The sequence below is a fragment of the Salvelinus sp. IW2-2015 genome, linkage group LG13 (assembly GCF_002910315.2).
Source record: "Salvelinus sp. IW2-2015 linkage group LG13, ASM291031v2, whole genome shotgun sequence".
NCBI classification, from domain to species: domain Eukaryota; kingdom Metazoa; phylum Chordata; class Actinopteri; order Salmoniformes; family Salmonidae; genus Salvelinus; species Salvelinus sp. IW2-2015.
This window is the reverse complement of record NC_036853.1, coordinates 35,082,978-35,143,434: the sequence shown is the minus strand read 5'-3', so window position 1 is coordinate 35,143,434 and position 60,457 is coordinate 35,082,978. Positions and strand designations below refer to the sequence as shown.

The following is a 60,457-nucleotide window of genomic DNA, read 5'->3' as shown; positions in this document are numbered from 1 at the left end:
TTATTTTGTTACCGAACATACACCGAACAAAAATATAAATGCAACATGCAACAATTTCAAAGTTACAGTTCATATAAGGGAATCTGTCAATTCAAATAAATTAATTATGCCCTAATTCACATTACTGGTAATACAGATATGCATCTGTTGGTCACAGATACTGTACCTTTAACAAAAGTAGGGGCGTGGATCAGAAGACCAGTCAATATCTGGTGTGACCACGATTTGCCTCATGCAGCACAACACATCTCCTTCGCATAGAGTTGATCAGGCTGTTGATTGTGGCCTGTGGAATGTTGTCCCACTCCTCTTCGATGGCTGTGCGAAGTTGCTGGATATTGGGGGGAACTGGAACACGCTGTCGTATAGATCGATCCAGAGCATCCCAAACATGCTCAATTGTCTGGTGAGTATGCAGGCCATGGAAGAACTGGGACATTTTCAGCTTCCAGGAATTGTGTACAGATCCTTGCGACATGGGGCAGTGCATTATAATGCTGAAACATGAGGTGATGGCGGCGGATGAATGGCACGACAATGAACCTCGGGATCTCGTCACGGTATCTCTGTGCACTCAAATTGCCATCGATAAAATGCAATTGTATTCGTGGTCCGTAGCTTATGTTTGCCCATACCTGTTCACGATGTTGACCAGGCACTGCGCTACACCGGGGCTAGGGAGGGCTATAGCTACATCACAAATCTGCGTAGCCCCAGTTAAGCCCCCTCAAAAGCATTTTAGTATTTTTACAATTTTTAAATAAAGAAATATGTAAAAGTTAATAACCAGCTATTCTGTTCCAATCTGATCCCTGGCTGCAGAGGGAGATTGGAAAGATGAGTCAGAGAGAGAAACTCGTGAGCCACGACGTGAGGGAGCACCAGAGCAGTTCGTCACTGCTAGCTGCTCCAAAGCCACCGTTAGCTGCACTGTTAGCACAGCCACCACTCCCTCTGATTTAAGCCAGTCACCTGTTGAAGAACCAAGGCGCCCTCTTCTTCGGCATTATCCAGCCACAATAGTGGGACAGCAAGATCGCTACTACAATCGTAGATGGTATGAGGATTACAAATGGCTGGAATATTCTATTTCAAAGGACTGTGCTTTCTGCTTTGCATGCCGCCACTTTCAACGTCCAGGAAACTATGGTGGAGAGAAGGCAAAATTTACCCACGATGGCTACCAGAACTGGAAGAAGGCGACAAGTTCGTTCAAGACACACAATGCTAGTGTGGAGCATAAATATGGAATGACAGCGTGGAATGAGTGGACTATTCAGAAAGAGTCTGGCTCAACAATATGCAATGCTCTAGGTGATGGACATTCGAAAATAGTCAGAGAACAGAGAGTATATGAGAGCAGTTGTGGAGTCATTGCGTTTTACTGCATACCAGGGACTTTCACAGAGAGGGAAACTTCCTTGAACTTTTACAGGTCATAGGCAAATTCGACAAAGCAGTGGCACAGAACATCTCAGATAATCCTAGAAATGTTAAGTACACGCATCATGATATACAGAATGAAATACTGGGCAAACCCTTGACTCAGCAAGCTTGCCTGCCTGTCCATACACGCAGAAAGAACCAAGGCCCTGGATGTCCAGAAGATTATAGACTAATTTGCACTGAACCACAACAACAGACGCATCGTCCTTCTATAAAACAACACTTGGTGAGTAACTGAAAGACCTTTTATTTACTGACAGAGCGCGCCTGTCCGGTGGGGGGAACATGATTCAATCACGCTGATCTGGATCTGGATGGAACAAGAAGTTGCATGCATATTGTCGGCCAGTCGGCCTACAAGTATTTTTGCAATAGAAATATAATCGCTAAGATTGTGATGATAGCCAGCTCGTTTTACACCATGTGGGCAAAGTTGACAGGCATAGGGTAAATGCACTTCTCGTTGTGGCTGCACTGTGGATATTATTCCTTTAATTTCTGACGTTGTGATAGACATTTAATCCGTAACATTATAACCAATATACAGCAGGACGCATGTATGTCATCGACCTACAAGTTATTTTTGTTTGCAATAGAAATATAATCACTAAGATTGTGCTGATAGCCAGTTCGTTTTACAAGTGTGTGCACAGTTAACAGGCATAGGCTAAATGCATTGCACTTCTCGTTGTGGCTGCACTTAGGATATTATTAATTTCATTTCTGACGTTGTGATAGCCATTTCATCCGAAACATTATTACCAATGCACAGTTGTCTGATTATGCATATGGAATAAATGCCCTTGTAAATAGTCCTGAAAATTTTCTTCGCACCCCAACGTATTGGTCAAGCCCCCCTTTGCACCGGGAAAGAAAAAATCCTGGCACCGTGCCTGATGTTGACATCAGCAAATCAATCACCCACACAACGCCATATACGTTGTATGACATCTGCCCAGTACAGTTGAAACTGGGATTCATCCATGAAGAGCACACTTCTCCAGCATGCCAGTAGCCATCGAAGGTGAACATTTGCCCACTGAAGTTGGTTACGACGCCGAACTGCAGTTAGGTCAAGACCCCGGTGAGGACAACGAACATGCAGATGAGCTTCCCTGAGACGTTTTCTGACAGTTTGTGCAGAAATTCTTTGGTTATGCAAACCCATCAGCTGTCCGGGTGGCTGTTCTCAGACGATCCCGCAGGTGAAGAAGCTGGATGTGGAGGTCCTGGGCTGATGTGGTTACACGTGGTCTGCGGTTGTAAGGCCAGTTGAACGTACTGCCATATTCTCTAAAGCGACATTGGAGGCGGCTTATGGTAGAGAAATTAACATTAAATTCTCTGGCAACTTCTCTGGTGGACATTCCTACAGACAGCATGCCAATTGCACACTCCCTCAAAACTTGAGACATTCGTGGCATTGTGTTGTGCGACAAAACTGCACATTTTAGAGTGGCCTTTTATTGTCCCCAACACACTTGTGTAATTATCATGCTAATTTAAAAACTTCTTGATATGCCTCACCTGGAGAAATGGTCACTAACAGGGATGTAAACAAATTTGTGCACAAACTTTGAGAGAAATAAGCTTTATGTGCGTATGGAAAATTTGGGGTATCTTTTATTTTTATTTCACATGTTGCGTTTATATTTTTGTTCACTATACAAATGACTCATGGTAGCCAGATGGCCAATTGTGCCAGGTTTGCCTATGAGAAAAGCTAGCAGATATACATTTTAAACCTAAGGTCTAAACTGCCAGTTTAAGCACAAGTTTGTGAGTATGGACCCCCTATGGCCTAAAAGGTGGACTGCACCTGAGGGTTTAGCTCTGTCTCTCTTTCTCTTTCTCGTCTGGTTGCTCTCATGTCGCTATATTGTACTGTTTTCTCTTTCTCGCTTCCTCTCCCATCACTGTTTCATGGCTGTCGTCTCTCACACTCGCGGTCGTGAATGCACAGACCTACTTGGCACCACCACCTAAAGAGCATGTCCTGCATAGCATTGCACAGCAGAGACAGAGAGAGACTTCAGGTCAGAGAACAGTCCCTTGTCAATGAGGGATTACAGCCACAGTCGCTGCCGCTGCTGTGTGTGTGTGTGTGTGTTAGAGGGTGGTAAGGGAAAGCCGTACTGGGCGATGCCAACCCCTTACGATCCACAGCCTGCCCATTGTCCATTGGCCTGGCCGGCCGTCGGTACAACAACAATGGCCGCCTCAGTGACCCCTATTGTCTCTGAGCGACAGGCAGCTCACATGCACTGCCTGATAAGGAGTTGCGAGGGCCAGACACACACACACACACACACGCAAACACACAGATGCTTTGTTCAATTAAACCATATTGTACCATTCAACCAGGCGACAATGGCATTCTCCTCAGATTCCTCGTAGAGTTGCAAGGCCTTTGACTACCCAACACAGCTGTAAACCTGTGACATAAAAAGGTGACAAAATGTGACATTTATCAGGAAATCACTTCGTACAGTACAGTAACCTGTTTACATTATTCTATGACATGATTATTCCATACAGCAGCTTTTTCACCAACTGCTTTGTAGTGGATGATACTATTACATTAGACACATTATGAATCTGAATCTTTGTTCTGTGTCCGGGACCAGTGTCTGTGTCACTGTCATTCTGTTTATTTCACATTATAGAGAGTAGTGCTCTGCTGGGGTTCCATCTCATAAAAGTAATTATCCAAGGACGGCCCATGCTTGAATCATTAAAATAAAACATGTTGTGTAGACACAGCTCTCTATCCCATATTGCAATTCATGGACCTGCAAAATTGAATTGATACTTAGTTGCTCAAAGGCAGCCACTTTGCTCAAATGCCATTTTCACATGTGATGTCCATTGGTCCCTCCCAGACAGCAAGGTGGATGTGGCCCACGTTCACACCAAATGGGGCCCCAGCAATTACAAGCCCACATACCTCAAGCCAGAGCTGACCAATAAGCTCCAACCCTCCCCAGTGCCCATATATGGATAAGATCTGGGCCATATGAGTGTTGCGGTCATCTGCTGTTTTGGGCTACCTATCCCATGCTATGTCTCTGGTGGTCAGGTCAGATGAGGTTAGCCAAGCTCGAGGTGGTCTCCCTCCTACCTTGGTCCATGTGTCGTCCAGAGATAGTGAACACCCCCATGGCCCTATCCCTGAAACTCTGTCCCGGCCACGTCCTCTCCAACAGGAACACCACCCCCGTGTACACTCCCACCCCCACCACCGCTGACCCCCCTCCAGCTAACAACACCACCCCAGAGATGTACATATCATTAAGGGCTACGCCAGGCTTGGGCATGTGGTGTTCTAGTGCCAGCTTCAGCAGTACAGCCCCACAGACCACCAGACACAGCCCTGTGATGAGAACCACTAACAGATCCGACAGCCCTCCGCTCTTCAGGATATCGATCCGCCTCCGGCTGCGGACGCAGTTCATGTCCTGCACGGCGGAGCTCAGGAGCTGTTTGAGGAGGACGGCCAGGGCTAAGAGACACAGAGCCATGCCCGCTCCCATGCGCCAGTCACTAGAGAAGCTGGTAGTGGTGGAGAGGAGGAGTATGCCCCCCAGGCCGCAGCCCAGGATGAGTAGGACGGCGACGGAGTAGCACAGCAGAGACTTGGCCGGGTCGCGGAACCACCACAGCTCTACCTGCTCGTCCAGTATGCTGCGCTGGATCTGGACCGGGTCAGGACCAGCCGGCTGGTCACCCCGCATCGGGGGGAAGTCCTCCAGCTCTGGCATCCTGATTCTCCCAGCCTGACGGCCACGCTCGACACTGCAGAACACTAACAGGACACAACCTGGACCACTGGTATGCTCAGTGCTGGGTCATAGTTCCTTCTCTCTGAAACTCTCAGTCCTCAGTGAATCACAGCAGCCCTTAGTGGATCGATCACTGGGCCTCTCTCCGGATCACAGTTCCTTCTCACTGGATTACAGGTATTATTTGTGGATCACAGGGTCCCTCATGTAATCCACTGCAGCCTGAGAGGACAGCCCGTCACTGAACCCTCAGAGCTATGGGACCAGGATGGAGCCTGATAGATACCTGGGGAGAGGAGAGACAGGGAAGATAAGAGCCACCTGCTGACATGCACGCACACACACACATACACACTGCGGCATATGCCATCTTTACAGCAGCTGTAAACAGTAGAGCTCCTGCCATATAAACAGAGGTAGCCTGCAGAGAGAGGTGTTTGGACTGACTGAAACCATACTGCTGAAATGGCAACCTGAAACCCCCTCATTCTCACTCCGCAAATTTGTACAGAGGCAATCAGGTGAGACCACTATCAGAGGCTAATCGAATAAACAACACACACACACTTTCTATTTCGCATCTCTCTCTCTCTCTCTCTCTCTCTCATACCATGGCCTGTCATCTTTACGGTTCACTCCTCCTGTGCATGCAGACCAGCACCCTGAAGCTATGTCTAGTAACCCAGCTCTCGTCCTCCGTGTTGTGAGCAACCTCTTGTTTATTTCCCCGGGGGTGATGTTTCTAAGACAGCGGCGCAAACGACAAAGGGGCTCAAGTATTAATCCCCTTATCAATAAGCTGTCCCTGTAGTCCCAGCGACTCTCAAGGTTACACCGCAGACAGCTCGTCTTTAAAAGCCTGTCGGCGTGTTCGCTATCAAAGTCAGCAGCGCGAGCCGAGGCGCGAGCGGCAGGCCTGCTTACGCGAACCCTACCTGTCTGTCGGAGCTGAACGGCAGCAGGGTGCGATGAGCCCTCGTCACCAACACACAGGGACTATCGCACTGAGACAAGGTGTTCACGTGAGGTGTGAAATGAAGGGATACTTAATTACACAGAGTGCATTGTGTTTATTGGAGTCCCAATGTTCAACGTGGTTTCAGTTCATAACTGTGAGGTGGATGTGTGTACAAGGTGTACACAGTGTGTGTGTGTGTGTGTGTGTGTGTGTGTGTGTACTGTGTGAGAACGTGGTGTGCAGTGTGTGGGAGAGAGGTGTACAGTGTGTGTGTGAGTGTTGTTGAGTCACTAATTAAATCCCAGCAGGTTTTGAACTGATGCCACTGACAGAACAGGAATAGAAAGCAGTAATTGAGGTAGCATATGAGCTGGACAAAAACAATACTCACACACCTACACCTCACACACCTACACATCTCTCTCCCTCTCTCTCTCTCTCGCATGCACTCACTCACACACACCTATACACATTCTACTCTCCCTCTCTCTCCCGCTCCCTCCCTCCCTCTCTCTCTCTAAGCCTTTCTGCCTCCTCTCTTATCACAGCTGACCTCTCCATCACATCGCCCAGATTACACTGACCTCAATATATATACCTTTATCATCTGCTCCTCTGTTTTCACTCCCTGTGCTCTACTGTAGTCTCTCTTCCGTATTTTCTAGCAGACAGGTGCAGACAACGGCTTCTCCCGAACGTCTGCACCCAACAATGTTGATGGTAGTTCTGTGCAGTGCAGCATATTTCAGTTATGCAAATGTTCCCTGTGATAACGATGATGAAATCCCAGAGATAACCGTAAGCCTTGAAAATCAGTTAGTTCATGCCTTTTTGGTTCCGAGTTTTCAGCCTGAAGGTCAGTCTGTCGGTCGGCTCGACAGAGAAGCTGTGCTTTTCTCCAATTACCTGCTACGCTTTAGGGACACTGTATTCCCTCCTCTGTTATTTGGCCCTGCTGAATTCATCCCACCAAGCCATTAGTGTCTAATTTTATGTTGAAGTGCTCTTCTGTTTTTTTATTTTTATTTTTATTTTTTTATTTTTTTCTAACAAGAGTCGGCCATTATATGGTAATCAGTCTGCAGATCAAGTATTAATGGGTTCAATATAATAATAATGTCCAGTAAAGAATAAACACAATTGTGGTTGTTTGACTTCTGTCTGGAGGAGATGAGAGCCAAGGGAGCCAGAGAGTTGCAGAGGTTTTGCTTTGATCTGCAGTTAAACTGCAGAAACTGCTTCTACCTCTTTTCTCTTTGCAGTGTCATTTGACCTATGACCCGTGACTCCGATCCCTTCAATCAGCAAGGGTTTAAAGAGGCCTATAGAGCTCCCAGCAGCACTGAGCCTGAGCTTGGCTGTGGAGTCCGTTTAATAATTCATCCAGGCCTGAGAGGCCAGGCCAGCCAGGAGGGAAAGAGGAGAAGTCCCAGACAGGATGAAGTTTCACTGGCTTTCAGCAAACTAATGTCATACTCCTGCACTGGTCCTGGTCCATCAGCACATTCTTATACAGTCTAAACAGGCATGGAATGGAACGCCTAAAGAAAAAGTCTGATGGTGGTGAAATCTCAAAGGCACAAATTAGCCGGCGACAAACAAAACAGGGACCTCACCGAGGTCCTGCTGTGTGAATGTGTTTATCTGAGGCCCTTGGGGAGGATGTGGGGCTAGGAGTTGCCGTGGCGACGGAGCTCCCTCCTCTTCCTGTTCCTGTCAAAGGGCGATCTATCTGTGTCGGTGTGGTCCCCCGCGGGCGAGGAGAGGGGTCAGGGTTGGCACCATATGTCCTTGTGGTGGGAATCAGTGCCAAGTGCCATGGGGGCCGGGAGGCTGTGAGGCTGGTGCTGCTAGGGGCTGGCGTCTGGGGATGAGGCTGGGATGTTCTGGGTAGAGGTGGCGTGGTGGGTGGAGTGAGGGGAAAAGAGACAAGGAGGGATTGAGGGAGAGAGTGAGGGAGAGATGAGAAAGGGAGGGGAGAGGTTAGTAAGTACACAGAGAGAAGGAGAGCGGGAGGGGAGAGGTTAGTAAGTACACAAAGAGAAGGAGAGGGAAGGAGAGAGAGAGAGATGGAGTGAGAGAAAGAGACAGAGAGCTTGTGAATGGTTCTTTATTCAGGCCGCGTCTCTGTTCCTGTCACTTTCCAGTCAGGGGCCTGGGGACCCTCTCTGTGCCTAGGCACAGTGAGGGGACAATGGGCTGACTCACTGCCTGTGTCTCGATCTCCTTGTCACTGTGTCCTCCTTAGACATCCGACCATCAGACCCAGGATGCCTTCACTCAGCAATGAGAGAGGAAGGGAGATATAGAGAGATGTAGCGAGGTTTGGGAGGGCAGGTTCGGTTCAGTTAGGTTTAGTCACACCACCCCAAATTTGCTTTAATGCTATTTTAATTGGAGACTGTCAAGAGACTCGTACAAACATATAACATGAGGAAAACACTGGTATTTCCAGCCTGCTGGTCTCAGACACCTGGCTCTAGCTCTTCTGAAAACTGGATGGAGAAACAACAGAACACAAGCACACGGTAACCATACGCCCAATCATAATCCTACCCCAATTCTGAACAGCATTTCTATCTTAGGATGCAGACTGTTTCCTCTCTCTTTCTGCGTTGCTTTGTCCTAGCAGCCTGCCTGATAAACTCCCTGTGTTGAGTCCATGGCCCCAGTATGCCTGTACTGAGCACAGCTGCAATATTAAACCACTAATCAAATCACCAATTAACATGCACTCGCGTCTTGTCTCCCTTGCCTTGCTCAACTCCGCTGACAGGAAACTGGTTTACCTATTTGGTTTTTTTGGTTCACCTTTATCTCAGTGTTGCTGTGTGGGTTTAGAGGCAGCCTTCAGCATATTTAGATCTCCCTGCTCTGGAAAACAGGAGACTAACCTACAACCTGATTCTCACAGGGTTCCAGGCTGCAACCTACCTAACACAGCACAGGCCAGAACACAATCTGTGTCATACACATATAGTACCAGTCAGTTTGGACACGCCTACTCATTCAGGGGTTTTTCTTCATTTTTACTATTTTCTACATTGTAGAATAATAATGACATCAAAACTATGAAATAACACATATTGAATCATGTATTAACTAGAAAAGTGTTAAATAAATCTAAATATATTTTATATTTGAGATTCTTCAAAGTACCACTGATTGGCTCAAACACATTAAGAAGGAAAGAAATTCCACAAATTAACTTTTAACAAGGCACACCTGTTAATTGAAATGCATTCCAGGTGATTGCCTCATGAACCTGGAGAATGCCAAGAGTGTGCAAATCTGTCATCAAGGCAAAGTGTGGCTACTTTAAAGAACTTCATAAAATATATTTTGATTTGTTTGACACTTTTTTGGTTACTACATGATTCCATGTGTGTTATTTCATAGTGTAGAAATGTTGAATGTAGAAAATAGTAAAAATAAAGAAAAACCCTGGAATGTGTAGGTGTGTCCAAACGTTTGACTGGTACTGTACATCTGTGACACACACACATACAGTTGAAGTCGGAAGTTTACATACACTTAGGTTGGAGTCATTAAAACTCGTTTTCAACCACTCCACAAATTCCTTGTTAACAAACTATAGTTTTGGCAAGTCGGTTAGGACATTTACTTTGTGCATGACACAAGTCATTTTTCCAACAATTGTTTACAGACAGATTATTTCACTGTATCACAATTCCAGTGGGTCAGAAGTTTACATACACTAAGTTGACTGTGCATTTAAACAGCTTGGAAAATTCCAGAAAATTATGTCATGGCTTTAGAAGCTTCTGATAGGCTAATTGACATCATTTCAGTCAATTGGAGGTGTACCTGTGGATGTATTTCAAGGCCTATCTTCAAACACAGTGCCTCTTTGCTTGACATCATGGGAAAACCAAAAGAAATCAGCCAACACCTCAGAAAAAAATTGTAGACCTCTACAAGTCTGGTTCATCCTTGGGAGCAATTTCCAAACGCCTGAAGGTACCACGTTCATCTGTACAAACAATAGTACGCAAGTATAAACACCATGGGTCCACACAGCCATCATACCGCTCAGGAAGGAGACGCGTTCTGTCTCCAAGAGATGAACGTACATTGGTGCGAAAAGTGCAAAAGAGGTACAAAAGTATCTATAGCCACAGTAAAACGAGTCCTATATCGATATAACCTGAAAGGCCGTTCAGCAAGGAAGAAGCCACTGCTCCAAAACCGCCATAAAAAAGCCAGACTACGGTTTGCAACTGCACATGGGTACAAAGATTGTACTTTTTGGAGAAATGTCCTCTGGTCTGATGAAAGAAAAATAGAACTGTTTGGCCATAATGACCATTGTTATGTTTGGAGGTAAAAGGGGGAGGCTTGCAAGCTGAAGAACACCATCCCAACCGTGAAGCACGGGGGTGGCAGCATCATGTTGTGGGGGTGCTTTGCTGCAGGAGGGACATGTGCACTTCACAAAATAGATGGCATCATGAGGTAGGAAAATTATGTGGATATATTGAGGCAACATCTCAAGACATCAGTCAGGAAGTTAGCTTGGTCGCAAATGGGTCTTCCAAATGGACAATGACCCCAAATACTTCCAAAGTTGTGGCAAAATGGCTTAAGGACAACAAAGTCAAGGTATTGGAGTGGCCATTACAAAGCCCTGACCTCAATCCCATAGAAAATTTGTGGGCAGAACAGAAAAAGCGTGTGCGAGTAAGGAGGCCTACCAACCTGACTCAGTTACACCAGCTCAGTCAGGAGGAATGGGCCAAAATTCACCCAACTTATTGTGGGAAGCTTGTGGAAAGCTACCTGAAACATTTGACCCAAGTTAAACCATTTAAAGGCAATGCTACCAAATACTAATTGAGTGTATGTAAACTTCTGACCCACTGGGAATGTGATGAAAGAAATAAAAGCTCTACTAGCTCTACTCTACTATTATTCTGACATTTCACATTCTTAAAATAAAGTGGTGATCCTAACTGACCTAAGACAGGGAATTTTTACTAGGATAAAATGTCAGGAATTGTGAAAAACTGAGTTTAAATGTATTTGGCTAAGGTGTATGTAAACTTCCGACTTCAACTGTACATGGACGCGCACGCTCCTTAAACGTCACGCGTTCACTTACTATTCTCTCTCTCCTTCTCTCTGTTTCTCCCTGCCATACAAAAGCATGCATTGACCTTTGCTTTGTATGGTAACTTTATAAAAGTGGAGTCATCGTCCATGACATAGCTACATCCTAACAGTGTTCAGAGGTTGGAGGACAACACTAACACTGTGGTCCAAAGGTTAAGGTGTGATGTGATATTGACAGAAACAAGTTACAGTATAGGCTACTTCCTGGTTCACTTAAGTCAAAACACACTAGACAATTCAGTCCTGTTCCACCCATTTGGTCTGTCAATAAAAGGTTCATATTTATTCAGCTATTCCAGTATGGCATAAATGTGTCTGAAAACAGACGAGACTAAATGATTTGCATCATATGTAGACTGAAGAATGGACAGGATAAGGATTATGTTTGTTTTTTAAACTCATGACTGTAAAAATTTTATCATAAGGTCACTGGTCTGCTCACACTATTTGTTAATGCACTAATAATTAAAACGTATGTCAAACAGCTAATAACCATGATGAAAGTTTTAGAAATACCTTTATGAGGGGGTGCACCAAGCAAGTGACCAATTTCCCACTTAACATTTTTTGAGGAATAACTCAATTATGAGCAACAATGTATTTTCCTGGGAGATAACTTTCAGGAAAATAGGCTTGGAGTGTTTCAGAAAATACATCGGGTTATTTGAATTCAATGTGCTGCAACTGCAGTGAGCTAACTCTCCAATGTAGCCTACTCTGTGATGATTGTCTCATGAGAATGGTGACATGGTAGACATTTCAATAAACATACAGTAACACATTTCCTAAGGCTGTCATAAAGCTAAATAACACTGTCATATGATGAACTCGTTCACCTCTAACTGGATAGTTACAAAATGGGAGATAGGCTAGTCTATGCAGTGGTCTGACTACTTACTTCAATTAAGTAGCACAGAAAGGAACTAAAGAGGTGGATCGATTAATATTATAATTGAAATTTACAGTGTGCTTTTGGTCATTTGACTTGATTTTATCAAAACGACTGTGTGATTCATTCACTGTCTGTCTGGCATTTATATTCAGTACGTTATTTACCTGTCCGTGCTGCTGACACGTTCCCTGTCGCTCTTAATCCCCGTTTCTCAACAGCGTGAAACGGAACCGCTCCACACACAGATCTGCGCTCGTGCGCCGGGAGGTATTTCCAATTCCCAACCATATGCCGCGGCTAATCTGGTGCGTGCAGAAACTGTTTGAAGCAGTCTCGTCTCTATAATCAACACAACTCTGACTAGACTACCTTTCTGCGGTGTGGAGCCACTGAGGGTGATGAACGTGTGTGCCTCTCGCTCCCGGAACAGTGCTCAGGTCGAGCGGACTATCCTGTTGTAGGTCTGGTCACAAGACGCCGCAGCGACACCGGTTGGGAGGCGAGAGCGGATCGGGCTACACTTTCAGACACACTCCACGTATGCAGTTATCCTACTTGGGCTACAGTGCAGCGCGCGACCTTTCGCCGACGTCCCACGGGGAAAGCCCGCGCTCTAGCCTTGAATTATAACCACATCTCATGAAGGGGGGTGTGCATGGTTGAGATAGCACGGAGCAAACAGACAAAATGGGATTTTCCCAATACTTTTTTCAGGGCCAGAGAATGACAGGCATATCGTTTTTGCCATATCCCATTATTATGGTTGTAGTAAGAAGGAATATCCTTTCACCGGGCAGCCCCGTTAAATATGCACACCACATGCATCAATCAGAACACAAATAGGCTACTGACAAGCCTATAAAATATTGAATCAATATGCTGTAGACTGTTTTGGATTAACAATAAACAACATTGTCAATTGGTCATGTTAATGAATCGTTTGTCATAAAACATTAATCATTTCCAGTCAGACACAATGGCTTATTGATTTGATCCACCCTGACAAGAGCAGCTTCCATTCACCTTTGGAAATTCCAATGGGCCCATCTCATAAAAAAGAAAGAAATACAATTATATAAAAACTCAAATATTAATTATTGTACTTTTTATTTCCAAGCTGCTTAATTTAAAAGAAATCATTATTACTTCTGCTAAAAGGCACTTTCAATATGTCAAATTGTTCTTTATATTCAGTTTATTATGATGTGGAGGTCTTATACTGCATGGGTCTGTGTGTTGGGTTAGTGGTAGTGGTGGTGAGGAGGTTATGTATTGGTTTGGAGGGAGGGTAGCTTGGCAGGGGAGGGGGATCTGTAGTGGGGGTGATGGTGGGTATGTGTTCGTTTGGAGGGGAGGTAGATTGGTGGTGGAGGGGTGTCTGTATGGGTAGCTATGTGTTGGTTTGGAGGGAGGATAGCTTGGTGCTGGAGGGAGGTCTGTAGGGGGGGTGGTGGTGGGTATGTGTTGGTTTGGAGGGAAGGTAGGTTGGCGGGGGAAGGGAATCTGTAGGGGTGGTTATGTGTTGGTTTTTACGGTAACGTAAAAAGGAATACCCTTTCACCGAGCAGTCCCGTTAAATATGCACACCACATGCATCAGTCAAAACACAAAAAGGCTACTGACAAGCCTATAAAATATTGAATCAATATGGTGAAAACTGTTTTTGATGAACAATACCCAACAATGTCCATTGTTCTTGTTAATGAATAGTTTGTCATAAAACTTTCATAATTTCCAGTCTGACACAATGACTTATTGATTTGATCCACCCTGACAAGAAAAGCCTCCATTCACTTTTGAAAATTCCAATGGGCCCATCTCATAAAAAAAAATATATAAAAACTCAAATAGGAATTGTTCTACTTTTTATTTCCAAGTTGCTTTAAAAAAATGCCATTAATGATTACTTCTGCTAAAAGGCACTTTAAATATGTAAACATTTTCTATAAATTCATTTTACTACGATGTGGAGGTCTTATACTGCATGGGTCTGTGTGTTGGGTGAATGGTAGTGGTGGTGAGGAGGTTATGTATTGGTTTGGAGGGTGGGTAGCTTGGAGGTGGATGGGGTCTGTAGGGGTGGTAGTGGTGGTTATGTGTTGGTTTGGAGGGAGGGTAGCTTGGCAGGGGAGGGGGGTCTGTAGGGGTGGTGGTGGTGGTTATGTGTTGGTTTGGAGGGAGGGTAGCTTGGCAGTGGGAGGGGGTCTGTAGGGGTGGTGGTGGTAGTTATGTGTTGGTTTGGAGGGAGGGTAGCTTGGCAGGGGAGGGGGGTCGGTAGGGGTGGTAGTGGTGGTTTATGTGTTGGTTTGGAGGAGGGTAGCTTGGAGGTGGATGGGGTCTGTAGGGGTGGTAGTGGTGGTTATGTGTTGGTTTGGAGGGAGGGTAGCTTGGCAGGGGAGGGGGGCTGTAGGGGTGGTGGTGTGGTTATGTGTTGGTTTGGAGGGAGGGTAGCTTGGCAGGGGAGGGGGTCTGTAGGGTGGTGGCGGTGGTTATGTGTTGGTTTGGAGGGACGGTAGCTTGGCAGGGAGGGGGGTCTGTAGGGGTGGTGGCGGTGTTATGTGTTGGTTTGGAGGGACGGTAGCTTGGCAGGGGAGGGGGTCTGTAGGGGTGGTGGTGGTAGTTATATGTTGGTTTGGAGGGAGGGTAGCTTGGCAGGGGAGGGGTGGCTGTAGGGGTGGTGGTGGTGGTTATGTGTTGGTTTGGAGGAGGGTAGCTTGGAGGTGGATGGGGTCTGTAGGGGTGGTGGTGGTTATGTATTGGTTTGGAGGGAGGGTAGCTTGGCGGTGGATGGGGGTTAGTAGAGGTGGTGGTGTGGTTATGTGTTTGTTTGGAGGGAGGGTAGCTTGGCGGTGGATAGGGGTCTGTAGGGGTGGTGGTGGTTATGTATTGGTTTGGAGGGAGGGTAGCTTGGCAGGGAGGGGGTCTGTAGAGGTGGTAGTGGTGGTTATGTGTTGGTTTGGAGGGAGGGTAGCTTGCAGTGAGGTGGGTCTGTAGGGGTGGTGGTGGTGGTTATGTGTTGGTTTGGAGGGAGGGTAGCTTGGCGGTGGAGGGGGTCTGTAGGGGGGTGGTGGTGTGGTGGTTATGTGTTGGTTGGAGGGGGGTAGCTTGGCGGTGGAGGGGGGTCTGTAGGGGTGTGTCTTCATCAGGACCTGGATCTCCTCTCTCAGTCTCTGGATCTCCAGGCGCTGCAGCTGGATGATGCGGTCCCCTTCGTCCTCCTCTTCAGACGGACCACCATGTTACTGGGGTTGGCCCTGGGAGACCGCAGGGCTGGGTATAGGGACCAAATACAGAGTGAGATCATGCAGGAGTTACTTTATAGGGAAGTAGAAGTAGACCAATAGGACTTTACCCTAAATTTAGGATTTACCCCAAACAACATATGCCTTCTTGGAATGAAACAGTAACAGACACCCACTTCTAAAGCACTTACAGTTGAAGTCGGAAGTTTACATACACCTTAGCCAAATACATTTAAACTCAGTTTTTCACAATTCCTGACATTTAATCCTAGTAAAAATTCCCTGTCTTAGGTCAGTTAGGATCACCACTTTATTTTAACAATGTGAAATGTCAGAATAATAGTAGAGAGAATGATTTATTTCAGCTTTTATTTCTTTCATCACATTCCAGTGGGTCAGAAGTTTACATACACTCAATTAGTATTTGGTAGCATTGCCTTTAAATTGTATAACTTGGGTCAAACGTTTCGGGTAGCCTTCCACAAGCCTCCCACAATAATACCTCATGATGCCATCTATTTTGTGACGTGTACATGTCCTCCTGCAGCAAAGCACCCCCACAACATGATGCTGCCACCCCCGTGCTTCACGGTTGGGATAGTGTTCTTCGGCTTGCAAGCATCCCCCTTTCTCCTCCAAACATAACAATGGTCATTATGGCCAAACAGTTCTATTTTTGTTTCATCAGACCAGAGGACATTTCTCCAAAAAGTACGATATTTGTCCTCATGTGCAGTTGCAAACCGTAGTCTGGCTTTTTTATTGCGGGTTGGAGCAGTGGCTTCTTCCTTGCTAAGCAGCCTTTCAGGTTATGTCGATATAGGACTCGTTTTACTGTGGATATAGATACTTTTGTACCCCTTTCTTCCAGCATCTTCACAAGGTCCTTTGCTGTTGTTCTGGGATTGATTGCACTGTTCATCTCTAGGAGACAGAACGTGTCTCCTTCCTGAGCGGTATGACGGGCTGCGTGTCCCATGGTATTTATACTTGCAAACTATTGTTTGTACATATGAACGTGGTACCTTCAGGCGTTTGGAAATTGCTCCCAAGGATGAACCAGACTTGTGGAGGTCTACAATTTTTTTTCTGAGGTCTTAGCTGATTTCTTTTGATTTTCCCATGATGTCAAAAAGAAAAGAGCACTGAGTTTGAAGGTAGCCTTGAAATTCATCCACAGGTACACCTCCAATTGACTGAAATTATGTCAATTAGCCTATCAGAAGCTTCTAAAGCCATGACATAATTTTCTTGGACATTTTCCAAAGCTGTTTAAAGGCACAGTCAACTTAGTGTATGTAAACTTCTGACCCACTGGAATTGTGATACAGTTAATTATAAGTGAAATAATCTGTCTGTAAACAATTGTTGGAAAAATTACTTGTGTCATGCACAAAGTAGATGTCCTAACCGACTTGCCAAAACTATAGTTTGTTAACAAGAAATGTGTGGAGTGGTTGAAAAACTAGCCTTAATGACTCCAACATAAGTGAATGTAAACTTCTGGATTCAACTGTATATGAATATAAATGTTATTATAGACTATTCACACAGTGACACCCAGTGGCTAGAAATATGAACGCTCTACTTCAAAGAAAAGTTAAGGGAACTTAACTCAACCAATATTTCCAATGAGTAGAAAGCTGCACTCTATTCTCTTTACTGTAAATCAGAGAGATGAGAGAGAAAGAGGTCACCTTTGAGTGTGTTGGTCTGCGTCAGGCCCTTCTTTCCCACCAGACTCTTGTAGTCATGGACCTGGGAACGCACCAGATGCAGCTGCCGCCGCAGGTCATTGACCTCACTGATCAGAGTCACGTTCTCCTGTAGCAACCAATCAATTATCCAATTAAGCAATCAAGTAATCCAGTCAGTCCGTCAATTAGTCCGTCTGTCTGTCTGTCAGCCAGTCAAGGACTACGACACTAAAACGACAAGCCTAGCTTTAGGGTGTCTTATAAATGGGAATGAAACCAAATCCACAAATCATGTGAAAATAGTTTTGAGCACACAGACACACTTATCCACCTACTCCAATAGTAATTTCTGAAAAGTCTCGTCTCTGTCACCTGCATGATCTTGACGTTGTCAGCATGGTGGACCACGCTGTCTTGGGCCAGCTTCCTCTTCAGGGACGCCACGTTCCTCTCCAGGTGCTCCCTTTGCCGAGCGTACTCCCTCTGGACGTTTGCGTCCACACTACTTTTATCCAGCTGAGAGACATGAAGAGCAGCCATTTAAAAACGTGTATTCATTCACTACTTCTTAACAGGAACACACGGTAGCCAACGCTGTCTCACCACGTCACTCTGCTGTGCGTAGCGGTCGTACAGGTCTCTGATGCTGTCCTTCAGCCTCTTGGGCTCTTGGATGAACCCCACACAGTTATGGAGGTCCGTCTTGAACCTGCGTACCAGGGCCTCCACATCTCTCACCTGAGAAGGAGAAGAGAGGAAAAGTGAGGGATGGAGGTGAGACTGTGGGTGAAGATCGTGGACTTGTCAGACAAATTGGGTGACACTGACAGCCGGACAAAGATAAAGGCACAAATGTAAACGTATGGACCTCTCTCTCTCTCTGTCGCTACGTATACAGTACACACCTTCTGCAGGCCCTTGTGCATTTCCTTGTCAGTCGTGGTGAGTTTGAGCTTCAGCTCAGCGATGTCCAGCTCCCCCTGAGTGTTCTTCTTGTGGAAGGTATCCAGCTCCTCCTCCATCTACAAATCACCGGAAGCCAATAGCCTTTTTACATCGTTTTTAAAAATACATTTAGCAGACACTCTTATCCAGAGCAACTCAGTTAGTCATCTAAAGATAGCTAGACGAGACAGCCACATTATCACAGTCATGGTAAGTCATTTTTTTTCTCGCATTAAGTAGTTATGTGTAAAGTCAGTGCTAGTAGGAAAATACAAGTGTGAGTGTAGTTAGAGTGTAGAGTGTGTGTGTGTGTGTGTGGGGGGGGGGGGGCATAGCTTTGATCTCCATATTCTCCACTCTCTCCCACCTCCCTCTCTCACACAGCTGATCTATAGGACTCATCTAAACCCTGATCAACCCTAAATCGATATGGACCCCAGTGCTCATTTCCATGTAGATGAAAAGGGCCTGAAGTTGGCAGGCGCTTTCAAAAAGTATCAATGATGACAAGTTCAAAAGTAGGAACTGATTTTTTTTCTGTGAATATTGAATTCTCATTCTAATCAAAGAGACATTTCAGTTAGCCTACTGTGGACAACCGCCGATAGAATGTATGTATTCAAGGGACATTTCAGCGATGGTTTTCAACTATTTCAAAAATGGCAGTTATCCCGTTAAAGAGCTGATAAAGGAGGAAGAAGAGAAGCGATCTCGTTTTACCTCGTGGATCTGCTCCTTCATCTCCTTGATATCATTCTCTCTGGGCTCTATTTGTTTCTTCAGTTCTTTGATCTTGTAGTCCAGGACAAATTTAAACTTCTCCAGCTCCTGGTTCTTCTTCTTCAGATCATAGATGCATTTCTCCTACAGTACACATGAACAGGACAAGACTTTAGCCTGGTCCCAGATCTGTTTGTGCTCTCTTGCCAACTCATTGTCACACAACAACAATAGGAGTTGGTGAGAAAGCATAAATAGGCTTCAGATCTCTGTATAAAGTTTGTATTCACACGAACAGACTACACATTTAACAGCCATGAGATTTTTATAGTCACTTTTTTTTAAAGTTCAATTATTTTCACGGTCCTCTTCCAAACTTTGATATCCCATGAAATTGAAAGGAAATGTCATTTTGTATAGGTAGTTCAACAATAAAAGCCCTTTGGTGATCCAAATCTAAATGTTCGGCTTAACTTCTGGGCAGCACCTCTTAATGTTCAAATGTATTATCGTTAGAGACGAGCGAGCAAACCAGACAAGAGAGCGTAGGAACAACAGATGCCAAGGTTATTGCCGCTGAGTGTGAATCTTTATTCATGAAGAGGAAGGTGTTTCAACTGAACTGGGTGGATCCTCTTTTGATGCAGAACCATTTTGTTCGAATTTACTCCCTGTCCAATTAGCTGTTTGAAACCGTTTAATCTTGTGTGTGTGTGTGTGCGTACGTGCGTGTATGTGTGTGTGCGTACGTGCGTGTATGTGTGTGTGTGTAGGGGGGTGATCTTTTCATAGGACAGCATCTGTGACATTTACACACTAATTAAGTTTCCCTGTATGCACAAAGAGAGCCAACAGAGAGAGATGCAAATGCCTTCCTCCCCTGTCTACCCCTCATAACACTGATGGTAAAATATGTACATGCTCTTTAAGGGAAATAACACGCTACAGTGTCTCACACATCAATAGCGCTAACAGCAGCATGCGTGTTGTCAAGGAGGTTTTACGCATTGACACGTGTTGTGCATGCATGTGTGCATGCCTGCGTGCATGTGTGTGCACCTATGCACGTACGCGTTTGTGCGTTCGTGCTCATAGAGCAGGTGTCTGAGTGGGACTAGTCATTAGTGGACCTTCACTTCTCAAGGCTCAGTGCTGTTTTGCGCTGAGGGGGGAGGAGTCTTACAGTCACCTTGCCTGGTGTGATGCATGACACCGGGACTCAGTCAGGATGAATGGCTGGGGGAGAGGAAACTTTTTGATGGACAATCTATGGTAGCGTATGAGTTGATTGTGTTTGATTCTGAGAGACGGGCATTAGAACAAATTGAACTGGAACACAATCATACCAGTAGATCTCCATTATACAAAACAGACTGTTTTCCTTCCTCAGTGTTTTAACAGTTTCAGTGACGTCCAGTCACCTTCCATGTTTCTGCATACCTTGGAGGCAAACCAATATTTTCTTCCTCGCTGCTTTTGGAACAAAACTAACACTCTCCTTTCCTCGGCATCTTGCTGTACCCCCTCACCCTTTGCACCCCTCACCCCAGCCACTCACGCACCTTGTCTTGGATGGTCTCGTCCCTCTCCTGGATCGCTTTCTTCAGAGCCAGGATGTCCTTTTCCAAGGACTTGACGATGGCCTGTAGCTTCTGCTGCTCCAACTTCATCCTCTCCATCTCCACGTTGCTGTTGTCTATATCCTTCTGCAGGCTGCTGAACTGCAGTATATGTGTGTGTGTGTGTGTGTGAGGGAGGGAGGGGTAGAAGGGAGAGGAGGAAAATGTCATCATAACTCATTGTCCCTTACACAATGGTCATATTCTTTATAGCTTCCATAACCCATAATAAGGCCTCCACATCCAAAACCATATTGGATAGTACAAATTGCCAGACTTGATCTAGGAAGAAAGGGAAGGAGACAAAAAAAGACAGAGAGAAGAAAAGACAACAGATAGACAGAATGGGACCAGGTGTATAGGACGGCTGAATATGCAGAGTATCTGATTCAACATCATCCATTTCCATTAAAGTGATCCCTGGGATATTGAGTGAGCATGCAGAGGGAGCGCATTAGAGCCTAATTGTGGACAGACGGACATGCCCTGCTTGCAGTCTGATTGGCTGTAATTATGATCTACCACGCCTGCAGGCTGGGAGAGAAGAGCTGACTGGGAGGTGTGATGAAAAGGCAGGCAGGGGCTAGATGGGAGAGGGTTGAGTGGGGCGTGTAGGATGGGATGGGACTTGGAAGCAAAGTAGGGGTGGATCTTGCATCCTCCCGTTCTCTCCCCACTTCCTTCTCAAAATATCAGAGGAAAGCGAGGAGAGCATTGGAGAAGATCTGAGGAGAGGAGCCTCTGATCTTCTCCTCCAATGCTCTCCTCTTATCCCTCTGATGTCCTGAGAAGAAGGCAAGAGGACAAAAGGAATCAAGGAAACTTTTGAGAGAGATTGGAGGAGTGGGGGTGAGAAGATCATGTCTCTACCTTCTTCTTCATGATGCCGGTGTCTCTCTTCATGCGCATGTTGGTCTCCCTCTCGTCCCTCAGCCACTTCTCGTAGCGGATCCTGATGTCCTGGATCTCCCTGTCTCCATCCTCCTCCATCTGCTTCCTGCTCTCCTCAAACTCCCTCGCCTGGATACGAGACTCCTCCTGACACTACAGAGGGTAGGGAGGGAGCGAGAAATAAGTGGGAGATGGTAGAACAAGCTTCCATCGGACACTAGGACAGCAGAGTCTCGGTTCATCTTTCGAAAACATCTGAAACCCTACCCTCTTCAAAGAGTAACTTAAATATTCCCACAGCACCCCCCCCCCCCCCCCCTCACCCCCACAAAAAATAAACAACACCCTTGCCTTTCGTGTACTAACACTTGACTTTGTCCTACTAGTACTGATTTTGCTGATCGCTACTTTATTAAAAAAATACTGAGATGTGGTTGTCTCACCTAGCTACACTATACAGTATATATAAAAGCATGTAGACACCCCTTCAAATGAGTGGATTTGGCTATTTCAGCCACACCGGCTGCTGACAGGTGTATAAAATCGAGCACACAGCCATGCAATCTCCATAGACAAACACTGGCAGTAGAATGGCCTTACTCCGTGAATTTCAACGTGGCACCGTCACAGGATGCCACCTTTCCAACAAGTCAGTTCGTCAAATCTCTGCCCTGCTAGTGCTGTTATTGTGAAGTGGAAACATCTAGGAGAAACGAAGCGAAGTGGTAGGCCACACGAGCTCACAGGATGGGACCGCTGAGTGCTGAAGCGTGTAGCGCGTACCTCGTCTGTCCTCGGTTGCAACACTCACTACCGAGTTCAAAACTGCCTCTGGGAGCAATATCAGCAAAATAACTGTTTGTCGGGAGCTTCGTGAAATGGGTTCCCATGCCACACACAAGTCTAAGATCACCATGCGCAATGCCAAGCGTTGGCTGGAGTGGTGTAAAGCTCACCGCCATTGGACTCTGGAGCAGTGGAAACACGTTCTCTGCAGTGATTAATCACGCTTCACCATCTGGCAGTCCGACGGACAAATCTGTGTTTGGCGGATGCCAGGAGAACGCTAACTGCCCTAATGCATAGTGCCAAATGTAAAGTTTGGTGGAGGAGGAATAATGGTCTGTGGCTGTTTTCATGGTTCAGGCTAGGCCCCTTAGTTCCAGTGAATGGAAATCTTAACACTACAGCATACAATGACATTCAACGGTTCTGTGCTTTCAACTATGTGGCAACAGTTTGGGAAAGGCCCTTTCCTGTTTAAGCATGACAATGCCCCCATGCACAAAGCGAGGTCCACACAGAAATGGTTTGTTGAGATTGGTGTGAAAGACTGGCCTGCACAGAGCCCTGACCACAACCCCATCAAACACCTTTGGGATGAATTGGAACGCCGACTGTGAGCCAGGCCTAATCGCCCAACATCAGTGCCCGACCTCACTAATGATCTTGTAGCTGAATGGAAGCAAGTCCCCGAAGCAATGTTCCAACATCTAGTTGAAATGCATCCCAGAAGAGTGGAGGCTGTTATAGCAGCAAAGGGGGACAATCTCCATATTAATGCCCATGATTTCGGAATGAGATGTTTGACGAGCAGGTGTCCACATACTTTTGGTCATGTAGTGTATCTTAAGATGAAACGCACTAACTGCTAGTCGCTCTGGATAATAAAAATTGATAGAGAAAGAAAAATGGAAGGCGAAAGAGGTAGCAAATAACAAGGCAAGATATATGGGAAGAGTTAAGTTGAAGAGAAGGAATGAGACACAGAGAAAGAGAGAGGTGAAAGGATAGAGAGTGAGATAAAGATGGTATGAACGGGAGCTCTGCCTCACAACACAGACAGAGGTTAGGTCATCCTAGCATGGCATCTGTGAAGATGGATAATCCCATCGTTGGGTGTTTGTTTATGCACCTTTAGTACAGCCTCAATTATCCCAGTCAGGACTAGGCTACTGAGATTCTCTCTCTCTCTCTCTCTCTCTCTCTCTCTCTCTCTCTCTCTCTCTCTCTCTCTCTCTCTAAATAATAAGGTGATTATGCAGGCCCTGTGGAGAGCTACAAAGGGGAACTTTGAGTCAATGGTAGAAGGTTGGGAAGGCCAAATTATGTGTGTTTAGTCAACAGTATACTTCTCCATCTACTATTTAGATGGAGGTAGTTCAACCAGAGCGACTTACAGTAAAGAGAGAGTCCATACATTTCTATTCTGGTCCCCCGTGGGAATTGAACCCACAACCCTGGCGTTGCAAGCGCCATGCTCTACCAACTGAGCCACAAGGGACGATGAAAGAAACTGTCAGAGTACTTGAGCAGAATATAAACTGTTGAACTGAAACTTCTCACTCCGAATGGCCCTGTTCTAGAAAGAACTTTACTGGAGAAAACACATGAACTGGGGTCATTCTTACATGAGAAGTCTCGTTTTGCTACTTTCTCTCAGTGATATGGCCGCTCTTTGCACTTTCTTTTTTAATCTAGAGTGGTCGGTATCTCAGGTCGGTATCTCAGCGCAAACCCATGCCGTGGATTTCTATTCTGCTCTCTACAGTGCGGAAGACTGTGACTCTGTGTGCACTGCACAGTTCCTTCAAGGACTTCCTAAACTGGGCCCTGAGCAGAGAGCTGCTTTGGACATTACTCTGCAGGAACTGTCCATTGCAGTTATGCAGATCTCCTCTGGCCTCCCTGGTATTGATGGTTTGCCATCAGACTTTTTACAAATATTTCTGGGAATGTATTGGGTGGGGGCGAATGAAGTGTTCTGTGAATCCTTTCAGGAGGGTTCTCTTCCAGTGTCTTGTCAACTTGCTGTGCTTTCGTGATTATTTCTTGAGTATGACATCTGAGGGCTAAATGGTAATGTGATGTATTGTAGTGTGGGGTCTTTAATATTCTCTCTCTCTCTCTCTCTCTCTCTCTCTCTCTCAGAATGAAATAATGAGGTGGTTATGCAGGCCCAGTGTTGCGCCCCCACACATACCCCACCCCTCTCCCCACGCCCGCCACTCACACCCCCATTAGCAATGATGGGAGTTGATTTCCTTAAAGATTACGCAGACATCCTCGATGGAGAACCTGGTGCTCCGATATTCATTTGTCTCTTCGCTTCCAATCAGTGTCACAGCAGGGAGAAGAGGAGAACGAGAGGACAGAAGGGAGGGTGAAGGTTGCCGCTAAATGCCTGACTAGACTACATCGCCTTGAAGTAAGGCCAGGAGTTTTTCCGGACCACATGATCTGACCAGGGAGAACTCTGGGCACTAACCCGAAGTTATTCCTGGTGAGGGGAAAAAACAGAACCTTATCTGTGAGGACACTATATAAAGCCGCAAATCCCACCTCCAAACGTCCCCATACAACCCCTTGACATACTAGTATCCACAACCTGCTCCAGCACCAGTAGTTTCTCCTGCATCTTTCCGTCGTAGTAGAGGGTGAGCTCCTCCAGGGCAGCAGTCTTGCTCTCGTCCATCTGCTGCAGCTGCTTTTCGTAGTCCTGCTGCATCTGCTGAGACTTGAACAGCAGCTCCTGGTACTTCTCATATTCCAGCATCAGCTTCTGACTGTTGGCCGATTCTAGGGGAACGCAGAGAGAGACAGAGAGGATATCCAATGAGGACCCTGGATCAAACACAGTCAATGCTATTATGTGCTGCTGTCAATGTACACACTGCAATGGGAGTCATTCAAGTCTCATTCAAGTCTCTTAACTCCAAACTTAAAGGTCACTTTTGTTTTCTTCTGAAAGACGGACAAGAACTGAGAATAGCATAGAATAGAACAGAATAGAACAGAACTTACCCATATCCTGCAGCTCTTTGGAGTGTTTCTCCACGACCTCGAACATGGTCTCCTGATTAGCTACCTCCATATTGTCTCTCTCCGTCTTCAGGATCTGACAGGAGAGATGGAGAGAGGGATGAAGAAAGGTGGAGAGCGAGAGGGATATCTCTGCACATGCACCTCACTGAGGTGTTCGCCAGCCCAGCCAGAGCCACTTTCAATTCTCATTTCCATGTATCGATCTAGCAGTAGCTCTTATCAAGGCCGACTCTTACAGGGCAAAGTACACTCAGTGCATACCATAATGAGAGCTGAACACTTTTGAAAGTCAAACCGTGTTAAAAGTATTATACTGAGCTACAAGCTTAGAAAAAAAGGTGCTAAGTAGAACCATAAAGGGTTCTTCGTTTTGTTACTTTTTGGTGCTTGGTAGAACCATTTGCAGAAGGTTCTACCTAGAATGTTCTTTATAATCAACCAATCATTGTACATGCAAAAACATAGATATTTAAACAAACTATTCTGAAAATCACCCTTCATTAGCGCATGCTGTGAAATATGATGTATGGTTCTATGTAGAACCCTTCTTGCCTTACGAAGAATTATCAAAGAACCCTTTCCTCCAAAAACGGTTCTTAGGATGTTAAAGGTTCTAGGTAGAACCCTTTGCCTTCCAAAACCGGTTCTTGCAAGAACTCTATCCCCCCACAAAGAACCCTTTTGGGACCCTTTTTTTCTAAGACTGTACAGTACAGTAAACAGACTCAGAGTTATTTGGTACAAGGTAGATGTCGGGGAGACCAGGGGCAATTGAGACCACTTGAACTCGCCAGTCACTTTTTTTAATATAAGGACAGTACAGTACATCTGTCTAAGTAACAGTAGCTGGGGTCAAATGTAACTTCTAAAAAATAAACCAAATACATTCACTTAACTTAAAAAACACTAATGTTTATGAATTATCATAGACATAAGTAATGCTTTTGAAATAAATATGATTATTTATATGTACGCCCACAGAAATACTACAGTTTACTATAGAATACCACAGTACTTACTATAGAAATCTTTAGTAAACTGTAGAATACTATACTACACCCTGCAATATCCCTCAATCATGTCAGTGGAGGGTGCTGAGTGGAGAACGGCTCATAATAATATCCGGAACGTAGCAAACTGTAGTATACTGTAGAGCAGGTATTCCCAAACTGGGGAGTACATTTATATTTTCCAACAGGGCTATACATTTGGGTGAGTTCTTTTTCTCGCCTGAGTAGCCTCGTTTCACTGACAAAAATAAAATGAAACCATCTAGTGTTCAGCGAAATAACAACACAATGTCAAATACAGGAAGCCAAGTCAAATAATTAAAATCCAATCACATTAACCGTTACTCTCTCGCAGACATTTAGAAACGAAACATGACAATTTGAAAAATAAGCCACTGGAGTTTGAGTAGTAAGACATGTATAAAAGCAACAGATACCATTAATAAGAAGGGGCTAGAAGCGTCTTATATGGTGAGCTACCGAGTGGCTAGGACACCCAAGCCCCATACTATTGTGCAGGACTTCATTTTTCCTGCTACCGCGGATATGCTGGAACAATGCTGAAGGAAAAGGCCAAAAAAACTATACAGACAATGCCTTCATCAAACAACACTGTTTCACGATGCATCAGTGATATGGCAGGAGATGTTTGAAACAATTACTGCTTCGCATACAAGCCAGTGAATTATGTGCGTTACAGCTGGATAAGTCAACAGACGTGGCGGGCCTGGTACAGCTTCTGGTATATGTCCGTTACATTCATGGGGGCTCAATTAAGGAAGACATCCTCTTCTGGAAATCAGGACAACATGATAGGATATTTTTTAAAGTACTGGACACCTTTGTGACATCAAATGGACTTTGGTGGTCAAGATGTGTTGGTATCTGTACTGATGGCGCAAAAACCATCACAGGGAGACATAGTGGAGTGGTAACGCACGTGCAAGCAGTTGCTCCCGACGCTGCAGCATCCACTGAGAGGCTCTTGCTGCCAAGGGAATGCCTGACAGCTTGAAAAACGTTTTGGACACTACAGTGAAAATTGTTAATTTTGTTAAAGCAAGGCCCCTGAACTCTCGTGTATTTTCTGCATTATGCAATGATATGGGCAGCAACCATGTAACGCTTTTACAACATACAGAAGTGCGCTGGTTATCAAGGGGCAAAGTATTGACATGTTTTTTTTAAATTGAGAGACAAGCTTAAAGTTTTCTTTACTGACCATAATTTTCACTTGTCTGACCGCTTGGATGATAACGAGTTTCTCACACGACTGACCTATCTGGGTAATGTTTTTTCTCACCTGAATGATCTGAATCTAGGATTACAGGGACTCTCCGCAACTATATTCAATGTGCGGGACAAAATTGAGGCTATGATCGAGAAGTTGGAGCTCTTTTCTGTCTGCATTAACAAGGACAATACACAGGTCTTTCCATCGTTGTATGATTTCTTATGTGCAAATGAACTCAAGCTTATGGACAATGTCAAATGTGATATAGTGAACAATTTCGCAGGTGCACAATTTCGCAGGAACTTTCCCGAAACGGACGACACAGACAACTGGATTTGTTATCCCTTTCATGCCCTGCCTCCAGTCCACTTACTGATATCTGAACAAGAGAGCCTCATCGAAATTGAATTTAATCAGAAGCCACTGGCAGATTTCTGGATAGGGCTGCGCTCAGAGTTTCTTGCCGTGGCAAATCGCGCTGTTAAGACACTGATGCCCTTTGCAACCACGTTCCTATGTGAGAGTGGATTCTCGGCCCTCACTAGCATGAAAACTGAATACAGGCACAGACTGTGTGTGGAAAATGATTTAAGACTGATGTCACGACTTCTACCGAAGTCGGTTCCTCTCCTTGTTCGGGCGGTGTTCGGCGGTCGACATCACCGGTCTTCTTGCCATCGACGATCCATTTTTCATTTTCCATTTGTTTTGTCTTGTTTTCCCACACACCTGGTTTTCATTTCCGTGTTGTGTATTTAACCCTCTGTTCCCCCCATGTCTTTGTGTGGTATTGTTTGTTTGTAAGTGCTTGTGCACATGTTGACTGGTGCGAGTCGGGTTTAGTACCCAAGCTGTTATTTTCTTGATGCCGTTGGTTTTGGAATTAAACTGCTCTGGCTATTACCTAGATCTGCTCTACTGCGTCTGACTTCCCTGCCACCAGTTACGCACCCCTTACAACTGAGACTCTCTCCAATACAACCCAACATTGCAGAGTTATGTGCATCCTTTCAAGCACACCCTTCTCATTAACCTGTGGTGAGTTATTCACCATTTTTGATGAACAAATATGGTTTTATATGTAATGGCTAAACAAAGAGCAAAATTATTTATTATTATTGTATTATTATTTGTGCCCTGGTCCTATAATAGTTCTTTGTCACTTCCCACGAGCCGGGTTGTGACAAAAACTCACACTCATTCTTATATTTAATAAATATATTGTATATTGTGTGTGTGTGGCAGGCTTACAATGATGGCAAAAAACAACATTTGAGAGTGCGCTGACGCTGGTGCTAGAGGGGGTTGAGGTACGGAACTATAAAAAGTTTGGGAACCACTGCTGTAGAGTATACTGTAAATACTACAGTATTATCCACACAAAAAACATTGTAGTAACTACTACAGTAATGTCCGCAAAAATACTACAGTCAACACTAATCCACAAAACCACTACACTTTTTAATCTATTGTAAATACTACAGTATTTCATTTGCATATACCCTGCCCATTACCCTCCCCTATATCCTAATTTGTGCCACACTATGCCATATATTGTGTTCCCTACAGGTTATAGAAAAGAGCATGAATGAATTGAATCAAATTGATGAGTACTATCATGCCTGCTCTCGTTCTCCCTCCCTGGCGCCCTCGCTGCTCATCATTACGCACACTTGTCACCATCGTTACGCGTATCTGTCTGTTTCTCAGTTTGATCGCCGTGTCAGCTTTACTTTAGTTATGTTTCCCCTGTCCAGACGCTGTCCTTGTTTGTTTCATGTCGGTTATTTATTAAAATGTTCACTCCCTGTACTTGCTTCTCGTCTGTCCTCAGAAGTACTTTATTTTATTTATTATTTAGTTAAGTTGTTTGAGGTAGGTAACTGATTGTGTTTGAAGCCCTGTCTGTCTCACCTGTATGTTGGTCTTGAGTGACTCCATCTGCCGAACAAAATTAGTTGACAGCTCCTTGGTCTTTTCGTTGTAGTTCATGTCCTTCAGACGGAGCTGGTACTCATTCTCCATCTTCAGCTCCTCCATACGTGTCTTCAGCTCTAACATCACCTGGTTCTATTATAGGAGGAGAGGAGGTAGTGAGGGAGAGAATGAGCGAGGGAGAAGGTAGAGTGAGAGAAGAAAAGTAGTAGCAGTGAAGTGAAGCGAGTGTGAGAAGAGAGAAAAGGAGGCATGAGAGCAGGGGAGGAGAGGGGGGAAGAGTAGAGGACAGGAGGACAGGGATAATGTGATTAATCAGGTGAGAGTAGGAGTGACCATGGCCCTCACAAACCTACAATAATGGAACACACCCAACCCATGTATCACATCAGTGTAATGCTCCAAAAATCCCCATGGTGGGCTACCTTCTCCTCCAGGTCTGACTTGGTGATGAGGATCTCCTCAGCGTAGGTGATCTCCTTGTCTCTCTTCAGGCCGCGGCACTCCTTGTCTATGATCTTCCAGATGAGCAGACAGCCGTCCTCAGATACCGTCAGCAGGTACTGGTCATCAAAAGTGATCACCATCTGAACACAGAGAGGACACACACTTCAACACCTTCGTTCAGTGCATTCGGAAAGTATTCAGACCCCTTGACTTTTTACACATTTTGTTACGTTACAGCCTTATTCTTAAATGGACTAAATACAACTTTTCCTCATCAATCTACACACAATACCTCATAATGACAAAGCAAAAGGCGATTAGACATTTTTTTAAACTGAAATTGAGCTCAGGTGCATCTTGTTTCCATTGATCATCCTTAAGATGTTTCTACAACTTTATTGGAGTCCACCTGTAGTAAATTCAATTGATTGGACAAGATTTGGAAAAGGTACACATCTGTCTATTTAAGGTCCCACAGTTGACAGGGGAAGGGTACCAAAACATTTTTACAGCATTGAAGGTCCCCAAGAACACAGTGGCCTCCATCGTTCTTAAATGGAAGAAGTTTGGAACCACCAAGACTCATCCTAGAGCTGGCCGCCCGGCCATACTGAGCAATCAGGGGAGAAGGGTCTTGGTCAGGTAGGTGACCAAGAACCAGATGGTCACTTTGACAGAGCTCCAGAGTTCCTCTGTGAAGATGGGAGAACCTTCCAGAAGGACAACCATCTCTGCAGCACTCCACCAATCAGGTCTTTATGATAGAGTAGCCAGACGGAAGCCACTCCTCAGGAAAAGGCACATGCCAGCCCGCTTAGATTTTGCCAAAAGGCACCTGAAGACTCTCAGACCGTGAGAAACAAGATTCTCTGGTCTGATGAAACCAAGACTGAACTCTTTGAACTGAATGCCAAGCATCACGTCTGGAGGAAACCTGGCACCATCCCTACGGTGAAGCATGGTGGTGGCAGCATCATGCTATGGGGATGTTTTTCAGCGGCAGGGACTGGGAGACTAGTCAGGATCGAGGGAAAGATGAACAGAGCAAAGTACAGAGAGATCTTTGATGAAAACCTTCTCCAGAGCGCTCAGGACCTCAGACTGGAGTGAAGGTTCACCTTCCAACAGGACAATGACCCTAAGCACACAGCCAAGACAACGCAGGAGTGGCTTCGGGACAAGTCTCTGAATGTCCTTGAGTGGCCCAGCTAGAGCCCGGACTTGAACCCGTTCGAACATTTCTGGAGAGACCTGAAAATAGCTGTGTAGCGACGCTCCCCATCCAACCTGACAGAGCTTGAGAGGATCTGCAGAGAAGAATGGGAGAAACTCGCCAAATACAGGTGTGCCAAGCTTGTATCGTCATACCCAAGAAGACTCAAGGCTGTAATCGCTGCTAAAGGTGTTTCAACAAAGTACTGAGTAAAGGGTCTGAATACTTATGTAACTGTGATATTTCAGTGTTACATTTTTTATACAGTTGCAAAAAATTCAAAAAAACTGTTTTTGCTTTGTCATTATGGGGTATTGTGTATAGATTGATGAGGGAAGAAAACATTTGAATCAATTTTAGAATAAGGCTGTTACGTAACAAAATGTGGAAAAAGTCAAGGTGTCTGAATACTTTCCCGAATGTACTCAAATCAATGGCCTTTGCCATCAATCTTGAATTCAGCGCGTCATCAAAAATCAAATCAAGTCAAATTTGATTTGTCATATACACCTATTTAGCAGATGTTATTTCGGTATGTAGCGAAATGCTTGTAAAACAGGTTGTGTGTGTTTTTGTGTTGTTGTGGTTCATTACACTGTAATCGCTCAAATTGTCCTGCGTGGTGTAGTATTCCATTGCAATGCACAGTATTTGACTGTTTTGTGAAGGTATTGCAAGTCGTACCTTGGTGACAGGTGAAGAGTGGGCCTGGTACTCGATCCAGTCCTTCTGGGTGGACAGGGGGTACTTGATGGCCCTGATGGTTCCGATGGAGGTCCCAGTGAAGAGCGTGCGCCCAGAACGGGACATAGCGATGGTGGTGTAAGCCACATCTTCAGCGGGCACTTCACGTAGGATCTGACAGAGAGAGAGAAGGGACAACCAGGGGATGAGGACACAGTGGATGTGCATTTAAAGGCTACCAATTTTTTTTTTACTGAACCTTTATTTAACCAGGAAAAGCCCATATAAAGGCTACCATATAAAGGGTCCTATCAAGGGATGGCAAGAAACAAATGCAGCAGAGGTAAAGCGTTGTTAACATTCATGCATAACATTAGCGTTATTATGCCAGCCTCATCCAGGAGTGTACATGTACATTTTTAAGACGAGCTTTGTTACCCCGAGGGACTAATTTATTGAAGTGGATATTCTGTCAGGGAAAGTTGTTTACTTCACCAACACTTGGAATGCAAATAGCCTAATGGGGAAGGATGAAGGCATCCAACATCCCACAAAACCACTGATCTATTCAGGACTGGATAAAACTCTTCCAAATTGAGATGTTTATGATTGTTGTGGGTTTTTCTCTCCAAGCTCCAGCAGCCCAGAATAACTCAAAGGGCCTCTGTCTGACGGACTCTATCCTCTTTCCTGATTATTTTCATAGACTGTCAGAAAGATGGCCGTCACTCAAGGATGAGAAGAAGTGACAACAGAGTGTGAATTTAATCAACTCTCTGGCCCCAGTCATTATGACGGAGAGGGAAACACTATTTATTTCCCTTTCAGAACTTCACTTCACACAGCTGGAAACTGACACCATCAAAAAATGTAATGAAGAGTTAAGGGAAATAAAATATTAACTCCAAACAGTCAGCATAGTACCGCTCTCGAGGGAAACTTCTGCATAGTAAGAATAAGAAGATACTTTAGAACTGGCTAATAAGTTCTAACTGCACCCCTCAATTATTAAAACCATCTTATAGCTAATATTATAGCCAGATCCTCAAAATGTTCAACAGCTGCACCATCGAGAGCATCCTGACTGGTTGCATCACCGCCTGGTATGGAAACTGCTTGGCATCTGACCGTAAGGCGCTACAGAGGGTAGTGCCTGGGGCCAAGCTTCCAGACATCCAGGACCTATATACTAGGTGGTGTCAGAGGAAGGCCCCAAAAAATGTCAAAGACTCCAGTCACGGCAAGAAGTACCGGAGCGCCAAGTCTAGGACCAAAAGGCTCCTTAACAGCTTCTACCCCTAAGCCATAAGACTGCTGAAAAATTAATCAAATGGCCACCCGGACTATTTACATTGACACCACCCCCATTTGTTTTTACACTGCTGCTACTCGCTGTTTATTATCTACGCAGTCACTTTACAAATTACCTCGACTAACCTGTACCCCCGCACATTGACTCGGTACCGGTACCCCCTGTATATAGCCTGGTTATTGTTATGTAATTTTCTTGTGTTACTTCTTGATTTTATTTTTTTACTTTAGGTTATTTAATAAATATTTTCTTAACTCTATTTCTTGAACTGCATTGTTGGATAAGGGCTTGTAAGTAAGCATTTCACGGTAAGGTCTACACCTGTTGTATTCGGCGCATGTGAATTTTTTTGTTGTTGATTTGATTACAAGAAAAACCTTATATAATTTTATAGCATCATTATAACTGACTATATCTCAAAACTAATACGCAGTGGTCAGAGTATCTGACATTTCAATAAGATTAAATCTAATGTTTTACATCAGCAGTTGTCAAGAAAGGCTTTACAGTAACCCACCCTAGACCCCAAAGAGCAAGCAAAGCAGAAGGAACATACAGGAAAAACTCCCTAGAGGGAAGAAACATGTAACTTTTTTGCGGTCTCACTTGACAGGCCTGGATCTCTTTCAGGGTACAATCGGTCCCCACGGCGAAGATAGTCTTGGCGTCAGGGGAGATGGTGACGCTGGTGTAGCTGCAGGACTTGAGGACGCTCTCCGATTCCCGCTTGCCGGTCAGGGTGTTCCACTCGTACACAGCCCCCTCCATACCACACGACACCAGCCTGCTGTCATCACCACTCCAGGCTATGGAGCGCACCTGTAGATGGAGACAGGCGAGCCTCAAACAAAATACCCACTTGCGGTCACGTTATCTCTGCGACCCTGAGTGTTTCGAGCCAGGTGAACTGACCAGGAAAAACTTAAAGCTATAACTAGGGCCAAACGTTTTTCCTGGTCAGGTCACATGGCCAGGAACTGTTGGCCTGAGGTGAGGCCTACTGGAACTGTGGTTGGTCAAGCGGCCGCCAGATGTGGGCGAGAAAATATGCCGGAGGCAGGCTGCTAGCGGCCTAGTTGGAGCTTGCTAGCTAGGGTCTTACTCTCTGATGATAAACCCCACCGTAAACCATCAGTGACCTCCCCCAGTGTACCATTCCTAACCTTCCCATTGTGTCCTTTGAGGTTGAGGACGTTCTCGAACGTGGTGGTGGAGTAGATGTGGATGATGTTTCCATTGACCGCAGCAAACAGGTGTCCTCCGTGACTGAAGGCACACTGAAAGGAAACACAGTACACTGCAAGAGCTGGAATAGCTAGAAATCAATGTTTGAGTACCAGTGATGTTCAGCTATCTACAATGAGGCACTGTTGGGACTGAGAACTCTTCGTTCTGACCTCTCTACAGGCTCGCACGGTGAACTCCTTGAAGGTCCTGACGTCGTCTATGAGCAGGTTCATAAGTCGCAGCTTGTCAGAGAAGCCAACCATGACAAACAGGCCAAACGGGTGGAGGGCGATGCTGAACGCCTCCTCCTGGAACTCCTTATACAGCTCGAGGGTGCTGGGGGGGAACGGAAAGGGAGACAGACCTAATAAAGGGCTTAAAGAACAGACCTAACAAAGGCTTTAAAAAATAGACCTAATATAGGCTTTAAAGAACAGACCTAATATAGGCTTTAAAGAACATACCTAATATAGGCTCTAAAAACAGAGCTAATATAGGCTCTAAAAACATGTAATATAGGCTCTAAAAACAGACCTAATATAGGCTCTAAAAACAGACCTAATATAGGCTCTAAAAACAGACCTAATATAGGCTCTAAAAACAGACCTAATATAGGCTCTAGAAAACCTAACAGCCAGCTAAGAAATGTTTTTTTCTCAGATATACTGTAACTACCATTCAGTGTCTAAAACAACAAAGGAGCTGAGTTAATCATCACAGGCTGGGACACTGTATAGACTTGACATAAACTCCAGAAAATCTGTATTAAAAGGGATTGTGAAACCCGCAGCTCTTACTTGGTCTCAACATTCCAAATGCGTACAGACTGGTCCAGGGAGCAGGTGGCGATGATGGGCTTGCGGATGCAGATGGACAGGCCGGTGATAGCCCCAGAGTGGAAAGAGTGGGAAAGGAACTCAAACTGGACCTGCTCCCCCTTGCTCATCTCAGCAGAGGACAGGGTGATACTGTAGAGCTGACCACGATCTGTGCTGGTCACTACTGTCTCCTCTGATGGACTGATGACCAGAGAGACTATCTGCTGCTGCTCTGCATGGCTGGGATCGTGACTGCACTGGTCTGGGGGGATCTGAATGGAACACATACATGAATACACACACACACATATACATGCACACCCAACACAGTTACATTAATACAAACACACAAGCATAAATACAAAGGCAGAGACATTATCAGAAACCTCTTTACAAATAGTCTGTTTGTACAGAAGGTGCTTAGATTTGCAGTATACAGCTCGCTTGAGTGATTGTTATAGTTTGGTGAAATAAATTCTGTCACCCTGATCTCCCTGGTCTTCCTGTAGTTGTCCTTGTCGTCGGTTCTCTCAAACAGATACACAGTCCCAGGACCGGCCGAGCAGGCAAAGCCTTTCGAGTAAGCTGTGATGGCCGTAACCCGTGGCAACTGAGGGGTCTCTTCATCATTTCCCTCTGCACTGTAAAACATTTTATTTGTATTATTATTAGAATTTTTTACGGCATTAGGAGGGTAACATACAGACGTTTCGGCTTTCACCTTCTTAGGTGTGCAGGTAAAAAGAAACACAGCAGGCATGGAAATTGTGTGACATCTGTTCTGTGCCCTGTGCAATGAAAGAAGTTGCCCAAACTGGACTCTAACTGCCTCTGTGGTATGATATCCAAGAGCACTTTAGATTGGTCTAGCTTTCCTAAACAGCTAATTTGGTAACATTTTATTTCATGGTAGATAGGTAGGTTATTACTGTGTCAGCACAAGTCTCTCTCCTTATGCCCACCTGTCTGGGTCCTGTGACATGGTGGTCTTGGTGGTCACACTCATGTCCCATCGGAGGTCTCCAGACTCAAACACCATCAGCCTGCCTGCTTCTGTCCCTGCAATCACCCTCTCCTCAGACATCCAGGCATGGGATAGGAAGTTATGGGTCTCTTGCTTATGGAAGGTGGACTGCTTCAGAACCCCCTCTGCATAGCGGAACAGCTTGAAGACTCCATTCCCACTCACACAGATCTGGGTGTTGTCGTATGGGTTCAAGCTGACCTGGAAACATAATACACTCTTTGGAAAAAGGGTTCCAAAAGGGTTCATCGGCTTCCATTTTTACATTTACATTTTAGGGCAGAACAGACTTTGGGAAACCCTGCCTTATCTATGGAAAAATAACACTGCTATTTTGAATGAACACGCGGATCATTCCACATCACCATTTCCTTGCCAAGGACTCTTCCCTGGCCCCAATAACAAGAGAGCAGTCCGACATCACCTGGTTGACTGGATTAGCGGCCACAGTGGTCTTCACCATGGCCATGACCTTCTGCTTCTCCCACATCCAGTAGAAAAGGGTGTAGTCTGGCGCTCCTGACTGGCCAATGAAGTACTTGGAGTCGGTGGAGAAGGCCATGGAGACAAACTCCTGGACATGGATGTCCCCTCCATTCAGCACCTTCCTCTTCCGGCTCTGCTCGTGCTGCAGGTCGTACACCGTAATGGTGGCCCTCTCTCCACGCTCCGACACCGCCAGGTAGCGGCGGTTTGAGCTGATAGCCAGGGCATACATTCCCTGACTCCTCTCCAAACCTAAGGAGCAAAATCAAAGATGAATCACAAAGACAACATAACTGGAAGTTGGATATCTTTAACAGGTGCAACAAAAAAATGATGGCAGGTTTAAATTTGTCTATGAATAGATTTCAGAGAAAGTGATGTAGTGTCAGAGACATTAAACAACTATAAAACACCCTGTGACCCTAGCCATATTGTTGTACTCCTGAGATGTGAGCATGCAGATACCTGGGATGAACCTCTGCCATTTCTGATCAATGTTATAACGAACACAGTTGTTCCCGGATGGGAAGATGACAGTCTGCTCATCAAAGTAGAAGAGGTTATTGGCCACGCCCCTCTGCAAACCAAAGCTGTAGTGGCACTGGGCCACCACTGCAGACATCAGAGTGTTGTCAAATCAAAGCTGTAGACTAAAATCTGCCAGTGAAAGGACAGAAGAAGAAAAAACTAATTCAGAAGGGTTTTGATCTTTAAAATGTGGCAAGCAAAACTCTTAAGGAAACTAATTAAATTATTTAAGACCATATTGATCCTTTTCACTTTGATCTGAAATTGCGCTATTGGACCTGTACATTTACATCTACAACTCCTGATCTACAATAGGCACATTTTTATAGCCTTACCTGGAACCATACATTCAACTTTGAAAAGTAATTATTCTTATTTAACTAAGCTACTTACCTTTATTGGGAAAACAATTGGTTGATTCCTCAAAACTCCTTATTCATTATTTATTTTTAAATCATTGATACATCCAGAGATTAACATGCTATGTTTTGCCAAGGCGTGGAATATAATATGAATAGAATGTTATCGTTACATTCTATCACTATGGAAAAGCATTCATACAATGCGTAATTACATAATAAACAATGAATATAAATTATTAAAGCATACACCCATATCAATATAAATTGAATATGTTTTTTGTCCTGACTCTTCTGGTCTTTTTTTCTCCACGAGTTATGAACCAGGAAAAGTGTAAATACTGCAAAAAAACGTTGGGGAGGAACATTTGATCTCTTCGGGCTGAGTGTTTCACCGGAAGATATTTTCGGAGGACCTGAAAGCCGCCACTTCCTTCCCACGTGAACCTCTCCATGTGAGCACTGCTTTTACATCAAATAACTGTTTGTATCCAATGATTCTCGTTAACAAAACCATGGATATTAACGAAGATGACGAGCAATTAGGTGAGACGTCTGAGGATGACAGCGAATTATCTGACGGAGAGGTAACTGGATATTCTATAGCGTGGTGCTTGGTAGCTAGCTAACATTAGCGAAGTTAAATAGTAGTTAACGTTAGTTAGCGATGTCTTTGCTAACTTTAGCTAGGTTATAAAAAGCTTTAATTTGCTGTGTTTCTTTTTCATTAGCTTCAAGATGCATTTGCAAAGGGTTTGTTAAAGCCTGGATTGAACTTTACAACAGAAGAACCGAAGAAGATTGTCAACAATGTGGTGAGTGTTGACATGCGCAACCAACCATTGTTTCCAAAGATCTACGTCCTATGTAGGTTATAATCGTTAAACCTGGTTAAACTGTTTAGGATTTTGTTTTTAATCTCTCTAAATGGTTAAACTAGTGAGATATATGATTATTGGAAAAGTCTGAGTTTGCTTCATTTTTTCTATCCTAAATTGAATTATTGAATTGTTTTACTATCTCATTTATATTACGTTACTCCATGATGTGGACATTGTGTTACTACATTACACACGCTGATGGGGGGGAATTACATACTGTTATTATAGAGGTTATAGAGGTAACATTACACAATATCAATTGCTTCAAACGGATCAATGTCTTTGTGTCATACACGCTTGGGGTTGCAGGACTTAGAATGCAGCTATAATTTTCTTTCTCAAATGGCGCGAATAATTCGGGTAGGTCTCTCCATAAAAGTCGCTGGCCACACACCAATACACAAATTTGACTGTCAAATGTATCACTTTGATAACAGCCAACCGTTGTCACTGTTTTGTATTCTATTTTTTTTTATTTAACCTTTATTTAACCAGGTAGGCCAGTTGAGAACAAGTTCTCATTTACAATTGCGACTTGGCCAAGATAAAGCAAAACAACAGTTTTTTGTTGTTGTTGCAATTCGTTCCAGTCATTGGCAGCAGAGAACTGGAAGGAAAGGCGACCAAATGAGGTGTTGGCTTTGGGGATGACCAGTGAAATATACTTGCTGGAGCGTGTGCTACGGGTGGGTGTTGCTATGGTGACCAGTGAGCTGAGATAAGGCGGACCTTTAACTAGCATAGACCTATAGAGGACCTGGAGCCAGTGGGTTTGGCGCCGAATATGTAGTGAGGACCAGCCATACAGGTCGCAGTGGTGGGTAGTATATGGGGTTTTAGTGACAAAACGAATGGCACTGTGATAGACTGCATCCGATTTGCTGAGTAGAGTGTTGGAGGCTATTTTGTAAATGACATCGCCGAAGTCAAGGATCGGTAGGATAGGCAGTTTACGAGGGTATGTTTGGCAGCATGGGTGAAGGAGGCTTTGTTGCGAAATAGGAAGCCGATTCTAGGTGTCATTTTGGATTGGAGATGCTGAATGTGAGTGGAAGGAGAGTTTACAGTCTAGCCAGACACCTAGGTATTTATAGCTGTCCACATATTTTAAGTCAGAACCGTCCAGAGTGGTGATGCTAGGCGGGCGGGTGCGGACAGCGATCGGTTGAAGAGCATGCATTTCGTGTTACTAGCATTTAAGAGCAGTTGGAGGCCACGGAAGGAGTGTTGTATGGCATTGAAGCTCGTTTCGTGGTTTGTTAACAGTGTCCAAAGAAGGGCCAGATGTATACAGAATGGTGTCGTCTGCGTAGAAGTGGATCAAAGAATTACCCGCAGCAAGAGCGACGTCATTGATATATACAGAGAAGAGAGTCGGCCCGAGAATTGAACCCTGTGGCAACCCCATAGAGACTATGGAGGGTCATGGTTAGTTTTGGGGGTCCCAAGTGGTGCAGCGTTCTAAGGGACTGCATCTCAGTGCTAGAGGTGTCACTACAGACCCTGGTTCGATTCCAGGCGGTATCACAACCGTCCGTGATTGGGAGTCCCATAGGACGGGACACTATTCGGCTCAGCGTCATTAGGGTTTTGCCGGGGTAGGCCGTCATTGTAAATAAGAATTTGTTGTTAAATGACTTGCCTAGTTAAATAAAGGTAAAATAAATAAGTACATTTTTGTGAATATTTTGAATGAAAGACCAAGTGAATAAACAGCAAATATTTTTTTCACAGCCTCTTTTGCTCATATTTACCAAGTGTGCCAATATTAGTGGAGGGCACTGTGCCAGTATTGATGCACAGACCAGTTTAGGTTTCTCAAAACAGGAAGTACCCGCGCTAAAGTCTATTCAATGCTGGTCTGACCAATCGGAATCCATGCTTCAAGTCCTCGGATACAGTGCCTTGCAAAAGTATTCATCCCCCTTGGCATTTTTTCCTATTTTGTTGCATTACAACCTGTAATTTAAATGGATTTTTATTTGGATTTCATGTAATGGACATACACAAAATAGTCCAAATTGGTGAGGTGAAAAATAAAAAACATTACTGCTTTAAAAAATTACGGAAAAGTGGTTCGTGCATACAGTGGGGAGAACAAGTATTTGATACACTGCCAATTTTGCAGGTTTTCCTACTTACAAAGCATGTAGATTCTGTAATTTTTTATCATAGGTACACCTCAACTGTGAGAGACGGAATCTAAAACAAAAATCCAGGAGGCCCAAACTGCTGCATATACCCTGACTCTGCTTACACGGAACGCAAGAGAAAGGACACAATTTCCCTAGTTAAAAGAAATTCATGTTAGCAGGCAATATTAACTAATTATGCAGGTTTAAAAATATACACTTGTGTATTGATTTTATATATATATATATATATACACCTGTTCTGAAAGGCCCCAGAGTCTGCAACACCACTAAGCAAGGGGCGGCACCATGGAGACCTAGGAGCTTTCCAAACAGGTCAGGGACAAAGTTGTGGAGAAGTACAGATCAGGGTTGGGTTATTAAAAAATATCAGAAACTTTTAACATCCCACAGAGCACCATTAAATCCATTCTTTAAAAAATGGAAGAATATGGCATCACAACAAACCTGCAAAGAGAGGGCTGCCGACCAAAACTCACGGACCAGGCAAGGAGGGCATTAATCAGAGAGGCAACAAAGAGACCAAAGATAACCCTGAAGGAGCTGCAAAGCTCCACAGCAGAGATAGAAGTATCTGTCCATAGGACCACTTTAAGCCGTACACTCCACAGAGCTGGGCTTTGCGGAAGAGTGTCCAGAACAAAACAAAAAAAAGCAAACGCGTTTGGTGTTGGAGCTTTTTGGCCATCAAGGAAAACGCTATGTCTGGCGCAAACCCAACACCTCTCATCACCCCAAGAACACTATCCCCACAGTGAAGCGTGGTGCAGCATCATGCTGTAGGGATGTTTTTCATCGGCAGGGACTGGGAAACTGGTCAGAATTGAAGGAATGATGGATGGTGCTAAATAGAAGGAAATTCTTGAGGGAAACTTGTTTGTCTTCCAGAGATTTGAGACTGGGGTGGAGGTTTTATTTTTGAGGTTTTTGGTTCCAACCACTGTGGTTTTGTGAGACGCACAGTAGGTGAACGGATGATCTCTGCATGTGTGGTTCCCACCGTGAAGCATGGAGGAGGTGTGGGGGTGCTTTGCTGGTGACACTGTCTGCGATTTACTTAGAATTCAAGGCACACAACTAGCATGGCTTCCTCTGCATTCTGCAGCGATACGCCATCCCATCTGGTTTGTGCTTAGTGGGACTATCATTTGTTTTCAACAGGACAATGACCAAAAACACACCTCCAGGCTGTGTAAGGGCTATTTGACCAAGGAGAGTGATGGAGTGCTGCATCAGATGACCTGGCCTCCACAATCACCCAAGCTCAACCCAATTGAGATGGTTTGGGATGAGTTTGACCGCAGAGTGAAGGAAAAGAAGCCAACAAGTTCTCAGCATATTTGGGAACTCCTTCAAGACTGTCAGAAAAGCATTCCTCATGAAGCTGGTTGAGAGAATACCAGGAGTGTGCAAAGCTGTCCTCAAGGCGTAGGATGGCAACTTCGAAGAATCTAAAATATATTTAGATTTAACACTTTTGGTTACAACATGATTCCATATGTGTTATTTTGTAGTTTTGATGTCTTCACTGTTCTACTATGTAGAAAATAGTACATTTAAAGAAAAACCCTTGAATGAGAAGGTGTCAACCTTTGACTGGTACTATATATATATATACTGTTTTCTACTGTATTTTAGATGATGCCACTCTGACATTGCTCGTGCTAATATTTATATTTCTTAATTTCATTCTTTTAGATTTGTGATTTGTTAGATACTACCAAGTGTTGGAGCTCTCAATGGTGCAGCTCTAGAACATTTTGAGGATCTGAGGACCCATGCCACAGCTTTGGTTAGCTTATATTCGTAACGTGGCTTGAGCACTTTCACGGGGTGCTGACCCTTCCTATTCTCAGCCACCGAGAATGGGCGCATATCCACGGCTATAAACCAAAGACTGTAAACACAGCCTACCTATCGCTCTTGTTATTTTCTTGGCCAAGTCAGAATCAGCGGCTTGAATGCAGAGGGGAGACCGGCGGTGTTGTGGTGTTTCTTTGCTATTCCATCTTGCTCTGGTATACTGGAGGGATGTTGGCGTAAATGTGTCAACATATTTGAGTTGTTGCCAGCCGCATATCCCATTCTCGTTGAGTTTAGCGACAATACTGCTAACGTTTTATTCACAACGCTCTGTCCTTCGCTGTTGTAATCTACTGGGAAGCCAAAATGTTCCCAAACTGGAGATTTAAACGATGATGGAGCATCCTCCAGTTCTTGTTCCTGGCTGCGCCTCACAAAAGGACCGTTTGAAATGCGACAATTAAGATTTGAATTTTGATTACAACTTGCGCATAGGCTCTAGTTTGAACAGAATAGCCTGATATGTTTTTCAGCTCAGATTTACTCCAGGTAGGCTTAAAACGCAGCGTAGGCATAGCAACAAAAAAATAGGCCTATTCGTTTGGATTTACAGTGCACACCGACTGGTTCGGCACCACTACATGTTACCGTTATTCCCCTAATCGACTGGTATTTCCATCAATGAATAGGCCAAACATTTTGCAATGGGATTACCCCCCCCTTCTCCCTGACAATTGGCCGGCGACAGTTCTTATTTTATTTAGGGGCTTTTTTGTTGTTGCCAGAAACCGGCTATTACCGGCTAACAGAAACCCTAGTGATTAACAAAAAAGTGTTACACTTACTGCGTTGGCGACCCACTAAAATCAAAATGCAACATTGTCTTAAAAAAATCTAAATAAGTAACATATTACGATTGTATGTGTAAGTTTTAGGACTATAAATAACTTACAACATTCGTTTCCAATGGTACTGTACTTAATAAGGTAAAACTGCTGAATGAGTCCAAAAACTTTTCTAATACTTATTTTCTTCATGGTTGTGTACAGGAGGGTTTGAAACAGTGCCTTGCCGACTTCCGTAAGAACACACTACCCTGGGTAGAGAGGCTGGACATGGTCAATCTCCCAGCTGATGACATCGTTGCCAAGTCCGAGGGCAGACTTGACAACAAGGCTAGCGGAGACCTCAACCCGGATGACGACTTCCAGCGAGAGATGTTCTTGTGAGTGTATTGCCCCGATACATGGGTGTGGGGCTCCCGGGTGGCGCAGCATCACAGTGCTAGAGCCGTCACTACAGACCCTGGTTCGATCCCGGGCTGTATCACAACCAGCCGTGATCGGGAGTCCCATAGGGCGGTGCACAATTGACCCAGCGTCGTCCTGGTTAGGGTTTGGCCAGTGTAGGCAGTCATTGTTATTGAGAATTTGTTCTTAACTGACTTGCCAAGTTAAATAAATACAAAAATCCATTCATATCATACTGAAGAGAGACTTTGGTGTAATATTATGCTCTTTAATCTATGGCAATTGTAACACATCCTCTCTTACGTTGATGTCCTCCAGCTACCGCCAAGCCCAAGCCGCTGTTCTGGAGGCGATGCCCCGGCTCCTGAAGCTTAAGATAGCCACCAAGAGGCCTGAGGACTACTTTGCAGAGATGGCCAAGTCGGACCAGCAAATGCAGAAGGTAGGATGCCCTGATGTAGCCTTAGACCAGAGATATCTTGCCATGTGTATGTGACTTAATTGCATCAGGTATGGGTAGATCTCTGACACCAAAACGGTTATAAAAAGAGTTGCTGTTTTACTATTCCGTAATTGCCTGTTTATGGCAGATATATAATTATTTTTTTAATGCTTAAAAACATTATTTGACAAAGTATCCTGACACAAATCAATATCCTCTTTAAATCACATTGGCTATGCATGGAGGTTGGTTCAGGTTGTCTTGTTATCGCATAATCTCTAATCTGACAGTCTGTCTTGCGCTCTTGCTTGCCAACTAGCAACATTGTATCATGGTACTGGCCCACAAAGTTTCCTGCACCACTAACTGAACTGTATGCATACAGGTGAGACGTGCCATACAAGTCCACCAAGAAGGAGTATTAAGATGAAGTCATTTTGATTTCCTCCTCTTCCACTAATCTAATGTCTGGTCGAATAGTTGTCCGTTTAATTTTTTTAATTTTTTATAAAGAAATGCAAATCAAGCTAGCTAACTAGCAACTTTAACAAGGATAAAGGCACAATAAATTGACGCTGAAACAGCGGATATTGACTAGCCAGATGGACAGAGGGAGACGTGCTTTATGCAAGGCGCCAACGTACCCTTGGTGAGCTATCATTCTTGCATTAGTATTGCAGTCACTTCCATCGTGGTGTCAATAAATCGCCAGTGGGCACTCCTAATCAAACTTTACCTTACACGCGGAGGCATTCAAATGGATTTCTGTTGGTATGGCCGGTAAATCTCACGTTTGTCCAGCAAATTCTGACATTTTACTGGCGCTGAAACACTGGTGTGGTCATGAATAATGCGACCCGTTGTCTTTTCCTATAGATCAGGAAGAAACTCATCATGAAGCAGACAATGATGGAGAAGTCCGAAAAGGCCAAGAAACTAAGAGAACAGAGGAAGTACGGCAAGAAGGTTAGTAATCCTCTCATCTCTTTTTCCTTGAAGGACAGCAGTGGTGGTCTCACTGGCACTTAACTTTTTATTATGTCATCTTGGTACATGTGGTCATATGAAATCTGTCCTGTAGGTGCAAGTGGAGGTTATTCAGAAGAGGCAGAAGGAGAAGAAGGCCATGATGTCTGCCGTGAAGAAGTATCAGAAAGGTAGGTCCTCAGTTCTACGTGTTGTGCTTACGGCCCAACTTGTTCACACTTGTCGTTGGTAAGTTGCTCTGGTTGACAGCATCTGCTTAAACTGCCAAATGTGATTCATAACGTTTTAAACACCCTCCTCTTCTCGTAGGCATGACTGACAAACTGGACTTCCTGGAAGGAGATCAGAAGACGGCTAAAGGAGGGGCTCCAGCTAAAGGAGGAGCAGGGAAAACAGCAGGAGGCCAAACACCTGATAAAAAAGCCACGAACAAAAAAGGGTAAGACGCCACACACAGATGTGAATGTTGTGCACAATGCTTATTCTCCACTACCTACCTATACTCATTGTATTCCGTGCTTTTATAACACATTTGTGTGTACTGTACCTCGACTCAAACCTCTTGACTTGACAGCCCCAATGCTAAGAGGAAGTATAAGGACCAGAGGTTTGGCTTTGGCGGAAAGAAGAGTGGATCCAAGTGGAACACCAAGGACAGTCACAATGATGTGTCAGGGTTTCGTGCCAAGGTGGCTCATGGGAAAGGAGGAAAGGGAGGGAAAGGAGGCAAAGCGGGACCTGGAGGAAAAGGAGGAAGGGGCCCTGCCAAAGGAGGGGCTGTAAGTGACTGACAGACATCATTGATCACATTTTAAATTAAAGTACAAATAATTGATTGTTCAAGTACATTTTTCCCCCAGTTATATTATTTGAAATCGTAGATCTTTTGTAATTTTTCTCCTTTTCTAATATGTTTTGTGATTCTTCAGAAACGACCGGGCAAGAATGCACGCAAGAAGATGAAGGGTCGCTCCTAAAGTGTTGAGAGCTGAAGGTCCTGCAGTCTGATTGGTCTCTCGGTCTGTGACATCAGCCAGGTTTGCACCCCGTCATCAGTCTTGGGTTACACACATTGCATCCCAGCGCATATATTGAAGAGAAGAAGTGCTCTCTTTCATTACTTAATTCCACACGCCACCTGTTATTGAGCCCTTGGGGCAGTGGACTGATATGGAGGACTTTGTCACTATGACCCAAGATGTCCACTTGCATCCTGCCCTCAGAATGATCTTTCCTAGAATATCGCGGAGGAGGCTAGATGTGGACTTGGCTGCATGTGAGCTTTAGAATGTCACCTTGTGCATAACCTGACTGAGCGGTACCGTACTATACACGCCAAATTCAATAACTGCCCTGCTACACTCCCTCTGCAGAGGAGGGGAGGTTTAAAACCCCAAACATGAATTTGGACATCAAAAGACAGTTACATTTTGTTTCTTTTATTACTGTCTGTAAAAAAAATCCATGTTTCTTTTAAAATAAATCTTTATACATTGTTGTAACGCGTGTAAGTTTGTGAAGCTATTTTCTGACGGTGAATACAATGATCAAGCCACTTCAATAAATGTATGCTGTCATTTAGTTTTTGGTAATACTTATAGATTTTAGCAAAATCCACACCTTTTCAAGTCTGCGAATTGACACTGATTCACTACCCCCTAGTGACATGACATTTTGTAATATTGAACAGCTGTCATGTTTGGCCTTTAACATCTATCAATAGGCCTTTAACATCTATCAATAGTATTAATATGTGATGGACCAATGTGTTACTTTCTATAGATCTGGGTAAATGTTAAATCTAAACTATTTTTATTTGGCACATTTGGTGCAAGAATTACCCCTGGTTTAGCCTGAGGAGTATACCACCTCAGTCACTGGCTTCATCAATAAGTGCATCGACGACGTCATCCCCACAGTGACCGTACGTACATATCCTGACCAGAAGCCATGGATTACAAGCAACATCCGCACCGAGCTAAAGGCTAGAGCGGCCGCTTTCAAGGAGGGGGACACTAATCTGGACGCTTATAGGAAATCCCACTGTGCCCTGAGACGAACCATCAAACAGGCAAAGCATCAATACAGGACTAAGATTGAATCCTACTACACTGGGTCAGATGCTCGTCGGATGTGGTAGGGCTAGAAAACTAATATGGACTATAAAGGGAAACGCAGCCACGAGCTGCCCAGCGAGCCTTCCAGATGAGTTAAATGCCTTTTTATGCTCGTTTCGAGGCAAGCAACACTGAAGCATGCATGAGAGCACCAGCTGTTCCGGATGACTGTGATCACACTCCGTAGCCGACGTGAGGAAGACCTTCAACCTCTATGGGATCGGTGTGTGTGTCGTCATTGTCGTAATTTTTTTAGGTGAAAATTGTAAAACGGGTCCGATCCTTATAAACAGGTCAGCATTCACAAAGCCACGGAGCCAGACGGATTACCAGGACATGTACTCGAAGGTTGCGCGGACCAACTGGCAAGTGTCTTCTCTGACATTTTCAACCTCCCCTGACTGGGTCTGTAATACCTACATGTTTCAAACAGACCACCATTGTCCCTGTGCCCCAGAAAGCGAAGGTAACCTGCCTAGATGATTACCGCCCCGTAGCACTCACGTAGGTAGCCATGAAGTGCCTTGAAAGGCTGGTCATGGCTCACATCAACACCATCATGCCGGAAACCCTAGACCCACTTCGCATACTGCCCCGACAGATCCACAGATGGTGCAATCGCACTCCACACTGCCCTTTCCCACCTGGACAAAAGGAACACCTATGTGAGAATGCTGTTCATTGACTACAGCTCAGTGTTCAACACCATAGTACCCACAAAGCTCATCACTAAACTAAGGACCCTGGGACTAAACAACTCCCTCTGCAACTGGATCCTGGACTTCCTGACGGATCGCCCCCACGCTGATCCTGAACACTGGGGCCCCTCCTGCACTCCCTGTTCACCCACGACTGTGTGGCCAAGCACGACTCCAACACCATTAAGTTTGCTGACGACACAGCAGTGGTAGGCCTGATCACCGACAGGTCAGAGATCTGGCAGCGTGGTGCCAGGACAACAGTCCCTCCCTCAAAGTGAGCAAGATAAAGGAGATGATCGTGGACAATAGGAAAAGGAGGTCCGAACAGGGCCTCATTAACGTTGACAGGGCTGAAGTGGAGCAGGTTGAGAGTTTCAAGTTCCTTGGTGTCCATATCACAAACAAACTATCATGGTCCAAACACACCAAGACAGTTGTGAAGAGGGCACGGCAACAACTTTTCCCCCTCAGGAGACTGAAAAGATTTTTGCATGGGTCCCCAGATCCTCAAGAAGTTCTACGGCTACACCAGCGAGAGCATCCTGACCGGTTGCATCACCGCCTGGTATGGCAACTGCTCGGCATCTGACCGTAAGGCCCAGAACATCACTGGGCCCAAGCTTCGTGACATCCAGGACCTATAAACTAGGCGGTGTCAGAGGAAAGCCCCAAAAATTGTCAGACTCCAGTCACCAAAGTCATAGACTGTTCTCTCTGCTACTGCACGGCAAGCGGTAACAGAGCACCAAGTCTAGGACCAAAAGGTTCCTTAACAGCTTCTACCCTCAAGCTGAACAATTTATCAAATACCACACAGACTATTTATATTGACCCCTCTTTGTTTTTACACTGTTGCTACTCGCTATCTATTATCTATGCATACCCCCTGTATATAGCCTTGCTATTATGTAATAAATAAATTAAATAAATTACTTTAGTAAATAGTTTCTTGACGCTTTCTTGAACTGCATTGTTGGTTAAGGGCTTGTAAGTAAGCATTTCATGGTAAGGTGCTACACCTGTTGTATTCGGTGCAATTGACAAATAAAATGTGATTTGAGTGCCAGTCTGGTATTATACAAACTCCTTGTCACTCTGTCATGCGGTGTCATCTTTGGCTTGACAATGACCACAATGGAGATGGCAAGGGCACAAACAGTCCTGGGATCAGGCTATACCTGCTCCTGTTTCTTTTTGATAAATGATTTGTACTAGTTCAATATGTATTTCCTGTATGATGTTATGGTGTTTGACATTAAACAGTAGGTCTGTCTGCAATCAGTTGTTTGCTTGGGACAGTAAAGCAATATTCTTCATAGCCATGTTTCCATTTAATATTTCTCAATTGATATCCAGCAAAGAGGCCAATTATCCAGTAGTTTATCCAAATTGAGTCTTGTAGCCTACTTGTAGTAGGCCGGCGATCTAGCCCAGGTTCTGTGTCTGTTCTTTCAGACGCCATGCTGCATCCATGTACTTGGTGATCTCAGAGTTCTGCCGGGGCCAGTTCAGTCTCCTATCGCTGCGATCTGAAACAATCTGACAGTGCAAAAAAGCTATTATTTAGGAAAACATTTGATTGTAGGAGTGCCAGAGCAGGCTAAGGACACTAAAGAAGGGGACACAACTTTGAAACGTATTTTCATAATCACTCACAAAGTGGGAGTTCTTACCAGAGGTCTGGATATCCAGCCTATCTCTTGGCTCTCAGTTTGGGGGTGAGTGTATTTCTTGGTTGGTTCCAAACAAGCCCTGTGGATGATCTTCAGGAAAGCAGCTGGGGGGGGAAACATAATCTAAGAGACTGGCCAACATCTCCGATAATATTGAAAAGCTAGCCATCATACTTACGATCCTCTATGTTGTCGTGGGTGGGGCTGGCCATAGGCTTGTCAGTCAAAACATGAACTGAGAAGTAAAAGAAGATGACGTTATTGGTTTATTTGTCAGAGATTTAGCTAGATATCTGATATATGTAGTCCCGGACAGAAAACGATATACTTCAATACATCATTACAATATAACGCTTAAAATATCTCTCTCTATATAAAACAAATCAAAATAGGCAAAAATATACAATATAATGATACTACTTCAGAGTTTAAATTCCTTTGGTCCTACAGTATCTGACATTTTAAGTAACAGAATGCCTTAATCTTCACATGACTGGTTTTATACTAGACACTTTTTTAGGTCTGCCGTGAAGCTAGCAAAAATACTCTCACTGGTAGGCAGGGTGTTCCATAATCCAGACGCTCTGACTGAAAAAGCGGTCAGGCCAAATTTGGTGGACCGAAACTGAGTTGAGCAGACTCCTCTGGTTGAAGCTCTTGTCGTCCTGGTATTGTCCTTGCAGTATGTTACTAACTGAGTGATCTTATACAGCAGAGGTGTCGGCAAAGCATAAAAGGCTGTCAACTCAGGAGGTTGTATTTCTTAATTGGAGTGTGGTGATAGCTAGGTGTTTTCGTTTTTTTGTCCGGTACTTTGAGTTTGCATATAGCTAAAGCTTTTGAAGTGGTTTCATTCCTGTGACACTAGCTTGTGACCAGGTTATGACGCAGTAGGGGATTGGACAAAAGCAATTACAGTAGTTGTTCATCATGACATTCCTCATCGTTCACATGAATACACAAACCTTTCTACGGCGGTTGAATGTGCTTACGTCTTTTGTACGGGTTTATGCTAAATACCGTGTACAATTGTTGACTCCTATTCTCCTTCTTTATGGTCTCGACGTGAATTGCGTTCTGATGAACAATATCCACAGGATGCTTTTCTTTTGGTTGCTTAGCGGCTGCCATCCTGGTTCGTGTAAATTCGGACGCAATCCAGAGAAAAGACCCGAGACGCTACGTAGTGTGCAACTTTGTTAGCAAGCCAGCCGTCGAAATATAAACTAGCTGTCAATCGCAACAAGTTTTAGTTAGTTCTCTCGTTGCCTAGCAACGGTAAACAGAACCTCAGAATGTACAGGTATTTAGTGGCCACACGAGGGCGCACAGTACACATTTTCTTTCAGTCAGCCATGGATGGAATAAAACATGTATTTCTGTTCAGAGCTACAGGGGCTGTAGTCTACTGTGCTCTTGCCCTATTAGTGAAGAGAGTACATTCTGTCTTGTAGGCCACCATTAAATCAATTTACTTCAACGTTGGCAATTGAAAAACATCAAAGAAAATATTGTAAAATGCAAGCCAAGTTTGCTTGTTTGATATCTAGAGATACTATATCAAACGTTAGGGGCTTTAAATCTTTACACGAGATGCTCCGTTCAGTACGTGTTTTTTTATATTTAGGCCTGGCTGCATGAGTAGAATGTGATGACAAGGTCATAGCTGTATTGACATGAGGATCCCCGGTCTCCCTCTATATAACCCTGCCAGAGGTGGTGTCCAGTTCCAATACAAGACCTTGGTTGTCCTCGGCCGGCCTCGTCTCTAGGGCTATATTTATATCTGATAAGCTCGACGAATAATATATATATATAGCCTGAGATTATTGCTTGGTCAGTCTGTGAGTTTTTGTTTTTCAGACTGCTGTTGATTTAATTTCGAAGACCGTTGTGTTTGATATTGATTACCGAGTTTTCATAGAGACCCATTTGTCTTGTCTTAGGTTTATGTTGTATGCCTACTAGGTTTTGCGAGTGGCTATCAATCTTACTTTTTCTTGTCTTCATATTGTGATTTTTCTTCTCTTTTTTTGCCACAATCTCACCAATCAGAATGTTTTAGATGTACACTCTGATTGTGTCCCAAATGGCATCTTATTCGCTACATGGCACACTTCTTTTAACCAGAGCCCTATGGGCCCTGGACAAAAGTAGTCCACTATATAGGGAAAAGGGTGCAATTTGGGACATAGTCTTTGTCAGGCAGACACTGGCAGAAGATACTTGGAGCACTTTAGTGTTCAGCTGCTCTTTCCCCATCTCCATCTGTTAACGTCTCCGTGTTGCTGATGTACTGTATGTAGCCTACTGGGTTAACTGTTATGAATATTTAACAGCAATGGGAGAAAGTACAGTCTAATGACTGACTGCACAGTGCTTGGAAACCGAATTGAGGTTTTCAGATTGTGCAGAACTATGCTTGAGTTAGTCTACCATCTGTAGTGTCTCGATCAGGGCTTCTCACTCACACACATGCACATTTACAAAGGCACACACACTTCCTCTTGTAAATGGAGCATTTGGTTGGATGGGTCCCTCAGGATCACTGGTATATTTGCAAAGCAGTGATGAAAATCTCACGGCTGTGAAGCACCTGCACTTGTCCCATCACATAAGGCCTTTTATTTAATTTCCCTTTCATTTCATTTCCCTTCCTCCGGTCTTCCTTAGTCCCTTCCTCGTTCCTTCCCCCTGTTCTGAGACAATCATTATTGTCCCCCCTCCCCTTCTGAGGGTTTCTGAGCAGTGTCTGTCTGCTGGATGGTTCTGTGTCGCTGCTTCCCTCATGGAAAGAGACAGGTTAATAAAGTCAGAGATCCTCTGCTGTTCTCCCTTCCCATGTCGTAACCTAATTTAAGGGTTATTGTTGTCTCCGGAAAATAATGAAAAATATAGTAAGTAATAACAGGAAAATAGGACTAGCTTCCCAGGGAGTTGGAGAATCAGCTTGTGTTAGAGTGCAGCTTTGTTATTGGGAAGATCTAGAGGCAGATTAGTAGGCTCCTGTGTGTGTGTGTGTGTGTGTGTGTGTGTGTGTGTGTGTGTGTGTGTGTGTGTGTGTGTGTGTGTGTGTGTGTGTGTGTGTGTKTGTGTCTCGTGTTTGTGATATTTCTCTATGTGTGTGAGGGACTCGGGGTGTGTCATGTCAAGCACATCCCTCTGTCCCCTGTCACAATGTCCATCCATGTTAACGTCAAGACAGTCACTTTCTCTCCCTTTGCATTCTGGATCAGAGAACAGAGAGAGGGCAATTTTTCGATTGTCAGGTTGGCATTTTGATGTAGTTCACATCCTCAGGCCATAATGGAAGAATTTGTAACTATTTTCCCTTGTTTGAATATACCTATTATTTAGAAAGGCCATGGAAAAGAACATTAGATTGTATGGCGACTGTGTACACCATATAATGCCTTTTAGAACTAATGTGTGTGCAAAGTAGAGAGAGATCGAGAGTTTGTGCCCCAGAACATGGCTCAGTATCAAAGCCAATAACGGCTCAATATTCACGACCCTTTCCATAGTAGACAGGCCAACTCTGTGCCATGGCAATCAACAGCTTTTGACCTTTCCTGACGAGGCCATGTTCTAATTACAAATTGCCCTCCAACTAGCCTGCTAATTAAACATTATGTAATGTACAGTATAACACAGCCATTTTCTCCCTGATTAATCCAACACAGAACTAACAAGAGCCTGCGTTTTACTCCTTCACACTCTCTAATCCACTTAGTGATGACCACTTAATGAACTCCGTCCGATATTTACTTACTAAGGGGAAAGAGCAACACACTGGTGGTGGAATTTGGAATTTAGAACTGTAATTTAATGAACTTCCCGTGTAGCTTTTTATTTACTGAACATGACCTTTGGAGCATGAGTGGCTGTGGATGAGAATCAGAGGGAACTGTCGAAATGTCTCATCAAATAGCACTTTGAAAATGTAAATTGATTTTATTTTTCATAAACGGATGTTTTTATGAAATAGGGAGCGTGTTATGCACCAGACCCCTTATGGATTAATGGAATCGGCGGGGAGATAATTTTTTGTTGTTGAAAGACTCCAGAAAAGGAATTTGACGTTACATTTTTTTTCTTTGGAATCTATTCAAACCAAATCAAATGGCGATACAAAACATAAACGGCTATATTTTTATCACATGAAAAAGCAAACAAGACTACCTTAGAGATGACGTTAAGGCAGTGACGAATCCCAACTAACCCTGCTCGTCAGCCAGTAGAGAAGAGAGCCCGTAGAAGACAGTGTTGTACACAGACTTTGCTCTCTCCAGTGAAGACCTAAGGCCGTGAGAAAATGATTTCTCTGTGGTTTGTCCCTGGAGCCCCTGAGCCCAGCGCAGTCTGTGACTGCCAGTCACCCACCACTCCATTTTGAACACAACTCTTAACACATCCCTTCTCTCATGGCCTATTGTCGCCACACACACCAAGATAATGCCCACACACATCTACACATACTGTACACTACTGTGGTACGACATCAAGGAAGGGACTGGCTGACTGTGTGTGTGTAGCTGCTGAGTGAGATAGTGTTTTTCCAGTCTCCCCCCTCCACTTGTGTTTGGTGGAGCAGGGCAGGCACCACTACCCACACATTCAGTGCCATGCAGTCTAGCCATGTATACATACTACACTCACAATGGAGCCAGCAGGACAGGTGATAACAGGGGAACGTTTATCTGGAGACACACAAACACAGCTGATGCTTGTGATTTGTTTATGTGAGGTGCAGTGGAGACACCCCAGTCGTGGGAAAGCCGTCCTCAGATCAGATCTTACTGCTATGTCACCATTGCTCCTTTCTCAAATCTCCCTGTTGTGCCTCCAGTACTAGACTTTCTCAGTAGACTTTCTAACTGATTGAGCGCAGCCGATTTAGAGCTGTACAGATTAGAATATACCTTGTTGTAGAATAGATATCTGACCAAAGTTACTTTATAGTCTACCCTTCCCTGCAGACTCTAGTATCTTTTTTTGGGTCACAAAGGAAAGAGGCACTTTCATAAGTGTTGTATGCTTTCTGCTTTCTTCTTGTCTCAGGCAGTTGCATGGTTTCTCCACCGGGTCGCAGTAGTGGGTGATGTGAGCTCACTCGTCTATGGCGCTCCTCTGCCCTCCGCTATGTAGTCGTGTTTTAATCTAATTTGTCCTCCTATTTGCCCTCCTGACTACACTAGCTCATCTTCATTAATATCACTGGCCTGGAGTGAGACAGGGAGCGTGGAGGCTGCTGATTCTCTCTGCCTTGTTTGCTAACAGAGCTGATTAGCTAGAGGCATTAGAGGAGCGAGGTGGAGAGACGGGGCATCCTCGGGTGCGTGTGTGTGTCTGCTGAACACCCCGTTGATGCGGTTAACGGCGTTGCTAGGATTTGAGGAAATTGGGGGCTTAGCCCAAAGACGGGGAACCTTAGTAGGGGGGTCTGGGGGGTCTCACCCAGAAAAAAAGGAATTTCAACATCCTAAATGCAGATAGTCTTTCAAAATCATATTTATTTATTTTAAGACACATATTGATGCCATAAGTCAATGGCGTAACCTGTCAATGATTGTAGAGGGCAGGATAATTGTGATTTAAATGGATTCACTGTGCAGATCCAGGAACAATGTGTGACTGACTACATCCGGAGGTGGTCAGGAAGGTCTGATCACAATCAAATCACAATGTGTCTTTTAATCATCTACACATGTCAAAAAATTTGAGCACAATCAGAATGTGGACAAGATTAGGACAACAGACACATTAGAACCACGTATAAACGGGGCTTCTGACATGTCCAATGAGCCAAACTGCTTAAAGAATCACACTGTTACCCAAGCCCCCTCACACACTCTTTCAACAATATACAATCACCGGCCAGTTTATTAGGTACACCCATCTAGTTCTGTGTCAGACCCCCTTTGCCTCCAGAACAGCTCGAATTATTCGGGGCATTGATTCTACAAGTCGGAAACGTTCCACAGGGATGTTGGTCTTTGCTGACGCAATGGCATTACACAGTTGCTGCAGATTGGACAGCAGTACGCCACCACCACAAGCCTGTACCTTTGACACCAGGCAGGAAGGGTCCATGGACTCATGCTGTTTGCTCCAAATACTTACTCTGCCATCAGCATGATGCAACTGGAACCGGGATTCGTTGGACCAGGCTGTTTTCCACTCCTCGATTGTCCGGTGTTGGTGATCTTGTTCCCACTGGAGCCGCTTCTTCTTGTTTTTAGTTGATAGGAGTGGAACCTGGAGTGGTTGTCTGCTGCAATAGCCCATCCGTGTCAAGGATTGATCATTTGTGTGCGTTTCAAGATGCCATTCTGCACACCACGGCGCCGTTATTTGTCTGTTTGTGGCATGCCTGTTAGCTTGCACGATTCTTGCCATTCTCCTTCTACCTCTCATCAACGAGCTGTTTTCGCCCACAGGACTGCAGCTGACTGAATGTTTTTTGTTTGTCGCACCGTTCTCGGTAAACCCTAGACACTGCCATTCGTGAAAAGCCCAGGAGGGCGGCTGTTTCTGAGATACTGGATCTGACGTGCCTGGCACCGACGATCATACCACACTCAGGCGCTTAGGTCACTCATTTTGCCCAGTCTCACGTTTAATCAAAGAGTAACTGGATACCTGTCTTCCTGCTTTATATAGCAAGCCACGCGACTCAAGCGATCCAGTTTCGTGAATGGAGTGGTGTACCTAATAAACTGTATGGTGAGTGTACAGTTCAGTCAAATAAAATATGCATTTTCTGTACTATATTTACTGCCCTATTAACACATATTTGTTTTAAAATAGTGATAGCATGGACCATCACACTTTTTTTATTTTCAATTTTAGGACCCTGAAACAAATCTGTAAAGAAAAATGATGAAGCTTTTGAATCTGGCCTTATAAAGAACACAAAGATATGTCAAATCAGGTAATGCCAAATTTAAGTCTGAATTAAGTAATCCTTCAAGTGATTAAAATGCATCGTACAAGTATTGGAATATTCAGGGAAGCAGAAAGAAGATCATCAGGCAATCACAAGATATGTCTTAACTTTCAGGAATGGGGTCATAATTGCAAATAGCCCAAACCGTTCCAAGGCTGGAGCCAAATTTATAGGAAGATTATCACAATTTAATTCAATTAATTTACCCCAGTCATTCTATGGTTTTGTCAAAGTCCCTTCTAACGACTCGTGCGCGGCTTGTGAACGTTGTGGAGGGGAAACAGAAGGCACACAATCTGTATGTTCCTAGGAGTCTTAGCTTTCATTTGTGGGGTCATAATAGCTAATAGCCCAAGCCGTTCACACGCTAGAGCCAAATTTATAGGAAGAAAACAAATTCAACATGCCATGCTGGCTTTAGAAACCGCTGGGTGCATATTCAAACAGCCCGTCTGCCCCTTCCGAGGTGTTTGCACGGTATTTTTTGACAGGCCGCAATTTCACAAATATTTGACCATCAAAAGGTTAGGGGCTGAAAACATTCAGTGCTGCAGCCTTAGAAGCCTACCCCTAACTACGCCGATGCCTTGAAGTCTTAAATTCAACAAGTGGAAATGGGTTGGAGGCATATCCTAACTTTTTCAATATGTTTGACGTAACATTATCCAAATTAATTCATATCCAATAAAGCCTGCCTGAGGGAGACAAATCAATGTAATATTTTTTTGTTGTCATAGCAGGACAGCTTAACGCGCAGGTTGACATTTGTCACAAATCTTGCCCTGGAGGCTGCAAAGAGTTGGTTATATTGTAAAAATTCATGAAAACAAAAATGTATTTACGGTTCGGCATTAGGGTTAGCGGTGTGGTTAAGGTTTAAAATCAGATGTTACGACTTTGTGGCTGTGCTAGCTAGTGACCACTCTGCAGAGCAGCCTTCAGGGCAAGATTCATGACAATAAATGCCAACCCGCATTTAGCTCAGGGCTAATGACACCAGTGCGGCGTCCACGGCTCACCATGCCTCACCTCTTCTGAATGGTACTGCTGTTGAAAGAGGGATGGCAGAAGAGACCAGGGTCGTCCTCCATGTCACATTCCTGACAAGAGCAGAGTGATCTTTGTTTAGGAAGGGGATCCACCTGTGGGGCCATGCCCTAACCTGACCACGTCCCCTGGCATACCTCACAGGTGACAGGAAGTCATGACAGCAGAACTCATCCCAGAGGTCACAGGTCACTGCAGGTATAGAGGAGAGGGACAGGGCAGAGAGAGAGAGAACGAGAGAGCAGAGTCAGATCATAAAATGACCCGAAGGTCACGTCACTGGAAGTGATGAGGTCACTTCATGACTCAATACACTGGCCTTCGTGAAAGGCTGAAAACAGGCTCTGGGTAGCAATAAGGATATTGTCTTGTGTCACCAGACTTTGAAAGGAAGCTGGAGATTGATGTTCATGGGGATATGATTAATTCAATCTATATTATATACACTGAAAAAATATATAAAAGCAACATGTAAAGTATTGATCCCATGTGTCATGAGCTATAAAAAAATCCCAAACATTTTCCATACGCATAAAAAGCTTATTTCTCTAAAATGTTGTACACAAATTTGTTTACATCCCTGTTACTGAGCATATCTCATTTGCCAAGCTAATCCATAGGCTAACATGGTAGGCTAACATTGAATGACAACTGACTCGTGAAATGTGGCTCATCCAGACATGAGACATGTCATTATATTTTAATCTCATATATCAGTTACATCCACTTTAACACTGACAGGAGAGCTCTGCCCTGGCTGTAACTGGCTCTGTCTTGTCCTGCTGTTAAGCACTTGGTGTGTAATCTCTTTAAAAGCTTGCCCTCCTTTCGCGGGCGACTAGAAAGCAGCCATGTTAAATGAACAGTGTAATTCATGTAAGAAATCACACACACACACACACACACACACACACACACACACACACACACACACACACACACACACACACAACACAAACACACAACACACACACACACACACACACACACACACACACACACACACACACAACCCTCGCAGTGACAGGCCAGCTAGACGTCACGTCTGTCAGTCGGCAGCTACCCACTTATAGCGGGCAAAAAAGAGGGATTGGGTTTCCTTAGAGAGGGAGGGGCCTGACCCTGTCTCCATGTCTCTCTCTGTCTCTGAGGAGGGTGAGGTGGGGAAGGAGGGAAAATTGAAGTGATGGAGGAGGTGGATGTGAGGATAGACCAGGGGTAAAGTAGGGGGGGGGGGGGGGGGGGAGCTGGTGAGGTTGTGTCTAGGTTAGGTGGCGATAGAAGGAGTGGGTATGTTCTTCATAGCTTCACATTGATGTCTAGATTATTCATTTATCACATTGGTTCTAATGAAAATTCCAAAATTGAAGCTCTGCACCCTCGACCTCTTCTCATCCCTCCATCTTTCTTCATACCTCCACCTCTCCTCTCTCTCTCTATTTGCGCCTCTCTAAACGGGTCTTTCTTGAGTCTCCTCTGCTCTTCAGACAGGTGGACCAATCAACCCCCTAACAAAAAGACCAAAAGAAGAAAAATCTTAAGGGTTTTCAGAGGCTGCACTGAAAAGAAAAAAAATAAGAAAGATAAAAAGAATAGTCACAACAAACACCCTTTGGACTTCAACAGGGGCAGTTGCACACTCCCATCCACAACGTCGGGGCCTCTGTGGAGAGGGTCAAATGCTTTAAGTTCCTCGATATCCACATCACCTAAGGAATCAACGTGCTCCTGTCACACCAGAACAGTCATGAAGAAGGCACGGCAGTGCCTCTTCTCCCTCGGGATGCTAAAATGATTTGGCATGGCCCCTCGGACATGGCCCCTCGGATCCTTAAGAACCCGTGAAATAGCTGTTTGTGAAAACAAAAGAGACACGTGAGGTCAGTTATTCTGTTAACGCCACCTTCTCACACCCCCCAAAAAAACGTTCACGTGTGAAAAATGTATTAGCATTTTCACATTTGAAAAACGTTTACATGTTGAAATCTAATTTGCACTTGTGAAAAACTTTTCAGTGAAAATCTAACTCTCACGTGTGGAAATGTATTTTCGATTGAAAAACATTCGCGTGTGAAAATTGAATTAGCAGTTTTACGTGTGAAAAACGTTGAAATGTTGTCACGTGTAGACTCATGTTATCACGTTGAAATGTTGTCACGTGTAGACTCATGTTATCACGTTGAAATGTTGTCACGTGTAGACTCATGTTATCACGTTGAAATGTTGTCACGTGTAGACTCATGTTATCACGTTGAAATGTTGTCACGTGTAGACTCATGTTATCACGTTGAAATGTTGTCACGTGTAGACTCATGTTATCACGTTGAAATGTTGCGTCCCCATTTTTGACACATTTATTTCACGAGTTCATGTTTTCACTTGTGCTCAACTGTTTTCACATGTGTAGTTTCATGTTATCACATGTTGCTTTTACAGGTTGTAACATGTTACCTTTACATAAGATCACGTGATCACGTGTGTAATTATTATGGTTTTTCTGTAAGGGTATCCAGAGCGACTTGCAGGAGCAATTAGTGTTTAGTGCCTTGCTTAACCCTTTACACTCGGGAATTGGCCTATAAGGTAGCAAATGAAAGGGAACAGTTTGGAGATAATGGACAAATTATTAGACCAAAGGTGAAGACACAACAGTTCACCTGACACAAGACTGAATCCGAACATTTCAACTGTTGATTTGATGTGCATTTTACATTTACTGTACTTTTTGACAAATATTTTGATAACGTAATCTGAAAATACTCTGCGTACATTCAGCAACATGATAAGACTATTCCCGGAAAATGTGGGGTAGGTGCAACATAAGCCAACAAAAATTACAAGCGTTCGAGTGAGAGGACTAACTGGTGTCTCAAGTGGCCACACACCTCTCCAAAGTGTTCAATGCACTTTAATGACTCAAAGAAGAGTCTTCAACTAAGGTACTGTTTTGAGCTCGCCTAAGCTGCGCCGTTGAGGAACTACAGCAAGCGCACCACTTGTAGTTGTGTCGTTTGGAACGATTACTGT

General features: G+C 44.4%; 4 protein-coding genes across 5 annotated transcripts; 1 reads left to right on the top strand and 3 right to left on the bottom strand.

Annotated features, from left to right (window-relative positions):
- Positions 1 to 3,051: 3,051 nt before the first annotated feature.
- Positions 3,052 to 12,793, bottom strand: LOC111971610 (transmembrane protein 125). 2 transcript variants are annotated; one of them, XR_002878276.1, is made up of 3 exons: positions 12,376 to 12,793; positions 3,800 to 5,514; positions 3,052 to 3,442 (listed from the first exon to the last, which is right to left on the bottom strand). XR_002878276.1 is itself a non-coding variant. In XM_023998466.1 (2 exons), the coding sequence occupies exon 2, from the start codon at positions 5,205 to 5,207 to the stop codon at positions 4,527 to 4,529; it is 681 nt and encodes a 226-aa protein (XP_023854234.1). In that variant the 5' UTR covers positions 5,208 to 5,514; positions 12,376 to 12,793; the 3' UTR covers positions 3,052 to 4,526. The 2 variants fall into 2 exon arrangements, 1 of the variants encoding a protein (XP_023854234.1); XM_023998466.1 differs by having other exon boundaries at positions 3,052 to 5,514.
- Positions 12,794 to 14,781: 1,988 nt separating this feature from the next.
- LOC111971236 (cilia- and flagella-associated protein 57-like) lies at positions 14,782 to 37,193 on the bottom strand. Its single transcript, XM_070446244.1, is given in 22 exon segments — positions 14,782 to 15,431; positions 15,434 to 15,481; positions 17,151 to 17,277; positions 17,523 to 17,666; positions 17,754 to 17,888; positions 18,056 to 18,172; positions 18,816 to 18,959; positions 20,378 to 20,536; positions 21,305 to 21,478; positions 24,714 to 24,904; positions 25,130 to 25,223; positions 29,309 to 29,464; positions 29,755 to 29,916; positions 31,674 to 31,847; positions 33,592 to 33,804; positions 34,149 to 34,262; positions 34,383 to 34,548; positions 35,010 to 35,302; positions 35,515 to 35,671; positions 35,993 to 36,255; positions 36,479 to 36,792; positions 37,006 to 37,193. Coding segments are annotated over 22 exon segments (3,843 nt in total). The 5' UTR covers positions 37,163 to 37,193; the 3' UTR covers positions 14,782 to 15,090.
- A 46-nt stretch (positions 37,194 to 37,239) lies between these two features.
- LOC111971377 (probable rRNA-processing protein EBP2) lies at positions 37,240 to 46,441 on the top strand. The gene is made up of 10 exons (XM_023998128.2): positions 37,240 to 37,430; positions 37,744 to 38,014; positions 38,159 to 38,242; positions 43,314 to 43,489; positions 43,833 to 43,956; positions 44,833 to 44,922; positions 45,038 to 45,113; positions 45,253 to 45,382; positions 45,518 to 45,722; positions 45,873 to 46,441. The coding sequence occupies exons 2-10, from the start codon at positions 37,922 to 37,924 to the stop codon at positions 45,918 to 45,920; spliced, it is 1,026 nt and encodes a 341-aa protein (XP_023853896.1). The 5' UTR covers positions 37,240 to 37,430; positions 37,744 to 37,921; the 3' UTR covers positions 45,921 to 46,441.
- A 2,620-nt stretch (positions 46,442 to 49,061) lies between these two features.
- LOC111972111 (cilia- and flagella-associated protein 144) lies at positions 49,062 to 50,691 on the bottom strand. The gene is made up of 4 exons (XM_023998971.2): positions 50,427 to 50,691; positions 49,613 to 49,669; positions 49,435 to 49,538; positions 49,062 to 49,300 (listed from the first exon to the last, which is right to left on the bottom strand). The coding sequence occupies exons 1-4, from the start codon at positions 50,563 to 50,565 to the stop codon at positions 49,187 to 49,189; spliced, it is 414 nt and encodes a 137-aa protein (XP_023854739.1). The 5' UTR covers positions 50,566 to 50,691; the 3' UTR covers positions 49,062 to 49,186.
- Between the last annotated feature and the right edge of the window lie 9,766 nt (positions 50,692 to 60,457).

Bases quoted from the DNA above. Each gene is read 5' to 3' on its own strand.
- LOC111971610 (XM_023998466.1), bottom strand. From the start codon at position 5,207: ATGCCAGAGCTGGAGGACTTCCCCCCGATGCGGGGTGACCAGCCGGCT.
- LOC111971377 (XM_023998128.2), top strand. From the start codon at position 37,922: ATGATTCTCGTTAACAAAACCATGGATATTAACGAAGATGACGAGCAA. The intron at 38,015-38,158 runs GTAACTGGATAT...CTTTTTCATTAG, and splicing joins GCGAATTATCTGACGGAGAG to CTTCAAGATGCATTTGCAAA. The intron at 38,243-43,313 runs GTGAGTGTTGAC...GGTTGTGTACAG, and splicing joins AGAAGATTGTCAACAATGTG to GAGGGTTTGAAACAGTGCCT.
- LOC111972111 (XM_023998971.2), bottom strand. From the start codon at position 50,565: ATGGCAGCCGCTAAGCAACCAAAAGAAAAGCATCCTGTGGATATTGTT. The intron at 49,670-50,426 runs GTAAGCACATTC...TTTACTTCTCAG, and splicing joins CATAAACCCGTACAAAAGAC to TTCATGTTTTGACTGACAAG. The intron at 49,539-49,612 runs GTAAGTATGATG...TTCCCCCCCCAG, and splicing joins CCACGACAACATAGAGGATC to CTGCTTTCCTGAAGATCATC.